General features: G+C 36.8%; 1 protein-coding gene across 2 annotated transcripts; it reads right to left on the bottom strand.

The window, feature by feature from the left end:
* Positions 1–19,220: 19,220 nt before the first annotated feature.
* QRFPR (pyroglutamylated RFamide peptide receptor) lies at positions 19,221–66,293 on the bottom strand. Of its 2 annotated transcripts, none has more exons than XM_019418812.2 (6): positions 65,604–66,293; positions 29,993–30,151; positions 27,253–27,317; positions 23,334–23,569; positions 22,042–22,139; positions 19,221–21,256 (listed from the first exon to the last, which is right to left on the bottom strand). In XM_019418812.2, the coding sequence occupies exons 1-6, from the start codon at positions 65,941–65,943 to the stop codon at positions 20,916–20,918; spliced, it is 1,239 nt and encodes a 412-aa protein (XP_019274357.1). In that variant the 5' UTR covers positions 65,944–66,293; the 3' UTR covers positions 19,221–20,915. The 2 variants fall into 2 exon arrangements, with proteins under 2 accessions (XP_019274357.1, XP_019274365.1); XM_019418820.2 differs by having other exon boundaries at positions 27,253–27,314.
* Between the last annotated feature and the right edge of the window lie 5,796 nt (positions 66,294–72,089).

The following is a 72,089-nucleotide window of genomic DNA, read 5'->3' as shown; positions in this document are numbered from 1 at the left end:
GGACATGAGATAAAGTCACCAGATGGTGTAAGCTGAGAGAGAATCCAGAAGTTGTGGTTAACAGGACTTTAAGTAACCATGATTAACAAGTTAAAGAAAGTTGAGGTAAATATAGACAAAATGGATGAAAAACCAGAGGATTGCAATACAGAATTAGAGTCTGCAAAAAAGAATCAAGCATTCTAGAAATGTAAAAAGCAGAATTTGAAATTAAGAAATCTTTTGATAAGTTTAAGAGCAGGTTGAATACACAAGACAAGGTTTGTAGACTCAAAATGGCTCAATAGACAGTATTCAGGAGGCACAGTCACCAAAAGAGAATGGAAGAAACCAAATGCAACATATAAGAGAGATGAGATATGATTAAAATGTCTAACATACACATAACTGGAGTCTCAAAAGGAGAAGAGAGACATTGACACAAGAGAACTATTTGAAGAAGTAATGGCCCAAACTTTTCAAATCCGATGATAAATACCCCACAGATTCAAGAAATTCAATGGATTCTAAGCAAGGTAAATACAAAGAAAAGTTCAACTCTTATTATTTTAAAACTAAGAATAAGAAAAACCCTTAAAACAGAGAAAAAGCCCACATTACCTTCATAGAAATACTAGTCAAAAACTATATGCTAAAAGATACTGTTAAAAAACTGAATGAGAAAAACAAAACAAAACCTTCTAACCCAGGACTCTAGGCAGAGTGAAAATATCCTTTGAAAAATGAAGACGAAATAAAAACTTTCATATAACCAATGTTGAAAGAATTGTTGCTAGTAGATCTATAATAGCAGTAATACTAAAAGTTGTTTTCCATCTCAAAAGATAATGGCCCCAGATGAAAACACAGAAGTCCAGGAACAGGAGCTCAAGAGTTTATAACTTATTCAGAAGAAAAAAAAAATATGACAATAGCAAAAAAATAATGGTAAGGGAATAAGTGGAGTTAAACTATTATATTCTCCTTACAGTATTTAGGACATAGTAAAAGCAGACTGTAGTCATGGTTATGTTTTGTATTTCTAAGGTAATATCTAAACTAGTGATGCAAAAATGTATAGCATAAAGCTACTAATAAAACTAATAATAAAATGTGGTTTATTAAAGGGTGCCTGGGTGGCTCAGTCAGTTAAGTCCTAGACTCTTGATTTCTGCTCAGGTCATGACCTCTCTATCATGAGATCTAGCCCTGTGTTGGGGCTCAGCGTGGAGCCTGCTTAGGATTCTCTCTCTCCTTCTGCCCTCTCCCTCATTCACATGCTATCTCTCTCTCAAAAAAAAAAAATTATTAATGCAAAAAGAAGTACTATCCTTAGTCAGTAAAGAATAAAAGGATGACATGACTTTGACTTTTTAAAAAATTTTTTTTAAAGTTTTTTAAATGTTTATTATTTTTGAGAGAGTGTGAAAGAGCACAAGTCAGGGAGGCACAGAGAGAGAGGGAGACACAAAAACTGAAGCAGTTTCAGGCTCTGAGCTGTCAGCATAGAGCTTGATGTGGGGCACGAACCCATGAACTGGGGGATCATGACCTGAGCCAAAGTTGGATGCTTAAGTGTCTCAGCCACCCAGGTGCCCCTAACTTCTATTTTTATTTATTTAAAAAAAAATTAAATGTTTATTTATTTTTGAGAGAGAGATAAATTCAGAGAGTGAGCAGGCTCCAGGCTCTGAGCTGACAGCACAAAACCCCATGTGGGGCTTGAGCTCACAAACCGGGAGATGATAACCTGAGCCAAAGTCGGATGCTTAACGGACTGAACTACCCAAGCACCCCTTAACTTTTGTTTTTAAATACAAGGTTGAACTATTTGAACTAAGAGCTTCTACATTGGGTTTTTCATGTTATTTTAATATGCTTTAGAAACAACATGTACCTTACTACAGTCTCCATTTTCTTTCCCACTCCATATCCGTATACTCACAACTTGGGACTATGGTTCTCTATTAGTCAATTTAAATTACATACGGGTGTGTATTAGATTACACTACCTTCTCCATTCGCTTGACGCTTTATGTAATAGAAAATTTATAACACCAAGACACGTAAGGGTGCAGCATGCCCAATGGCCAAAGACCAGCGTCTAAAGAATTGGGCCATCACAAAGATTATAATATATATATATATATATATATATATATATATATATATATATATATATATTTTTTTTTTTTTTTTTTTTTTTTACCAAAAATAAGTTCTATTCCACTATTAGATACCATCAGACAGTGAGTATGATTCTACTCTTAATGTATTAAAGTGAATTTGAGAGTAAAAGTAATTTTGATCAAGGTGTCATCAGAAGGCAGTAAAGGGATTTAGATTTCAGGGTTTCAAAATCCAAATTTTCACTTCTCACCTTCAGCCCATCTTTTTATTAATTTCCAGTTTTATAAATGTACTGATATTCAAATTGTAGCACAAGTCCTGGGAGTATAGCCATATTTTTTCTGGTTTCCAACATCAATTTTCTTATTCCTTCTTTACAAGCCAGGCTTCCAAGACTTGCCAAATTCTTGGAGTGATTTATAAAGCATTTAGAAATATAGATTCTCAAGTTTTGCCTCAGACCTAATGCATTGTAATCTGTTTGGGTGGAGCTCAGGAAATATTTGTTCTAAGATATGGAAATCACTCTTCCAGGCTATGCTTTTCTTTTTTTTTTAAGTACGAACAAACAAAAATCTCTACCTACTAAAAATGTATGTATGCTGTACAAACTATATTCTGTGAAACCCATAGCAGATTATAGTGCTAAGAATACAAGGGACTTCCCTCAAAAGAGCTCACCCACAGAGTCATGGTTAGGTGAATCTTTACCAAGCATGTCTGTTTGATAGTGTTATTAATGCAACTGTATTATTTTCACAAATAAGTGGCTCGAATAGAATTCTAAGTAACTGGAGTTTTCTAGGAATTATTATTCTTCCACCCATTTTCAAATTTGCTAGAAGATTTTAAAAGTTGAAAGGAATCACAGTAGCTAAGGTTCCTCTTCAGTTACATTGTTTGGTTTTTGAATAGGTTAATGAGCCTCAGCATTTATCTTTATTTGGGCTTTATCGCTCACATTCATATTCTACTTTTTGTTCCAAAAATAAAGTTTTGAAGGAATGATTTATTTCATAAAGCAAAAATCAGAAAGAGACAGAATCAATGTTTTCTCATTAAAGCAAGAAAGAGCGTCAGGGCAAGAGGAGGACAAAGCATGAATTTGAAAATGAAACAGTGTCATGGCTTCCTCTCCCAGGCAACTTCTAGCCCACCTTCCCACAGACTAAGATGACCTCTTGAGCAGGATGGCATATTTTTATACCAGCCCAGATGAGCTCTGAAAGAAGAAAAACAATACACAAACTGGGCTGTCAAAAGCATCCTACTAAAGGTTAAGGCACTGCACCTTGTCTCTTGCTGACAAACCCACTTGTGGATTAGGACTGCCAAACCCGTTTTTACCTTTACTTTCCAGACAGTAGAGGCAAATCGCCAACATTTAACCACAGACCAAACCTGAAAATACTTAGCTCTGACCCAACCATGTGCTGGAGTTCCAGACGATCTTTAAAATTAACCTGTTCTGAGCCTTCTTGAAGGCCAATTCTTATGCAACTGACCTGACACTGTGCAGCAATGGCGCCACCTGCAGAACAATGTGAAAAAAATAACAAATGCCTCAAAGATGGAGGTCAGATTTGGTGGAGAGAGCGGAATAACATTTTTTTTTTAAACTATAGTATTTTACAGTGTATTTTCTGTATGCACTTGGTCAGTTTAGGTTATATTTACATTAAATACAGCTCTGCATTTTTCATTATCAACAAATTGTTTTATTTAAAAATGTGAAAAGGGAAGAGATATAAAATAAATAGAGAAAATAATAAATTTGGAATGAACAAATCATGATCCATGTAGTGAGTGAATCATGATAAACGAGATGGATTCTTGAAGCCAACAAGTGTGGTGGTAGTCCTTGATTCCTTATCTTCCAGACTGTAGCAGAGAAAGTGGCTTCTCGTCAGGCCAGTTACACTTTATGAGAGTAATTCCTGCAAACTCAGTCTAGAGCCTGCTCCTCCAGCCGTTCCAAAAGTATTGGGAGTCACCACAAAACTGCTGTTTAACCTCTTTGACATAAATTGACTAAAGGGTGTTCTGTTGCCTTCAACCAACCCCTAACTCTACATGATGACATGGGACTGAAAACGATTAGTGACAGAAGTTGAGTCAAGGCAACGCCTCTGCTGCTTCCACAGAAAACCAGTCGCTCCCATGGCTGTATTTCTCTGCAGAGGCGGCAAAAACAGCAGAAGTGGGGCCTCTATGTAAGTTCCATCTATGCCCTCAAATAATGATAAGGGACAGTTATGACGATAAATACATAGATGCAGTAGGGTGTGCCTCCTAGATCCCAGGCTGATGCTAGATCCCAGGGAAGCCTGACCTCTAAAGGCATCTAGGAAATGTAGTTTTTTCTCTTCCCAGACTGTAGTGTGCCATAAGGTCCATTTCATGCAGGTGGGAATGGAGGTAGTGATCCAGTCTTCAGTACCAGCCTCATAGGATTGCAGCCTCAAAGTTTTTTCTGTGATTCACTAAACTCCTCTTTGAGAGCTTATCACCTTGTTATAACTATTATATTTTTTTCTAGGGCATATAAAATAAACACAGGACATTAAGTTTCAAAATGTTCAACTGAATGCCACCAAAAATTCATCTTACGTGCCACTGTTGGGCACCCTGGCACATGAAGAGTGCAGACTTTAGATTTAGGTCTGGTCCTGCTCTACCTCTAGTAACCTCACTAAGCTTTGACCTCCACTTTCCCAGGAGGATTCAGTCGTAACACATGTAGCACAACACGTGTATGTGGTTGTCAGATCAACCACCCCGTGCTCTGAAAATGATAAACTATTAGATATTTTCTAATTTTTCAAAGGTTCTAATATAGTAACTTATCTCTCTGGAAATCTAAGGTATTTAAATATATGCTATTTGAACAACTATTTCCAATGGAATAAGCTGGGATTTCACTCAGTAAGGAAATGTGGAGCACAATATATAGTAAAGCCAGCATTGGTGTCAGTAGAGGAAAAATGCTAAAATTGCTTCCATTTTTTGAGCTCTATGTTTATGGTTTGTGTACTTTTCTCTCTATATATATTATACTCCAATAAAAAAGTTTATAATAGAGAGAAGTGCCAAGAGATTTCATTCAAACAGATTTGGGCATAGGTTGATGAAATTAGAAAACAAGACACTTTCTATGGAACGAATGTGCAATGCAGCTTAGGTATTCTGGTAGAATGAAGACAGCAAGAAAAAGATGTTTACAATGTTTTCTTAGAATCACAATAGAGGATTGTTTTTCAAATCCAAGAGTCTCCTATTTTATACCATAATACAAATGGATTTAAATCAAAAGGGAAAAGTTGTTGAAAATTACTCTTCATTCATCGTTCTCACTTGGCTATTTTTCCTACTGATTTGAGTAAAGATTATGTTATTTTTTTAAAATTATGGCTTCCTCTCATGCCATATAATTTGTTTCTTCTCCTTATGGCTTCAAGTAAATGTTTGTTGCTATAGCACTATATCATTATAGTTCCAGACATTTTAAATGTAGGTGTTCTTCTTTCAAATACTTGGAAAATGTAAGTACTTTTTATCTCAGAAATGTGTAATGGTGGTGTAGACAGGAAATTAATAAACTTTAACTCAGAGAACAAAAATGCCAATACTAGCAGTTATGCAAACATGAATTATGTGAAGAAGAGTACAATAGAAAGGTTCTAAAAATAGGGGCACCTGGGTGGCTCAGTCTGTTAAGCTTTAACTTGGGCTGAAGTCATGATCTCACAGTTCCTGAGTTCCAGCCCCACATGAGGCTCTGTGCTGTCAGCGGGGAGCCTGCTGCTTAGGATCCTCTGTCTTCCTCTCTTTCTGCCCCTCCCCCACTCATGTTTTCTCTCTCTTTCTCTCTCTCTCTCTCAAAAATAACCAGATTTTTTTAAAAAAAGTTTCTAAAAATATATAAAAGCTGAAAAGAACAAAGAACACCTTTGAAAAGGTATCACTGGAGACAGATATTGCATCTAAAGAGAAAATAAAACTCTTAGAAGAAAATATGCATCTAAATCTTTGTTACCTTAGGATTAGGTATGTTTTTCTCAGACATGACATGAAACACAAGCAAGTGAAGAAAATATAGGTAAGTTGGACTTCATTAAATTTTAAATTTTTTATATATCAAAGGACACTATTAAGAAAGTGAAAAGATAACCCACAGAATTGGTGGAAATATTTTCAAATGATAAATCTGTTAAGGAGCTAGTATCCAAATATATAAAGAGCTCTTTCAACTAGAAACCTAAATAATCCAATTAAAAAATGGAAAAATGATTTGAATCAACATTTCTCCAATAGTGATATAAAAATGGACAACAAACACATGAAAAGAACCACATCATTAGTGATGTGCAAATCAAGACCACAATAAAATATCATGTCACATTCACTGAGATGTCTATGATCAAAAAATTGGAGCATAACAAGTGTGGAGAGATTGTGGAGAAATTTGAACTCCTGAACATTGATTTGGGGAGGGTAAAATGTATACTTCCTGTGAAAAACGTTTTGACAGTTCCTCAAAAAGTTAAGCATAGAGTTACCTTATGATCCAGCAATTCCATCCTAGGTATATATACAGTAGAGTTAAAAATATATTGTCAGACAAAAACTTACACATGAATCTTCATAGCAGCATTATTCATAATAGACAAAATGTAGAAAAAAATGTTCATCAACTGATGAATTCATAAGAAGTGGTAGGTCCATTCAATGGAATATTATTTATCCATAAAAAGGAATGGACTATTGGTACATATGACAACATAATAAACATTACAGTAGTCCCTCCCCCTTATCTACAGTTTTGTTTTCCTTGGTTTCAGTTACCTGTGGTCAACAGGGGCCTGGAAGCATATGATTTTCCTTCTAAAGGTCAGTAGTAGCCTAACACTATGTCACAATGCCTATGTCATTCACCTCATTTCATCTTATCGCAGAGGCATTTCATCACATCACATCATCAAAAGTAGGCTGAGTATAGTACAATAAGATATTTTGAGAGAAGCCACTTTCATTTAACCTTTATTACAGTATATTGTTATAATTATTCTATTTTGTTAAGAATAGGCAGAATACGTAAATAGGTGCCAGAATAGGGAAACCCATAGGGACAGAAAGTAGATTGGTGGCTTCCAGAGCTAGAGAAGGAAATAGTAGAGAGTGACTGCTAATGAATATAAGGCTTTGATTTGGTGTAATGGAAATATTCTGAAATTAGACAGTGGTGATAGTTGCACAAATTTATGAATATACTGGAAACTCCTGAGTTTCATAATTTTAAGTAGTAAATTTTATGCTATGTCAGATGCATTGCAAAAAAAAAAAAAATCTAGGTGTCTTAAGAGCAAGGCAATTTTTATTTTGCTAAAATAATCTTTTTTTAATGAAAATGAACCAAATCTAATTCTCTACATGCTTCTTTAATGAGTTTCTTCCCCTTCTCTGACAGAAAGAAGTTAAGTATTTCAATTTTTTCAGTTCCCAGAATCAATATCTTGGAATACGTGAGTTCTCAAAAAAATTTCAGAGGTAGGATGAGAAAGGAAGGAAACTACTATACGTGGAATGAATACATGTTTTCATATGCATCACAGTGTTAGTGCATTTACATAGATGTTTTCTTAATCCTCACAACAGCATGATATATTGTTTTATTACTTATATTTATTTATGTATTATATTATTATAATTATATATTATAATTATTTATATATATACCTATTCATTACATTTTACTAGAATTACAGAAAATGCAAGAAAGGCTACATACTAAGATGTGAGCAGGAAAGAAGTGATCCAAGAAATCCCAATTGGATAAGTGTCCATTTTAATTTGAAGATCAAACAATCGTGTATAAAACATAAGGGGAAAATACTTCAGAAAAATCTTGAATAGAATTAAAAAATATAATTGAAATTTCTAAAAGATAAAAAACAACAATAATAACACACACACACACACACACAACACATCTAGAAAAATGTTCAGGGCATAAAACTCAATATCCCATAAATCAGCTTCTGACTAAAATCATTAAATACTTTCAGAAAAGATGTTGGGTGATTTAAGGCCTTTTTCTCCTTTCAATTTATGGTCAGTTCTATCATGGCTTATTCCTGATTCCTATTCACTACCATCTGTAGCATATCCCCCCTCCTCTGATTCCAAAACAGCTGATTTCTCAGTAGTGTTTTGTTTTTTTCAACTTGTCCATTTTACTTGAATTTTTTTCTCCCTTTCCTACACTAATACAGACTGTAAGCCCCCAGAGTGAACATTTATTCTGTGTTGCATGCCCAGTGTATTAGCCACTATAGGTATTTAATAATACATAATAAATTAATGAGTATATATAAAAGACAACTGCACAGTTTTGGTAGAGGGATAAAAATTCCAAGATGGAGTACAATTGTAATTTAAATACACTTGCATTCTAATGCCAAATATAAATGGCTTTATCCATTTGCTATCTGTACCATTGTATTTTTTCCAGACGTAAGACAATGTAGATTTATATCATGAGACAAGTAATACTTCAATTTTAGTGAGCAAAATAAGAATAATTACTTTCCTTTTAGGTCTTGAGTTTTATACTCTCAATGATCTGTAAAAGTAAGGTAATCACCAGATAAATAAACCAAAACAGCTATTGGAGATAAAAATTGGCTTGGATTATTCCAACTTAAATTAGCCACTTACCTAAATTCCTTTATTTTTACTATGAAGTCCAATTCTCTTTTCTTTCTACCAAAAGAAAGTTTGTAGTATGCCTCTTTTATTTTCATTTAATTATGTGTCTAGTTTTTTAAATTTGTTTTAGAAATCATGTTCTTAGAAAAACTTAGTTCTACTTGTGTAGGCATTTAAATTAAACCTACACAGTAAGGTACACATTTCTGTAACAGCAAAATATAAATAAATGTAATATTTGCAGAAGGAGGTTAGAACCAGTGACTCAATCCTTCAACCAGATTTCCAACCAACACAGTAAAATATAGACTATGGTTAGAATAATGTTATTAATTTTTAATAAAGTAATAAGGTATTCTTTACATTTCTGAATTTTAGGTTTAAAGTTTCAACGACCACAATCTCATTGAATCTTTATACCCTTACCTTGTCCTATAAATAAGAAAGGTGAGATTCAGAAAGATTAGGACTTACCTGAACCAATTCAGCTCCTGGGAGCTGGCAAGATAAAACATAAATGTAATTCATACAATATTGAGCATGAAATAATTAAATATGAATTTAAGTAAATGGTATGACCATCTAACCTTACATTACATGGGAACCTGAGATCTCTCCCTCTACCCACTCCCCAAAGCCCATGCACTAGCAATCCTGTCTATTTCACCTATGAAGTATCTCTTCAATCTCTTTAATTCTTCCCATCCTGATTTTGATGTGTGTCTCTTAATAATATCCAGCTTTCCCAGTAGATATCATTACCCTCCACTGGTCAGAAACCATATCTCATTTAGCTTACCACTTTATTCTCAGAATCTAACAAAATTTCTGATACAGAAATGATACAGAATATGTCTCAATAAATGTGTCGAATAAATGAATGAATAAACACAGAGAAAATATCAGGGTATTAGCAAATCAGGATGCATTTTCATTTTGAACTCCAAGCAGTCAGTAACATATTCATTCAGTTGTTTTTGAACACTTATGTCCGCACAAAAACCTGCACACAGATGTTTAAAGAGGCTTTATTCATTCAATGCCTTATATCTTTTCAGATATAAGAAGATATAAGAAATTCCAAGAGGCTTCATCAAAATTGAATTTATGAACACAAATTTCAGCATCCCAGGAGCTGATTTCCCTTAGTGAAGCTTAATCCAAGGCCTGGTTTCTACTTTCCATTTTGTGCCTCACCTCTTCAGTGGAAGCCTTGTTATTAAGTCACTATTTGGCATTATTCAAAAGATGAGTGCAGCAGCACTTGTCTTGAATCCAACAAGAAAGTAAAAGTGTTTCTATTTCAAAATTGGCAAAAATGTCTTAGGCCTGATTCTTGTTGGCTAAAATTGGGCCATGTGCTCATCCTTAAACCAATCACCGTGGCCTATACTAATCATGGAATATTCTGGAGTTGCAAGTAGAGATAATTCCAGTCCAACACTGTAGTCCAATATGACAAAGGGGTGATTCCCCAAAGGAATTTTTTACCATAAAAAGGATGAATATTTTCAGTCCAGCAAAAACAACAAACCAACAGATTCCCACTACAAGGCCTTTATACTTTTTGATTATTGTTGCTACCAGGGCAAAAAAATACTGGTATCTACAGAAAGCTTGTAGAGCGAGAGAGAAAGAACTATAGCATACACCACATTTTTTCAATGGTGAAGGTGGCAGGTTTATTAAAATATAGAACTCTATATTTAGAACAAGTAAGATAAAACAAAGCCTCAAACCTATAAGTTTGGGCCCCCAACAAGATGAGGAAGCCTCAGTGGATGAGACTAGGAGGCCAGAGCAACATAGTACAACACAGAATGTGTTTCTTTATCCACCCTGGACAGAGTTACTGTTGTCTTACTGAAAATTTGATGATTTGCTGAAAAATACTGCCAACATATATTCAGATTCTGGTCCCCAGAATGGGCAAAAACAGTGAACAGTTCACTCATCCCTCACTTTTATAGAAATCTGTCTGTATATATTTGTGTTACATGAGGACCCCAAAACAAGATCAAAACAAGATCTAAGACAACAAAAGGCAGTACAGGACTGACTGTCAGAGACATGTGTCACAGGCAAGAAGTGCCTTAAGAGTTGGGAAACAAATTGATTAGGCCAAACTCTTCAGGGAGACCTGCAGAAAAAAACATTTTGTCCTCCCCATAGGAAGGTGACACAGGAAACAAAAATATGTGCTTTTAGTTGCTTCTCTCCCCCCAGTAGGTAGTAACTTCTTGGATGTATTTTAACTATATGTTTTTATCTTATCCGTCTTATGACATAGGCATGTTTTGATGAAAGCCCAGCTAAGGATAAGGATGTCATCTAAAACCACGGAAACACAAAGCTTCAATCAGTTCTTGGGCAATATTAAGAGCTTCCATTTCTCCTACAGAATGTTGAAAGCCTCAGTGAGATTCCATTCTCAGAGGACCTTATTACTAGCGAGGTCAGAGCCTCAAAAGAGAAAAACACCTTCCTCTTTTCCCACCCGGGGAGGTGATGAGGGAGAGGTGGTGTACAGATGTTCACTCACATCAAATTTTCAATTTTTTTTAAAACTTTTTTATTTATTTTTGAGACAGAGAGAGACAGAGCATGAACGGGGGAGGGGCAGAGAGAGAGGGAGACACAGAATCGGAAGCAGGCTCCAGGCTCTGAGCCATCAGCCCAGAGCCCGACACAGGGCTCGAACTCATGGACCGTGAGATCGTGACCTGAGCTGAAGTCGGATGCCTAACCGACTGAGCCACCCAGGTGCCCCTCACATCAAATTTTCAACCAGAGTGATGATATCAGACAGTCTGAAATCTCATCTACTCACAGAAGTCCACCTACCAATGTTTTCTGTGCCACACTGCACATTTCCCACCTTCCTTCGGTATCTACTCCTATTATCTGTGTCTGATGACAGAGAGAAGACTTTTCATATCTACTCATTCCTGTCAAAATCAGTTCTCTTCCTCCTTACTGTTTTCTTTTGCTTTCTTAATCATTTTTTTTCTGTTATTAAAAATAGAACAGCTGTTATATTTTCAAGAAAATACCCTTTATTTTAGTGTTCTTTTTGTGATCACCGTATTTGCTGATCTGAATTTTCCAGACAACCCCATTTACTCTTTGGCATTATTAGAAAATTTTATAAGACCATGCTGCTTTGATTGACCAATAACTTGTGAAACCTAACTTTTATCTGGCCCACCTGCTAACTCAGAAACCCTTTCAATCATCCCTTACTGACGCATTTCCCATAGTTGACTATTTTGGACCATTTCCATACAATCTAACACTCCAACCACTATTCCCTACTCATAGGAGATGTCTTTGCTTTAAAACAAATCTTATTACATTTTCAACAGAATTCTCCCTCAGCACCTCTATGAATCTTTATTTGCGCTACTTCTCTTATCTAGAACATCCTTTCTTCCCCAGACTATTTTAACCTCACAACTTGTCCAAACACTTCAAATTGCAGCTATTGCTGCCTCACTGTCTCCTTGACTATTCCAGAACCTTCTCTAAATTTCCACAGTAATATTTGAATCCCATTTGACACAGTTTTGCTGTCTACTGCTGTCTTTTCATATGCATATTCTGCCTTCTTGAGTAACAATAAACATCGACACAAATCATAAGATAACCCCTATTATAGTGTCTCAGAATTTGCACTTTAATAAGGCTGCATTTGAAAGTATAAATAATTCTTTTACAGGTATAAATATTTTAGTTGTTGCACATTAAAAAAAATTTTGCTTTACCACATACTTAAAGGTTTGGAAAATGGTTATTAGTAAAGTTATATGTATATACCTGTTTTCAAGGTGATCAGTTAGTTTTCTTCAAAGATACAGCCTATTCAATGGACTAATAACTAATAACTAGAGCTAACTATCTTGCAAATGCAAGGTTGGCATATAGAAGTCACTCAACAAATATATATTAGATGGATAGATAAATGGCTAGAATAAAAATGTGATGACTTCATCTTCATTGGAAAAAGGAATTCAGTTGACATCATAATAAAACAACCAGGATTACCTGAGGGAGATAGGAGTAAACAATGATAGTAGTCTAAATTGGGGTGCTGGCAACTCTGCATCCTGAGGGACATCCTCTCTTTCTGTAAACTCACTAAAAAGGCAGCATCTGGATGTAGCCTCTCTTTCTTTAAGTCCCCTTTATATAGTAAGCCAAGATTCTATTTTTTAAGAGAAATATGAACTCACAAAGTAAATTAAGGAGACATCTGAAAAGCATAACTGATATTAAAGGACAGTGATAGAATAAATAATCTATGTAGCCATGCAAAATAAGTGGAATGAGGAGATCAAGAACTTAAAATAAGCACAATAAATATCTTTCAAGAAATGTTAAGAGGTGTCTGGGTGGTTCAGTCAGTTAAGCATCCAACTCCTGATTTTGAGTCAGGTCATGATCTCACAATTTGTGAGACTGAGCTCATGTGAGGCTCTGTGCTAATAGCAGAAAGCCTGCTTGGGATTCTCTCTCTCCCTCTCTCTCTGACTCTTCCCTGATTGCATTCCCTCTCCTTAAATAAATAAACAAACTTAAAAAGATAGAAATGTTAAGGAGCTCAACTATACTTCAATTAATTTTTTAAATGTTATTTATTTATTTGGGAGGGGAGGATAAGTAGGGAGGCAGACAGAGAGAGAGAGAGAGAGAGAGAGAGAGAATCCCAAGCAGGCTTTATGCTCAGTGGGGAGCTCAATGTGGAGTTCAGTCTTACAACCATGAGATCATGAACTGAGCTAAGACCAAGAGTCAGCTGCTTAACTGACTGAGCCACCCAGGCACACTCAATTTTTTTTTTTTTAATATTAAGGAGGATTCCAGTGATATGAGGAAAAAACTAACAGTTACAATGAAAAATCAAATGGATATATTCAGTATGAAAATATAAAATTTGAAATAAAAATATTGTAAGTCAGGATCAAAAGGCAGAGTAGAGAAAACAAATTGTTGAGCAAGAATATCAAATTAAGAAACTCTCCCAGAAGACATCAAGGAAGTTTAAAGGGATAAAAAAAATCATTAATGAAAAATTGAGTGAAATGGGGAGTGGATGTAGATATATAAAATCTACAGAAAAGAAATTCCAGAAGAAAAAATAAAGAGAGGGAAGGAAATATTTGAAGAAATAATAACCAGAGATTTTCAAAAATAAAGATTAGAAACCTCAGACTAAAAGGACTCAAAGAGTATCAAAGAAAAAAAAAATACACATCTAAACACAAGGTGGTAAAATCTTACAGGCTCTAATTCAAAGAACAAGTTTTAAAAGGTATCAAAGAGAAAGAGGATATCTCAGACTGACATCAGAATTCTAAAGAGCTACGTTGAGCACTAGGTGTTGTATGGAAACCAATTTGTCAATAAATTATATTAAAAACAAACAGACAAAAAAGAGCCACATTGATATCAAACAAAACTTCACAGATTTAGATGTAATGAATGAAATGAATTTAGAACTTAGACTTTAATATCTAGCTAATCCATCATTAAGTATGAATGCAGCACTAAAGGTGTTCACGCATACATGTACTGGATATTTTCTGTTTGTCCACCCAGAACCATGCACCCTGCATCACTGTGCTCTGTGCCTGGATCAAAGGGCTCCCTTGCTGCTAGGCTGTGTCTGGGGAATGGAGACCATTTGCAGATTAGAGGGAGCTAGGAGTCAGGTCAGTGCATTAGTGCCCATGGCACCCACCACGAGGAGTAGCATGGGCTGGCTCATCATGCCTCCATCCACAGTCACAGCTCCAATAGGTAGCCCCTTACACACAGATCTTTCACTGTCTCTCTCCCTCAGTTTCTTCCTTTTCTCCTCCTGCTCTTCTTCGTCTTCCTCCTGTACATCTTCCTCCATCTTCTTGGCTCCCCTTCAGGCCTAGGGATGGGAACTGTGCCTTGCTATAATGAACAGCTGATACTGCACTAACCCTTCTGCTTTTCTGTACCCTGCTCACTCCTTTGTAAATCGTCCCTTTATTAATTACACCTCAAATTACTCCGTTTGAATGTGCCATCTGTCTCCAGACAACACTCCAGATAATAAACATAGCCTCAAGAGGTTTGCTATACAAACATACTTTGGGAAATGCTTTTGAAGGAAAATGTTGGGGCTTTTCTAAATATATGGGGGATAAAGATGAGTACATAGTCTATTTTTAATTTCAGCAACGTATTTTTAATTTCTCAGAGTTTCATTAACCCGTTTTTCCCCATTTTGTAGCATGCTTTATTTATGTTTTTATAAAAACAGTTTTCTTAAATCTCCTTGAGAATAGTACTAATTATATTTATTTCTAAGCCTTCTTTTATTATCTTGAATTATTTCATTATTCTAGATTCAGTTTTCTATCTCTATCATAGTCTTATTCCTTCATTTTGTAGGATGTTCTAAAATGTCTAACAAGCCTTTAAGAAGGCAGAAATGATTGTTTCCTTTTCTGTGCAGAAGCTTTTTATCTTAATGAGATCCCAATAGTTCATTTTTGCTTTTATTTCCCTTGTTACCGGAGACGTGTCAGGTAAGAAGTTGCTGCAGCCAAGGTCAAAGAGGTTGCTGCCTGTTTTATCCTCTAGGATCTTTATCCTCTTTTCCTGTCTCACATTTAGGTATTTAGGTCTTTCATCCATTTTCAATTTGTTTTTGTCTATGGTGTAGGAATGTTCCAGTTTCATTCTTCTATATGTCGCTCCAGTTTTCCCAGCACCATTTTCTGAAAAGATTCTTTTTTCCATTGGATACTCTTTCCTGCTTTGTTGAAGATGAATTGGCCATACAGCTGTGGGTCCATTTCTGGGATTTCTATTCTATTCCATTGATCTATGTGTCTGTTTTTGTGCCAATACCATACTATCTTGATGATTACAGCTTTGTAATCCAGCTTAAAGTCTGGAATTGTGATGCCTCCGGTTTTGTTTTTCTTTTGTAACCTCTGTCTCCCTCTCTCTCTGCACCTCCCCTACTCAGACAAACACACTCTCTCTCTCTCTCAAAAATAAATAAACATTAAAAAAAAAAGAAACCTGTGGAGTTGGACCTATATTTCATTTACTCCTGTCTTCTCAGGATTCTAAAGATATAAATTGGAGCATTTTTATGTCATTTTATCTCATTTTTTTCTGATTTCTTATTTCATAGATGGATCATAATCTCAGTTCTAGAAAACAAAACTTTGAGTGAACAAGAAAACATAGGGCCTGAGATATAAGCCAGTAAATTTATGTATGGTTTTAAAATATACAGATTCACCTGATTTTATGACTTTCCCCTATTCTCTCATTTGCCAACCAACCCTCTTTAGCCTTATCTGGTTCAGAGTAAAAAGGATTTTTCTCCTTCTCCTTCTCCTTCTTCTTTCTTTTTTCTTTTCTTTTTTTTTTTTTTTTTTTTTTTTTTAGGATTTTCTTGATCCTGAAATGAAAACAGGGTGTCTAGGTTTTACACATAGTAGGAACTCCAAAAATATTGTTGAATATTGTTGAATAAGAACAACATCTAAAAAGTGCAGCCAATCTACACTTTTTCATATGTTGGGTCTGGTTTTGTTTCAACATTTCAAGAGCTCCTGCATGACCCATAAAACCTACAGCTACTCCATTTGAAATGTAGTTGAACTGCTTTTTGACTCTCTGCTCATAGCAATAACTTCTCAAGATTGTATTTAAGAGCCTGCTAGTCTGACAGATAATGGAATTAAATGGCTCCAGGTTGATTTGGTAGCTATAAAGCAGAAAATCATGTTAAGGCTACTTTGATGAACTGAGAATGTAAAAACAACTCTTTATGGAGTGATAAAGAAAGGAATTGTATTTTTACAGACCATATGTGGAATGGAGACAGTCAGGTTGAGTATTAGAAGAAAATTCTTGAATGTGTGATTTTCACATTTTATTACCATAACTTCACCTGACACACATGGCAATAAACATGGCAATAAATAAAATATACGTATGTAGAAAGTCACGTAACCACGACCAGAATCAAGATATAGAACATTTCTATCATCCAAAGATGTCTCTCATGCCCTCTACATTCAGTTGCCTAAATTTAGCTAGCCTCTAGTACCACTTGCCTGTTTGCTATTCCTAGAGTTTTGTCTTTCCAACAATTCAGGTAAATTAAGTCATAGAGTATATAGTCTTTTCTGTTTTGCTTCTCTTACTTAGCATAATACTTTTGAAATGGATCCTTGTTGCATGTATCAGTAGTTGATTCCTTTTATTGCAGCGTCATATTCAATCAGATAGCCTCAACACAATTTGCTTATTTATTCATTGCTAAATGAATAGGTTGCTAAATGTTTGGGTTATTTGCAATTTTTGGTTATTTTGAATTAAGCTGCTATGAACATTCATGTATAGGTCTTTTCTTTTTTCTTTTCTTTTCTTTTCTTTCTTTCTTCTTCTTCTTTTTTTTTTTTTTTTTTTTTTTTTTTTTTGTTGAAGTTTATTTTATCAATTCTTTCTTTTAGGCTTCCTGCTTTGCTTTCAGTGCCCTGTCCACAAAATCTTTGCCTTGCCTAATCCAGGCTACAAAGATTTTATTCTGAGTTTTATTCTAGAAGTTTTATAGAATATTCTTATTCTTATTCTTATATTTAAGAATATGATGCATTTTAAGTTAATTTTTGTATGTAGTATAAGGCCTAAGTTCCCATTTTCGGTATATGGGCATCCAATTGTTTCAGAACCATTTGTTTGAAAGATTTTCCTGTACCCATTGAATTATGTTACCACTTTTGTCAAAATAAGTTGACCATATACTCGTGCATCTACTTCGGGTAACTATTCTTTTGCAGTGCCAGTGCCACACTCTTTTGATTATTATAATTTTGATTTTTGTAATTTTTGATTATTGCAATTTATAATAGGTCTGCAGATAAGGTAGTATAAGCCCTGCAACTTGGTTCTTCTTTTTGAAACGTTTTTGGACTTGGGGCATGTGGGTGGCTCAGTCAGTTGAGCTCCTGACTTTGGCTCAGGTCATGACCTTACAGTCTGTGAGTTCGAGCCCTGCATTGGGCTCTGTGCTGACAGCTCAGAGCCTGGAGCCTGCTTCAGATTCTGTGTCTCCCCACCCCCCCCCTCTCTCTCTGCCCCTCTCCCACTAGCTCTGTCTCTCTCTCAAAAATAAATAAAAACATTAAATTTTTTTAAAACATTTTCAGGCTTAGAAATTAGTCAAACGAGTATGCAAAATGCTGATGTCCTGATCCATAAGAAACTAAGAAAAGAGAGATATGTATTTTTTGTTTTGTTTTGGTTTTAGTTTTTCTTGTTGTGTTTTGTTTGTAGAGTAGAAGAAAAGACACAGCTCTTTTTGGCATAATGATCCATAATGAAATAAAAGGCTTAGAGGTCTAAGCAGTGATGCATATCTTTTCACTGATTTCATAGACATTTTACCCAAATGCTAATGAATGGTTTTAATGACTAGCCTTCTGTACCCCTCCACAACCCTCCCTTCTGGATCCAAAGAGACTTTTTCAATTCTCACTGTAAGCACAAATTCAGGGGAAATCAGATGGAATAAAATGAGTGACAGCCTAGGGCAAAGAAAAAAAAAGGGGAGAAAGCAGATGCCTGGGTGGAGGACAAAAGGCCTAAGAGACTCAGGGGGCAGGGAAGTCAGAGGAAACCAGAAGAAAGCTCAGAACCAGGGCTCCTTTTGCAAAGCCAAGGTGAACTCTGTATGGGCTCATAAGCTGTGTTACACTATCATCAGTGCTCAGTGTCCAGACTGGAGCTTCTTTGACTAATTATAATAGTTTCCCAATAATGGATTGAACCAGTTTTCTCTTCCAAACTCTTATAACAGAATAAAAAGATTACATGTTTAAAGGACCAAAAACAAAACTGCTCTATTTTTATTTCTGAAATGGCATGAATGCAATGTGAGGGGTAAAAAATCTTTCACAGGTGTCTGGACATTTTACAGTAATTATTTAAATTGTTTAATATCTATATGTTTTTATTTTTTATTTTTTTAAGGTTTACTTATTTATTTGGAGAGACAGAGAGAGCAGTGGAGGGGCAGAGAGAGACAGAGGGAGAGAGAGAATCCTAAGCAGTCTCCAGGGCAAAGCCTGACCCAGAGCTAGAACTCACAAGCTGCGATATCATGACCTGAGCCGAAACCAAGAGTTGGATGCTTAACAGATTGAGCCACCCAGGTGCAGCCAGATGTTTTTTGATCAATCTCTGCAATGTTTAGGAATTTTAAAAATCTCCAACCTTAATAATTAAATGGTCAGTAATAGTGTTGATTGATCCCATCTTCAGTAAGTTATATTTGGAACATATGTACATCAAATTTAGGAGAGTTATATGGATATCTGCTGATTAAATAAGGATAACCAAAATCAGTGAATATGATTCATTTTTAATGGTTTAATGATTTAATGATAATTACTGTTTTGCTACAAGATAGCTAGTCATAACAGGAGAATGGCACACACACATAATCCATAGTAAGTCCATTTCAACACAAACCAAATCATCAGTTGTCTTCTCTTGACTTTGTTAATTTTCTGTGTCATATTGCCATTTTTTCTTAATACCACACACTGTTTCAGTTGTGTTGCTGTATCCATTTTATCCTGACATACCTAAAAAGTCAAATGTCTACGTTTTGAAAGATCCGAATAGCCTGAGTTCTCTGGTTCCCAAACCTTAAAGCTTTACAAGTGAAATAATACTCTGATAATTCTTGAGCTTCTCTTCCTTTCTCTATTTCCTGGTAGAAAGAATAAGTGCTGCAAAACTGGAGGCAAAAGAAACACTTTAGCCAAGAGGCTGTGAATGGACTTTGGGAATCACAGTTGTTAAAGGGGAAGTGACAGGGCACTGGGATATGGTCACTGGTTCCATGATATTTGAGGGTAAGAGGAGAAGACTGGAAAGAAGGGAGGTTATGATTAAGGGAGATTGAAGTAAGGTAAGGAATATGAGTGGGGAACTCCATTCTTCCTAGCCTTGCTCTCTCGGGGGTCAGTCTTGGGCACAGTAAAATCATGGGCTTGGAGTTAATGCTCTCATCTGCTAACTACATCTAAAAGTCCTTTTATATAAGAACGAGTCATTCATCCCACTACTAAAGTAAGGGATTTAAAAATATAAATATTTGAGATAGACTGGCTTACATATATTACAGCCAGCCTATAAATGAGGATCCCAGAAACATCCTTCTTTTGATTAGAGAAACCAGCTACAAAACAGGCATGGGTGGAAAGCTGGCAGGGTTGAGGGCAACTCTCAGGAAGCAAAAGGGAGCAGAAAGGTGAGGCCTGGAACATGGGGGCTGCGAAGATGCTTCAGAACCTGAAGGTGCTGTACAGTACAAAGGGCTTTCCTGCTCACATCTCGTTTTCTTCTGGCAGTGACCCTGTGAAGCAGAAGAGGTACCTCACCAGTATACACAGGAAGAAACAGAGGCTTAAAGAGGTTCAGTGGCTTGCCAGTCATCACAGCAGTGGTAGCTGGTAGGGCTAGAAGAAGCTCACACCCGGGCATCTGCCTCTGAATCACATTCATTGGTCATTTTGCGGCTTTGCCATCTTCTTTGACTTGATGATTATTGGACAGACTTCATTTGTAAGAGACTGTATTACCAAGCTTCAACAGCACTGAAAATTACATTACTGTGTTCAACCATTAACTTACTCAAAAAAGAAGGCATAATTTTTAAGTTATTTCCTCAGCTCATTTAGCAATACATAGAAAGTCACATTACATTGACTGCATTAGGGGAAAAATTACCAGGCAAAAACATTTATTTCTATACAAGTTTTTTTTTTTTAATAATCTACAAGGATAGTTTACTAATTTTTCAAAATTGCCTTTTCATGTATAATGTTATATTTTTATGAAGAAAATGATTTTTTTCCTTCTTTTCCTCATTCTGAGAATAAAAAAAAAATGTCTTCCACCTTTGCTCAAAATAATTTTCTCTTCCAATTAAGCTACAAACAGTCCTAATTATGCAGACATTGTTATAATTAGCGGCCACCACCTAAAGCAGAATTTTCAGAAAGTTCAGAATTGAACAGGGCAAGATGTCATTTGATGTATTTTTTCTCCTCTGATTGTTCACACAATTTGACTTCAATGTTGCCATCACTGAATGCTTCTCCTTTTGTCTCCTCCACTGGGTTCTCTCTCTGGGAAAACACTGCTTTCTTCTGCATCATTGTAATTCCTGAATTTCCATGCCTTCGTGCTGGAGATAAGGTTTCTTTTACTATGCAATAACAAACTGCAGACAAAAAATTTTTTTTGAAGTTTTCGTTCATAAATGCATAAACAATGGGATTACAGATGGAATTGGAAAATCCAATTATTTGCACGATAGCAAAAATCATCTTGATTGTGACATCATCATATTCCTTTTCAAAATTGCCTGAAATAAAAAGTAATAGTCTACAATGTATTATGTTTTCACGAGCATAAAATAAAATTTCTGTTTATCATATATCTTTACCAAACACTTACACTTGTACAAGTGGTTAAAGGTGTGAAAAATACTCAAGGCAATTTTGGGAAGAGCCAAATTTGTCTGAAGAAAATGTCTTCAGATGTCTGAAGAAAAATGAGCTCTGTGATGAGTTCCCATTCTTAGAGAATCTTGGCTTACAAGCTTAGCCTGGTGCCCAGCTCATATTAAGGAACTTACCGCATTTCGACTTAATTCCAAATGTCATGTAAACTGGGAAGCAGCAGTTACCATTCAAACGTTCACTTGTGTTATAGAAATACAATCTGTATCTGTGAATCATGTTAAGTCTCAGATTATCACAGGTAATACACCGGGGGTCTGGCTGAAATCCTAGGTGTTATCAAATTCATGTGGTTCAAGTCAGGATTCTAGATCTAAACAGACAATGCTCATAGGCCGTCACACCTCCTCCATGTTTGAATGGTTTAGGGAGAACAGGGGACAGAGCATGAAAAAAGACTCTCAAAAATGTTTCTGTCCCTTCTGCGATTATTAAAGTTTTGTTCAAAATTGTACATAATTAACCTACCATGTAATGATCTGGTAATCTTGAAAATACGAGAGAAATCCATTAAATGTTTGATATTTGATTACCCAAGGGAATAGCAACAAATTCTTCAACGATTCATGGTCTAGTCTAGCAAGATATGAACTAGAACTTCTAACAAATGAGAATGAAAAGCACTCACTGTATTCAGTCATCATGTGCACGATGTGGAAAGGTGCCCAGCATAGAGCAAAGAGAGCCACCACTGTCACCATCATAATGACAGCTCGCTTCTTCTTCCTGGACCCACAAGGACACATCGCATCAGTTAACTTCTCCTTGGCAAATTTGTCAAATTGATATCAAAGCTATTAAATAAAGTTTGAGCCTAAATCTCTCAACCATAACTTTTCAAATATTAATAAAGTTCATGATAGGTTAATTGTGGGCTGTTTATCATCTCTTCCCATTGCTATTGCCCTCATTCCCAAATCTCTCATCTTATAAACATCATTATGAAGGATGCTCATTATAGATCTAACACTCTGCTAGATGCTTGGCATGGGTTATGTCATTAATCTTCTCAGTAAGCCATTTGACAGATGCAGAAACTGAGGCACGGAGAAGGTTGAGTAACTTGCAAAGTCAGATGACTAATAAGGGATTTAAACTGTAAGGGCTAGTTTGGACTTAAAGTTAGGCAGCTAAAGTCAAGTGTTTAAGCTCTTATTCATTTTTATGTTGAAGAACACTCTTCTGAGGAAGTGAAGTGGAGAGTGAAATCAGCAATAAGTCCCAAAGAGCTGAAGATCCAGCCCTGGACACTGACAGGGAGGATTTCTTCATACAAACTGGACGCTAGAGGTCGCTGCACACTTGAAGAAATGATAGAATTTCATCTAACCATTAAACTTCTAAGATTTTTGTTTTTGTTTTTAATAGCTGTTCCATGTAGATTATAAAATAAATGATATGGAATACAAGTACTATATCAGTAAATTGTGTTTTAAAATTTTTATTAATGAATATAATCAGAAAAGAAAGCCCTTATTATGATAGTATAGATAATAATTATAAGGTAAATAGCATACTCTGGTCACCAAAGAATTTTCATACAGATTTCATGTATTTCAGCATCATCTGAGGATGGATATTTATTATTCTCCCTGTCACACGTGAGGAAAGCGGAAGCCTTAGGTGTAAGGATACTTATCTGCACCACGTAACTGCCGTGTGGTAGAGAGGAGAACACCACAGCTCTTCCTAGCATGTCATCTTGACATATAGATGAAAATTCAACAGTTTTCCAAATTGTCTAAATACCTGCTATTCCTAAAATCTCCAAAGTTGAACGTCAGCCCATTCTCTGAACATGAATTACAAATGGCACTTGGGCTAAAGTTCCCAAGAATTGGGAGAGCTCTAGCAACTTCCCCCTCAAGCACAACTAATTAAAAGTATTTTAAACGGAGGCGACTGCTTCATTAAACAGACCTGGCTATTTTTGACATTTCTTTTCCGTGAATAGTTCGAAACACTGAGCAGTCCCCCACTCTTTTCTTTATCCAAAGTTCATAACCAATTTTAGTGTACAAGATAAGCATCAGCATAAGAGGCAGGAGGAACAGGATGACAAGGATGAACGTCGTATAGATTTTCTGGTGCGCAGGGCTGGCCCACTCTTCCAGACAGCAGACATGCTCCTTTTCATACAAGAAGTCATACTTAATCTTTAACATAAAAGCAAATCAGTTAGAGGAGGCAGAGTCAGCATCAACAGAACAGAAAACAGCCACGTACTGCTATAATGCTGCAGTTTTCAAACCCTCCTGTATTTACTGTGGATCCATATTGCAAATTAGATACGATTTTGATTGTTCATTTGTTGTAAGGTGTCATTTTCTCCACATCATTTCTTACATTCTTAACAGTTCTATACTTCCTTTCTATTTTAAATGGAATTGAGGTCAATAAGCTATTTTTTTAATGTTTCTCAACTTTTTTTTACACTGTAGTCAGAATTTTTTCAATTCGATGAAAGAGCTATACTCTTTGACCAAAGTATGTATGCATACTGTCCAGATGAGGATTATTACTTTTCAGAGGAAGAATACACTACATCAATCAAGGTACATATGAAAAAAAGAAAACATCTTGTAATTGCACACCAGCTAGTTTAATGTTCCATTATTTTGCTTCCTCAATTGTTGAAGAGACAGATTTTGGCAAAGTATCAGCTATCTTTCAGTTCACAGTACTGAAAGATTGCATTTTGTTACTGCTATTTCAGATTGCAATGATCAGGTTGCTTGCAAAGATTTTAGAAAGACAGCTGATAGCTTTAAGATTTGAGATGAATAAGAAATTGGGATTCAAACTATTGTCTATCAGCTTTTGACTCAGCTATCAGCCTTTGAGGTAGATATTTTACAGAAATGCAATGTCTCTTTGTTAATACTATTTCTGACAGATGGTTGGGTTCAGAATATTATTAAAAACAATATTAATAACAGTAGCAAATGCTAAGAAGGGACAAACTAAGCAAAGTCATTTATCTGGATAATAAGAATAAAAGTTAGAAAATTTATCAAAACTATTGCCATTTGAGTCACTTCAGAGATTTCCAGATGAAGAATCCCTAGGTCCTAGACATATTTCTGCCTCCATTCCTGAAAATTTTATTGCCAATCTTTAGTCAATTGAATGGGGGAAAAAGCTTTCTGGTATACTTATCAAAGGCAAGAAAATTCAAGTTCTGATCTAGGTGTTATTTACAAATGCAACAAGGGATGAAAACACTTACTGAATAATAATTTCAAGATCCAAACTCCCTGGGAACGGGATATTAAGGTGAAATTCATGCTGACCCCATGTAGGCAGAGCCCACAAATGCCGACGACCATGGGGGCAACATATTGGCACATCTTAAAACACAAAGCTAGACTGATAGTCTCCAAGGGGGTGCATGTTGCCTTGGGAACAAGCAAAGACTTTCTGAGTGCACAGGCACATGGTTTTATGGGAATCAATTTCCGATTGTCTCTTTGCAACCACACAGTTCTCTAAAATTCCACTGCCTAGGGGAAGCCTGAGATTGAGTGTTGTGCTGGCCCTGCACTCCCAGCTCGCTTCTATCTCTCTTCTCCCCATCTACATAAGTCAGATGTCTCACTCAGTCCTACTCTTACTATGAGGCACTAAAAAAGGAGGTGGTTTGAACTACTGATGTCAGTGAAGCCACCGTAATCAAGACACCATAAATCCATGATAGGGTTTTGTGTTTTCCCTATATCAAACATATTTTTATTCTGGCATTAGAAGAAAGGTATTTTGACAGGTGTTGGGATGTTGTGGATTTACATTTTTCATACAGTGAAGAGGCAGAAGTGATGATGACAATTTTAATTTAGGCACCTCTTTGCTTCCATCCCATGAAAATTGTCAAATACATCACTCCTGAGAGAGAGCCCATTGACAGCAAAGCAAAGAGAACCTCAGTGGGTCGAAATGGTAAAGTTGGTGGTGTTTTATTTCATCCAGGTGAGAAATTCAGGCTTTATGCATGCTCACACACACTCTCTCTAATAGAATTTAGAAGTGAGAAGGTGGCCATGGGATGCATATTAATAGATTTATTTGATAGGAAAAATGAAATCACACTTTTTCCTGACAGAAAGCAAATCTGATTTAGCTGATTTGTCTGATAGTGAGGACCGACTCTGCCAATTACATATGCATTTCCTAAAAACTAAATGAGTTACATATTCAAAACATATTTAGAGCATATGATAAAATAATTTTATTTTAAAAAATAGACAAAACTCTTTGTGTTCTGTGGGCCAGAAATGGGCCCCACAAATGACTACTGGGTTGGGTCACTTGTGAAGCCTCCATCAGTATGGGATACCTGCCGGAATAAGGACAGCCTTAGAGAAAAGACCCAGCCACTTACAGTTGTGTGTGGAAGATACATGAGCAGCCTGCTGGAGCAGCAGTCAGAAGCCTCAGTGGTGTTATCTTTGAAAAACCCATGAATAAGGAATCAATCATGGGCAGCAAAGTCACACACATGTGGGCGATGATACCAGTACACCTGTCCCTTCCTCTCTCCATCCTTAACACCAGCTCCCAAGTTGCCAAGGGCAGCCATTTTCTTGGATGGGAAGAGAGAAAGAGAAACACCCAGTAAGGAAGCAGAGAAGAAGGGAATCACCTCCCCTTTGCATATTGTAGGATTCTAGACCTAAAAACAGTTCAAGCTGAGCTGGGAGACATTTTGTGTTGATTGAGAATATGGATTTATGTGATTGTGACACCGGGCTGGAATTTTAATGACAGAATTAACAAGTTGCTGTGAGTGAAAGTGACCATAGGAATGTTGCTATCTGAATGGCTGAAAGAATTACAGGGCCTGCTCAGAGCTTCATCCACAACATTTTGTCAAAGTATTGGAAAGTTCTCAGGTCACGTTTTTATAGGTAGCAAGGGATAGAATAAAATTACTTCCAGCTCTCACCTGTGGAGTCCAGCTTATTCAATATACCAATTACATAAAAAAAAAAGAAGAAGAAAGAAAGAAAGAAAGAAAGAAAGAAAGAAAGAAAGAAAGAAAGAAAAAAAAAAAACCAAGTCACGTTTTAAATGTACCCTTTCCTGAGGGCTCATTTGCTATCCTTGCCAATTGACATTTACCATCTAGTAAAGTTTCACTTTTGTCTATATCAATTTAAAAAGGTATAAAAGGATACAGTTAAAAAAAATTATCTAGTGATCAACCCACTACTGCCTTTGAAGACTACTGTCTGGGCTAGATCACCGATGCAGGACGTGTATGTATGCCCAATGGGATAGGCTGGGTCATCAAAAACAGCACAGTGTCCCCTTGCTGTGAATAGCCAGACAATGCTAGACCATCAGTTTAAGGTGTGGGGGAAGGGGAGAGATCAGATAAGATGATCCTGTCACACATTCCAATTCAAATTTCAATTTGTCAATGTATGGGAGGCAGAGAAGAAAGGACTTATGAGGGAGAATCAACAAATAAGCAGATGATTGATTACAATTTTTCGATGTGTTTTAAAAATAAAATAAAAATCTAAAGCAACCGTTGAACTCTTAAAATGTAATGAGACATGGGAGGCCACTAGGAAAATATGTTCGGCTGACAGGAAAATGTAGAAAATGACTCTGATAAGTTTTCTTTTAAGCATTAAAGTCTTAACCAAGGAAGAACTAGATAAAACAGAGGGAAAAATCTTAAAACAAATTATTTTATGTCATTTGAAAATTTTTCAGTGAAATAATTGGGGTCACCAGAATTTGCTATAAAGCTCTTGCAGGAAGAAAAATGATTGTAATTGAGAAGGCTGGGGAACATTCAATAATATGATGATCAAGCCAGCCCCGAACCTACCTCAAGCCGTTGTACATGCCACATGGGTGATCCTACGATGACTGCCAGCAGCCAGACCACACCTGCTAAGACATTAAAATCATCAGAATCTGATTCAGTGAGTGAAGCAGAACACATGCATACTTAAGCATAAAGCATATGCTGTAAGCATGAAGACTCCTTATGTGCAATCATCTCTGCCCTAGAGCAGTGCAGTGGGCTACATGTTCCCACTGCTGCTATTTCTCTGTCCTCAAAACTGTTGCTGGAATAGTCTTCCTGAAACATTTTTAAGTGTTTAATCAAAATCTTTAATAGTGTTGTACTACCTAAAAGATAAAACTTAAACCCTTAACATGATCACTGAGGTTCTCTCACTTGCCTCTCTCCCCTGTTATATTTCTGTCCACGTTCTTCATTTCCCAGGACTTAACTTAAAAGTCACTGTCTCTAGGAAATCTTTGAAGGCCACCATCATTTCCTGATAGAACTAATTCCCTGTTGGTTCCATTTGCCCTCTAGAGTGGCACCTTTGTTGCCCTTAGTTGTTTCTTTTCAACTTCTTCTAAGCTCATTAAGGGCAAACATAATGCAATTTATTTTTGTACTTGTTTGTTTCCCTAAACAAGGGAAGTTTTCCCAAAAGAAAATTCCTGGCCCTCAGAAGCACCTGCTGTTTGGTTGTCAAAAGGATGAATAACTTAAACATGATATTGATCACCCTCTACAATTTCTTCTTAAAATTGAGTACATTTATCTTATGCATCATAATATGAGTATTATTTTCTTATTTATAAAGCAAACATTTGATAAGAAACCAGAATGCTTTTTCCAAATTTCCTGCATTCATGATTTTGTTGACAGAATTGCTTTAATGATGTGTCTTAGCAAGGAACAAAAGAGAATCAGAACAGACTAGGATGATGCCATAACCAAGAGACCCACCATCAATTCTGAGAGAAATATCCCAGCTCAAATTCTTCTTATTCTATCTGTATTAGGTACTATTAAGAAAACAGTATATTGCCTTGGATTTCAAGGAACTGGGACTCACTTAAGCCATAACTGGGGTTTATTATAAAGAAATACACGAACTGGCACTGCCTATAGATAGTCATTATTATTCGATGATTCAAGACAGTTCTCAGACTCACAAATCAATCTCTCTCTATCCATATCACCATAAACATCTGCTCTAATCTAGTCCAATCATTATCTCACTATGTAATCTTATGTCCAATCACTTTTCCAATTTTAGTAGAAATTCTGGATTCTGAGTCTAATTGACTTAGCTCCTTGCCAATCCTTCTGGGTCTACTGCCTGTTCAGGGATAGAAAGGCTGGGATTAGATGAATATTACTGGTGTAAATGAACATTTGTGGGCAAATAAGTCTAGCAGATCTCTGATAGTGGGGGCCTGGAGGCAAAGCAGTCTCAGCTAAGAGGTACTTGACCAGAGAGAGACATCAGACAACACTGTGAAAGCCCCATGGGATGCTGAGCCTTCTTGATTTAAAATCCTTTCTGTCTCCCATGAATTTTTTGAGTAGAAACTGCCTTGACTGCCTGTTACCGACTTTGCCCTCAGATGCTGAGACTCTCTACTTCTCTTTCCTTTTTTAATGACTTCCCTCCTCCATGTATTCCTTTCCTCATCCTCTTTCTACACCCACACAGGCTTTTCAGATGTTTTGAAGGTGGGAAGATGTCAATTATTAAAAGCCAAGAGGTCTTTGAATTCTTTGTAGGGAGGATGTGACATAAATTTGAAAATAACTAACTAAAACTAACGAATATTTTCCCCGTTGGTTTATCTATTCATTTCATACTATGTAAAATGAGTTTGGCATGGCAAAGCCCTTAGGAGTTCTTTCTGTAATTCTATTCTCCCATGCTGGCTAAACTCCTAAAGCAGAAATAAATGTTTACCTATTCCTCTCAAGTGAGATACTAGTAAAAATTGCTCTTTTTGGTTATTGCATTAGTTTTTTCCTCAACCTTTCATTATTTAGCTGTAATACATATGCTACGGCTCTACTTTAAATGGCTCGATTGTAATTATCGAATAGAGAAATGCTTCCATCTTACTGTGCTAGGCTTTAGGACACCACTTACAGTTTGCCACTTATCAAGAGGTACATGCTCCTCATGTCTTGCTGACTCAGAAATGGTTACATCAAGCTGAGGATGCAGGAATGTCTGAAGCAAAATTATGAAGTGGATGGAATCTGTCTTCATCAGGCGCCTCCAGCACTCAGCAAGCACCTAGCATCCCCATGAGCCTCGCGGCTATTGTGTCCTCAGCACTGGGGCCTCCTCTGAGCAGCACCCTCTTCTCTACCCATCTAAAAACACCTTTCCTTCCCCCTGTCAAAATCTACTGGCCCTAAGAAGGGCATTTTAGGTTACACGCCTCTTACCTCAGGATGACAGTTTACTAATCTAATAAATGTTAATGTGGTAATGCCATTGAAGGTTATCTTAAATCAACTAAAAGTAGTGCTTAAAAGTTTAAGACTTAAACTGAAGAAGTAAATCTGAGATAAGGAGATTTGAAGTGTGAAGTTAGGACTGAAAGGAGAAAAGGAGTGGAGGTCAAGGTAAAATGGGGAGAGGACTAAAACCCCAAAATTACACCCTGATGCCTACAAGGCTAGACAAGAAGCTACTCGTCCGCTTCATCAATATAGTTCACATTGAAGAAATTATTTTGTTCTGTACTGAAGAAAAGCATGAGTACTGCCACTGGCACACTCTCACCTAGCATGGTGAAAGCCCTTCTGTTGGTGTATTGCCACTTCATTTTAAAAGGATGCACAAGTCCCTGGTGCCTTTCCACAGCAATGCAGGTCATAGTAAGAATTTCTGTCACGATAGCAGTTGACTGGACAAATGGCAGCATCTTGCAAATGAAGGCACCTGCAGCAAGGAAACAGGACCAGTTAAACATCAAGATAAAAGTTTTATCTGTGTTTTTGTAATTGTTACAGTTGATTAATTCTGAGCCTCTGTTCAAAAGTTTTATGATTATAGTGACATTATAGACTCGAAATAATTGAAAAAGATTGAACTGGCTGATATTATCTTTAAGTTCCTTAATTATAGGTAATTATATATAAGAGGACAATGAGAGGACCAGTTAGTATCTGGTTATTGATAACAGGCAGAAAAAAAATCAATGTGAGCTTTGCTTGAGAAACAACAAAGTCAGCGTGAAGTGGTCTCCTGGTGTCTCAACTACAGGTAGTCATCTTTATGTCTTTCTTTTTGGTTCTTTGTCAAATCACGGAAAAGGAAGAATTCTCACCAAAGACTCAGATTTCTTCTTTTATTTTTTATTCTCCTTTGCCTTTCTGTCCAAGACCTTATGTGTGGATTACATCATTACACTCATAACTGATTTCACTTTCTCTAATGCAAAGATCTCAAATTGGTGGCCCCTGGGCAAGATTTGGTGTGCAAATAGACTTTGCATGATTTACATAATATTTTTTACAATACTTGAATGCATTGCCAGTATTTTGAAATGTTTAACTATCTGCCTTGCCCCTTCACCATTCATTTGTAACCCTGGTCTAACATTTCTGCTCTTGACTCCATCTTGCTCATTGCTACCAAATTAGTTACTCTGAATTATCAGAGAATCAGAAACTCAGGGAATATGAAGAGTTGGAAGAGACCTCAGAAGTCATGGAGTCCAAGCTCTCACCAAAAACAAAAATCATCTTTTCAGCTTCTCTCATAGATTCTCTGCCAAGCTCTGCTTAAATATCTGCAGAAGAGGCTTCCTTCCGGCATACTCCCATCTCAGGTTGATGTGTGGCTTTCCTTTTCTGCTTGGAATGCTTTTCCCCCAGAGAACTCCTCCTCTCTCTTACTCTACCTTTTTTTCCTTAACTTTTTCACCTTCCTAAAGACTACATAATTTACTGATTGGTTTCATTTTCATTAAAAGTTTCCCTATGTCTACCAGAATGTAAACAATCCAAGAGCAAGAATTATCTGTTTTCTTCCCTGATATATTTCAAGCATTTAGAATGGCACAAGGAGGCTTTCAACCAGAATTCACTGAATTGAAGATAATGAGTAACCAGAGGGCTTTTAACCTCTCAAAATGCCTCCATTCAGCTTGGGAGAAAGGCTCTCACTGGAGAAAGTGCTTTTCAGTAGTTCCACCCACTTCTTCCAGTTTCACTTTCTGCTTTCTGAGAGTTTCAGAACTAACCAACTATCTTTTCCAAACATCAGCTCTTCGTATCTTTGAAAGAGCCGTGCCACTCCTAAGTCTTTTCTTTTATAGTTTTTCTAGTTGTTCTTCATTTGACATGTTTTCAAACCTTTCAATTCCTTGGATGCCTTCCATGGACTTTCTTTGGTTTAGTAACTACATGGTCCTGAAGGAAACCCACCATCCCAAGATACGGTCTAGCTAAAGCAGAAACTGAAGGATTATATTGCTTCCTTTCCAATACCTCTCACATTGTTCTGTGACTGTGACTAGAATTTACAACAACTTTCAGTGCTAGGATTTTCAAATGGTTGGCTTCTGTTGCACTTGAAATCAACTTGAAACCAACTGGGTCCATTTAACAGAAAATTATTTTTAATAGAATATTTTTGTCCATCCGATATTGCTGTAACTAAGGCAAAAGACGTATTTAGATATCACTCTAGATACTTCCTTTCCAATCCTTTTGGGAAGCTCCAAATTTCAATCCAAGAGCCAATCACACTCATTTATCCTCTGTTCCAGTTTCCCAAATCCAAACCCTGTTCAGTTAAGGCCTTTCCTTGTCTATTAGAGTTGTTTAAATGCTAAGTGCACAAATTTGCTTTCCATACTATTTCACTGTTTGAATACTGATCATACTATGAATGAATTAAATTACCTTTAATCCTATCTTGGATGTGATACTTGAATAAAGGTAAATGTAAATAAATTATTCATCTGAATATGTCTCCTTTTTTGTTTTTTAAAAAATCTGATAAGAATTTCTTCTACTCTTTCAACCAAGTTGTTTATTAAAAAATAGTTGGATAGGCTGAGGTTAAGAAACACCAGAAGAAACTTTCCATGAGATAAACATAGATTCATTATCAACACAGTTTATGTGTAACTATTCAAAAGTAAGAATTATTATGGTAATGTTTACTGTAGTCTTATCTCATGGTAGTATTATCCATCCTAAATATATTCATTGTGTCTATAATAATAGCATGGGATATTGGTCAACTGATTCCCTGTTTTTAGGATACGCTCTGATCCTGATTCTTCTGATCTTTTACTTAGCCACTCTGAGTCTCAATTTCATCATTTGTAAAAAGGGATTAATAACACCCATCTGTCACAGGACTTGTGGGTGTACTGATGTGATTATAAAATCATATAAATGCCCATCACAGGATGTGTTCTTTAATAAATGGAAGCCGTTTTATCATCAAAAAGAATTGAGGTAATTTGGTACATTTAGAGCTAATAGATTCTTTGTGGATACATTCTAAACTACCATCAAAGGGCATCTAGTTTTATAACATTCCCAAATCAAGATATGCAGCTCAAAACACTCAAATGATTTGCTCATGTCTAAACAGCTGTCTATTGACAGATGAGGGCCTGTGCTCAGGTCGACTGACTCCAATTCTTTCTACTATGTCATCCTCACTTAACACATCCATGTTATGTGGCAGTTTTCTTGTCTCATAAATCATCTGTTTAATAATCCACTTGAGAATCTCGCACCGGGTTGTCGTAGTTCTATAATCTGTCATCTTACCCTTTTAATGCATCCAGACAGCATTTGCCCAACTCATTGCTTCTGACATTTCTTCAAACAATGTTTTAAGAAATTACTGGCTGTGTGTTCTTGATCACATTGCCAAGTTTCTTCAGTGTTATGGTATGGTATTTATCCAGGCTGAAGATTTGAGTTCTTTTAAAAATAGGTAGATGTTCAGGTGTCCTGTGTGGCTCAGTCAGTTGAGCATCTCACTTGGGCACAGGTCATGATCTCACGGTCTGTGAATTCGAGCCCCGCGTCAGGCTGTGTGCTGACAGCTCAGAGCCTGGATCCTGCTTAAGATTCTGTCTCTCTCTCTCTCTCTCTCTCTGCCCCTCTCCCACTCATGCTTTGTCTCTGTCTCTTTCAAAAATAAACATTAAAATTTTTTTTTTAAATAGATAGATGCTCTTTTGCTATCCATTCACTTATCTTGGACCTTTATTTTTCATTCTAAACATCGTTGGTATGCTCTTTTTTAATTTGGAGATCATTTTTCAAGGTCTAGAAGACTAAAGCAAAAAAGGCACTGAAGATTTTTTTTTTTTTTTTTTTTTCTGTCGTCCATTAAATTTCCTACCCTTGTTCTGGTACTCTCTCTGATGACTCTTCAGTCAGCTTGTTCTACACTTTAGATTTCCTAGTGTAAAATTTATAGGTCTGAGCTACTTTGGAAGAATGTGTCCTTTGCAACATGTCTTCCTAACAGTGGCAATTTGAAACTGAAATAATCCTAGAATTCCCTATATAGGGCACTGCTTTCTTGGAATGTCCTTCCTTTTTTCTTTATGGGATTACCTGATTTTAATATCAGATTGTGTTTGTTTAAACCTGCCTGGAATTCCTATTTCTCATATTTTTATTATCCACCATCCGCCTGCATTTCCTAACAGCAACACAATATCCTCTAGTGTATAAACTCTACCGTATGTGGGCAGGTGAGGTAAGAAGTCCTGCTATAGAAGACAAAGAATTCTCACAATCTATCAGCTTCCAGTGTTCCAAATTTACTTCAATTCTTTTAATATGTTGAAAGAACACATTGAAGGTGGAAGGGGGGTCGAGGTGGTGCAATCTTGTGCTCACCAGATCTTGAGTGTTAACAGACCACAGCTTAGTTACCGCTTTTGACCTCTGAGTACCCTCAGTTCCTCTGTTACAGACCCATTCCTCAAGCTTCACACTGATCCTTGAGCCTCCCACATCCTTCCAGTACCTTCCCTTCTCTTAAGCCACTTAGCTATCAACAGTTGCTTGTAACTGAGTAAACTTATTTGATATACTCCATTTTTATTATCATTTCTTTAGAAGATGGATTTCCCAAAATGTAGACTACTCTGATCAATGTTCTTTCTGTGTGTATTGCTAACTCTAAAATAACACAGTCGGATCCTACTATTACGGTTTTTCCATTGCTGCTTCTATTTCTACTAGTGTGACTCCTGCATAAGAAACTACAAGTCTCCTTTGACTACTAGATTAAGAAGAAATGTTTTTGTTTACTATTTATTGCCTTCTATTTCCAACCTTGACTTATTTATACAACTTTATTTTCCAGAACAAGAACTCTTGTGTTCTGACAGAATGGTACCCACTCTATCTATTCAATCCTGCCCTCACTTCCCACCATGCATAATATTGGTCTTAGTGGTTCAAATGGAAACAAGACCTCATTATTTCTCAAACTGGTGCTTGGAAATTGAAAACATTTGGCCAGTATTTATTTTCATCCTAGTGTAATGGTGAGTTTAACAATGACCAAAGTGGAAAGGCAGAGTAAAAAGAACAGGGTATTTATATGTAGAAAAGATTAAAACATTCTTTTATTAGTTTAGAAACTGGTACAATGAAGTATAATTGCATGAAAGTATCTAATGATAGCCATTCTCTGAAGAATCTGTTCCAAGGTTAGTAAAACAAAAGCAAAACAAAACAAATAAAAAATGTGAATAGACATATACAGATTATATTACAAAAAAAAAAAGGCTACTTTATATAACCACTATTTGAAACAATGGTTTAACGCATTATAAAACAATCTGGAAAAATCTGGCATTATAATTACCTTAATTTTCTGTACCAAAACAAGCCATATTGAAACAATTGATACATTCTGCCCCAATATAGCTTGTGAGTTTCTGGCTTTGTCCAATATGTTTCTTAAGCAACTGTTAATGAGCAAATTTACCAAATCCTGAAACATATCAGATAGTAGGAAAGTGAGGAACAAATGAAATATAGTCAAAATCAGAATTGTTATGCAAGCTGTGGCTGATAACCACAAAAGACTAGAACCATGGAAGGTCCTCCCAGAGATGAGCCAGGCTCATTCAGTATCCCACAGAGCTCTGTATTTCTGCAGGGGTTCTCAAGCAGCTGCCAATAAGGAAGAGAGGCAGGTCCAAAGCAGGAAGGGAGAAGAGGTTCTAAGCTCTGACCCTACCTTATCTGGAGCAGCTCCAACTGCATCTAGTTTAATTTGATGAGGTTCCAGCACACAAGTCATCTGCAATTTTAAAGAAGTTATAAAACCCTTAAGTGGCCTTATACAGTACCCTAGAATATTCTGCCTACTTAAAGCATACAAACTGAAGAGGACAATAGTTGCTAAATATCTGAAAAGAGATGTGTTGCCTATCCCTCCTAGGATCTTGGCCCTTCTGATATTTATTCCTATTTAGCATGAGACTATGACAAAGCACTCTAGTTATTATTTTAAGACCTATGAAGTGTCCACTAACACTGCATTTGTGTAGCAGGATAGAACTTAGCCCAAGAGAAAGAAAGCTTGGTTTGGGGCAAAGGAGAAACCTAGGAGGAAGCAGAAGGAGCCTTAGCTCTTGCAGAGTGGAGGGAAAGACAGAAGAGCCCTACAGCTACTGGGTGCCAAGAGAAAAATTGGTAGAGAGGTTGCCATAGGAAACAGATAGAAGTTGAGCCATTTTTCTCCAGAATTGTTGCTCGACTTAGGGAAGGAGACAGAAACTGCCCAGCTGGCTCTGAGAGGAGGCACATTTCAGTCCACTTGAGCTGCTATGACAACATACCACAGACTAGTTGGCTTATAAACAAGAGAAATTTATTTCTCACAGTCTGGAGGCTGGAGATATGAGATTAGGGTGCCAGTATGGGTGGGTGAGGACCTCTTCCAGGTCATAGACTTCTTGTATCCTTACTTGGTGAAATGGGTTAGGGAGCTCTGTGGGAGCTCTTTCATAAGAACACCAATTGCATTCATGAGGGCTCTACCCTCTCCACCTAAGCACCTCTCAAAGGCTCCACATTTTTTTTTTATTTTTATTTTTTTTTAATTTTTTTTAACGTTTATTTATTTTTGAGACAGAGAGAGACAGAGCATGAATGGGGGAGGGTCAGAGAAAGGGAGACAGAATCCGAAACAGGCTCCAGGCTCTGAGCTGTCAGCACAGAGCCCAACGCGGGGCTCAAACTCACGGACTGCAAGATCATGACCTGAGCCGAAGTCGGCCGCCCAACCAACTGAGTCACCCAGGCGCCCCTCAAAGGCTCCACATTTTAAAACCATCACAATGGACAATAGGATTTCAACATATAAACTTGGGGTGGGCACAAACACACAGACCATAGCAAGGCACTTCCCCTAAGTGGAACTGAAGAGAAACCAGATGAAATGAAACACTGCTGGACCCTGTCTAGATTACAAGAGAGTGAGAGTTGTATCCAGCAAGGAGAGGTGTTGTGATGATTACATTTATGTCAACTTATATACACTGATTCATAAGTTTTGGCCAATTGTTCCAACTGTTGGAATTCATCAATAGTTTATTCCTTTGTATTGCTTAGCAATATTCCCCAGTTTGTTTCATCATTCATCCATTGAAAAATATCTGGGTTATTTCAGTTTTTTACTACTACAAATACAGCAGTTATGAATATTTGTGTACAGGCTTTGGTGTGAACATAAGTCTTCATTTTTCTGGGATAAATGCCCAAGAATGTCATTACCTGGTTGTGTGGTAATTGCATGTTTATATTTATAAGAAATTGTCAAACTATTTTCCAGAGTGGCTGTATAATTTTACATTTCTGTTGGCAATGTATGAATGACTCAGTTTCTTCATATTCTTGTTAATATTTAGTGTCATTTCTCTAAATTTTAATCATTCTGATAGCTGTAGAGTGATATCTTCTGGGTTTTTTTTTTTATTTCTCCAATTTCTAATAATGCCGAACATCTTCTCATATGTTTCTTTGCCATCTGTATATTCCCTGAGATAAAATGTCTCCTCATATCTTTTACTATCCATTTTCTATTAGAATTATCTTTTTATTGCTGAGTTTTAAGAGTGTTTATATGATCTAGATGCTAGTCCTTTGTCAGACGTATGATACATGCTTTATAAGAATTTTCTCCCAGTCTGTAACTTATCTCCTCATCTCTTCACATAGGCTTTCACAGAGTAAGCGTTTAATTTTGATGAGGCGAGTTTCCCAAATTTTCCTATTATGCATTGTGCTTTTGGTGTCTGTTAAGAAGTCCTGGAGATTTTCTCATGAGTTTTTTTCTATAAGTTTTAAAGGTTTGCATTTACCTTTAAGTCTGTGATCCATTTTGAGTACATTTTTGTATAAAGTGGGGTTTTTAAGCTAAGGAGTTTTTGTTTGCTTTATTTCTTTTGGACTATGAAAATCAATTGCCCCAGCAATAATCGTTGAACAGGCAGTTCTTCCTCCTTTGAAATGTACCTTTGTCAAAAACAGTTGAGATATTTGTGTACATATATTTTTGAATTCTCTGTTCTATTCTATTCATCTAGATCTATCTCTCTGCCAATACTGTGTCTTGATTACTTCACCTACATAGGAAGCTTTAATATTCTGTAAAGGGAATCCTCCCACTGTATTCTTTTTTTTTTTTTTTTTTTTTTTTTTTTTGTCAAGATTACCTTAGCTCTTCTAGGTCCTGTGTCTATTGATATATATTTTAGAATAAGTTTTCCAAAGCATATTGTTTTCAAAACTCCTTGAAGGGATTTTGATAGAAATTACATTAGACCTATTGATCAATTTGGGGAGAATTGGCATCTTTGATATGTTAAAGTTTTCCAATCCATGAACACAGTATATCTCTCCATATACTTATGTATTCTCTGACTTCATCAGCATTTTGTAATTTTCAGCACATAGGACCTGTATGTTTTTGGCTCACAGCATATCTAAGTACGTATTTCATTTTCTTTAGAGTAATTATAAAGAGCATGATATTTTTCATTTCAGCTTCTGAATGTTACTTGTTAATATGTAGAAATACTGTTGTATTTTGTGCAGTGATCTGGTATACTGTGACCTTGCTGAACTCAATTATAGGAGATTTTTGTAGATTCCTAGAGATTTTCTATGTAGAAAATAATGTCATTTGCAGATAAAGGTAGTATTATTTCTTCCTTTCCAAACTGCATGTCTTTTATTTTCTTTCTTTGTCTCCCTGCAGTGGCTGGAATTTTGAGTGCTATGTTACATAAGAATGATGAGAGCAAACATCCTTGCCCTGTTCCTGATTTTAGAACAAAAGTATTCCGTCTTTTACCATTAAGTATGTTATTAGCTGTAGGCTTTTTACATTGTCTTTATTAAGTTGAGGAAGTTTATTACTAACTTGCTGAGAATTTTATCATGAATAGTGCTAGATTTTGTCAAATTTTTTTTTCTGTGCCAATTGCTATGATTATATGGTTTTTCTTCTTTAGCTAATTATATTGATTAGCTATGGTGGATTACATGGATTACTTTAATCAACTTTAATATTGAGTCAGTCTTACATACCTAGATAAATTGCACTTGATCATTCTTTTTATATGTTGTTGGATTCTGTCTGTAATGTATTAAGGATTTTTGTATCTAAATTTCTAAAAGATAGTAGACTGCAGTTTTCTTTTTATTGTACTGTCTTTGTTTGGTTTATTAGAGTAATAAGGACCTCATGAAATAAATTAGTAATTCTTCCTTCTGTTTAAATTTTCTGGAAGAATTTGTGTAAAATTAGTGTTAATTTAAATGTTTCATAGAATTCTCCAGTGTAAATATCTGGGCCTGGATATTTCTTTTGGAGAGATTTTTCAGTTGCAAAGTAAATTTCTTCTTCTCTTTCTTTTAAAAAATTTCTTTTAAATCACAGAATTATGAGCAAATTGTTTAAAGTCAGAAGGGCTATAATGAAAACGAATAGGTCTCTGCCCACCCTTGCTCATCTGCTGTTCTAGTTCCCAACACCTACTTGTTTTTAATTCTTCTACCAAGTACCTTTACATCTCTAAACTAATTGCTTTATATAGCCTTTTCTTCATTTACTGATTTTACTGATATCTATTGACTTTCTTCGAGGATAGATGGGCTTTTGGTTCATTTTTACCACCTCTCACTCCTGCTTCTCTCCACAGCTTTTAATTTTCTTAGAATTATAACACTCTCTTCAATAACTTCTTTGGAAAGGTTTTGGGAGATTATTTCCTAAATTCTTGAGTGGAGTCTTCTCTATCTTAGGCCCATAAAGTAATATACTTAAACCCCTATTCATTGGCCTATCAACTTCCAACAGCTTATCTTGTCCCCCACTTTGTAAGATAATGATACCCCACCTCCTTCCTCCTTTGCTTCCTTTCTTCTTCCTTCAAACTTCTATCAGCTCACGTTTGCATTTACTTTATCAACACGGATAGCTTTCCATTCTGTTTCATAGCCATATTAAATCTTCTTCACTTGACCTATATTATAATTATAAAAGATTAAAACTATAAATAGCATTTTCATTATTTTATAATGGCAAAGCCAACATGTACGTTCTAAATACATTTCTCTTCCTCTGATTTTATAATCATGATCCTTGTTAACTTATTTAATGCTCTAAAGTATGCCATATTTTAAATTTTTTTTTCAACGTTTTTTATTTATTTTTGGGACAGAGAGAGACAGAGCATGAACGGGGGAGGGGCAGAGAGAGAGGGAGACACAGAATCAGAAACAGGCTCCAGGCTCCGAGCCGTCAGCCCAGAGCCCGACGCGGGGCTCGAACTCACGGACCGCGAGATCGTGACCTGGCTGAAGTCGGACGCTTAACCGACTGCGCCACCCAGGCGCCCCTAAAGTATGCCATATTTTAATGTGCTTCATATTTGGGCCATAATTTTCTTCTAGAGTATTTTTGCTTATTATTTTTTCCAGGTATTTTTTTATTGTATTTTTTCTAGTTGGAAGAAGAAACACGTACCTTCTTCAACATAGTCTAGTGGTTTAGAGTATGAGGTCTGGAATTACTGCCTGGATTTGGATCCTGGATCTACTACTACTTAACTGTGTGACCTAAAGCAAATTATCTTACTTCTCTGTGTCTTGGGTTTTCTTATTTTTAAATGTAGATGATGATAATAGTACTTGTCTCACATAGCTATAAGAGGATTCAGTGAATGGGATGTCTGGGTGGCTCAGTCGGTTAATCGTCTGACTTCAGCTCAGGTTATAATCTCACACTCCATGAGTTCGAGCCCGGGTCATAATCTCACCCTAGTGAGTTCGAGCCCCCGGTAGGGCTGTGTGCTGTCAGGTCAGAGCCGGGAGGTTGCTTTGGATTCTGTGTCTCCTTCTCTCTGCCCCTCCCCCACCCATGCTCTGTCTCTATCAAAAAATGAATAAATGTTAAAAAAATTAAAAAAAAAAGAAGAGGATTCAATGAAATAATAATAATAATAATAATGTGTTTAGGACATGCCTGGCACTGTGTGAAAGTGCATTCATAAATGTTAGCTATACTTTTGCTGTCATCATCACCATTATCACCATTCTTATCACTTTTATACTGTATCTCAACTTTTCACATAACATTTGCTGCTTAGAATAAATTACACACATGTTGAGAAAACTAGACAGCAATATGTAAAAGAATGAAACTGAACCACTTTCTTAAACCATACACAAAAAATAAATTCAAAATGGATGAAAGACCTAAATATGAGACAGGAAATCATCAAAATCCTAGAGGAGAACACAGGCAGTAGACAGAGGCCATAGCAAATTTTTACTAGATATGTCTCCTGATGCAAGGGAAGCAAAAGCAAAAATAAACTATTGGGACTTCATCAATATTTGTTATTTTAAGATTCTTCTAGAAGACTACTGACTTCTAATTTTGATGGCTGCAGTTTTTATTTGTTTTTTTTTAATATACTGCTGTATAACTGTTATCATAATATTCATTTTCAATGGATTCCTTCCCCACTTTTTCTTTAATTTCACTTCTTGGTTCTTGTGTTTCATGTGAATATTTTATAAGTAATTTCTCCAAAAATAATGATTTTAAAGTAAGCTCTTTAAGTTCTTGTGTATCTGAAAATGGCTATAATTTGACTTTAAATTCAGTATCATCTTTCTTTGGAATATTGAAGACCTTTCTTTATTGATTTTTAGCATCTTTATTGTCCATGTGATTTTTCCTCACTTACAAGTATCCTGGTTTACTATTTGGAAGATTTTATTGATCTCTTGGCAATTGAAATTCTGAAATATTGCAGGGATATGTTGGAGCATGTACCATTTTTTACTCTTTTTCTTTGGCCTTGTATGCACCTTTTGAAATTAGAGATTTCTAACTCATTTATCTCTGTGCTTTTCTTTGTGCATTTTTTTTTTTTTTTTTTTTTTTTTTTGTGGAACTCCTATTAATCAGGTGTTGGAATTCCTGGATTGATCTTACTATGTTTACCACTTTTGTTTCTATATATATATATATATATATATATATATATATACACACACATATATATGTATGTATATACATATATGTATGTATATATATACATATGTATATATTTGCTTTATAGATTCTCTTTGTCTTTTGCTCCACATTATGGAGATTTTCTTGTCTTTGTCTTCCATTTCTTATAATATTTATATAAATTCATCAATCACATTTTCACTTTTTTTTTTAATTTTTTTTAACATTTATTTATTTTTGAGACAGAGACAGAGCATGAACAGGGGAGGGGCAGAGAGAGAGGGAGACACAGAATCTGAAACAGGCTCCAGGCTCTGAGCTGTCAGCACAGAGCCTGACGCGGGGCTCGAACTCACGGACCGTGAGATCATGACCTGAGCCGAAGTTGGACGCTCAACCGACGAAGCCACCCAGGCGCCCCCCTTTTTTTTTTTTTTTTTTTAATTTTTTTACATTTTCACTTTTAAGAGCTTTTTCTTATTCTTGATTTTTTTTTTTTTTCAGAGAAGCTTACTCATGATTTATGAAGTCAGGGTCTCCTTAAATCCAGAGGTCTCTCACTCAACATCAGTAAGTCATTCATGAAAATGAGACATTGTGTGAAATATGGACTGGTAGTCCATTTTCCATTTTTTAAAAAGCCCAATTAAACTCCCAACAGATTTCCTTAAGTGTAACTTGTAACTAAAACACAGTAAAACCATCATGTACTATATAAGATGTCTAAAATAATGCTCTTGGTTGAAAAACAGAGTGGTTGTTATCAAATGGTTTGTACCTATGCTGCTCTGCATGCAGCATTTTCATGCGCATCATTAATATCTCTTTTCAAACAAGGCATAGCAAATAGCACACATAAATTAAAAAATATATTAGAAAAATGAAGGTAAAATTTGCAACAAAACAGGGCAAATACCTGGGGTGTCCTGTTACTTATGAAGAAGGGAACAGATTGGAAATTTGAAAGAGGAGGAGGGTTGAAGTATAATCACTGTCACTGGTTGTGGTAAGTAAAGTCATGGGTAAGCTGGGTTGCAAAGGTGCAATTTCAGGCAAACTATCAAACTCAGAAGCTGACAGATTCTTTATCCTTCTTGTGTTGGTAGGGGCTACTAAATGGATCTTCAGGGTGGCAGATGACACTTCAGGATGAAAAACGACAGAACGGTGCTTTATTTACTCTCTTCTAGCTCACGTTTATAGAATTCTTTGCATGGCACTATAAGAAATATTAAGCAATAATATCTCCACCAACTTCAAGGGTAATGATTAGCGTTGTATCTGTATAGCCCACAAGTTATTTTCAGCAAGCAATGTCTAGTGGTTAAATTGAATGTTTTCGAGCTTATCACTGTGATTAATTTTTCCAACAGATATTCCAAACAAGTTCAGTACTTGTTAATTTATCAGCATGACATTTAAAAAATTCTTCAGCATCTTCCTCATTGATCTCTTCTCAAAGCCAGTCTTCTTTGCAAGTGTTAACAAAGAGCTGCAAAGAATGGCTCAGTTGCAAAGAATGAATAAAATGACATGATGTTTCTCTTGGTGTCAGCAACATTTGGCACACGCATCTCTTTGTGGACACTCGGCATGCTTTTCAAAACATCTATTTGTAATGTTGTTCTACCAACTATATTTGGAACATAGCTAAAGAATGTTTCTATGTATCGTTTTGCTTAAAATGTTTTATTAATTTGAGGGACATAAATTTTTTCTTATGTAAACATCAGCTTGCAAATTGTGGTGCCGAATGATACATTTACTGTAGAAGTTTGAGACTTAAAAACAAATAGTAATTCCACTGGGAAAATATCAAGTGAGAAGACATTTTTCAGGGTTATGTCTGTAAATATAAAAATACTACTTAGAGTTTATTTCTAAATTCATCTATAAATAATCCATTCCTTCCAGTTTCATTTATCTGTCTTGTTCCCTTTTATTTTGCACATCTTCTTCAAACTGTCTGACAATCCTTAGTTGCCTTTACATATTTAAGAATATGGCAGTGTACAGACAACTGGTGTTCTGTGCATTCATGGGTTGGAGTGGCTCCAAGAAAGACTCTGATTTAGGATGAGTAGGCCTACACCAGGGGCCTCATGGATTATAAGACCTTAAGGTTTTTCTTGTGGAGCCAAAGCTCATACTAATATTGTAATTCTGCTCAGAGCACTTCCTTCAATTACCTTATAAGAAGAATCTTCTGGGTGTATATTTGTGCCAGAAAACAAGTCCACTACAGTAAAATTATGCATGTTCTGGTATTTTTCTTCTAATTTTTGTTATTCTAATAGCTATAAATACCATTTTAGCAAAATAACTGAATTGGCTTTTTCCTCTCCACTAATGGCAATAATTAGACTTTCAAATAATAGAATTAAATGAGCCCAGGTTAAACATTAGGGAAATAAAGCAAAAAGAATTAATGTGATTTCTTTATGCTAAAATGTTAAAATAACTCACTGTCAAGTAATAAAGGAGGATTTTTTTGTGTTCATAAATGATAAAAGATATGGAGAAGGTCAGGTTAGGCATCAGAAAAGAATTCTTGAAAATGAAGGTTATCAGCCAACAAAACACATTATGAAGTGTCCTTCCCAAGAATTGCTAAATGAAATTTTCAAAATATTCATGTAACTCATGTACTTGTTTTCTCACCAAACATACAATAACCTCAAATTAGTATAAACTAATGTCAAAACAGGGAAATTGAGAAATAAATTATATGTTAATATGTTGTAAATTACTAAATTATTAAATCATTTTTTCAAAGCATATTTTAAAATGAAACAGAAAACTGAAACAAGCAGTAAACAAACAATATACACATATGCACACACATATACCCAAACACTAAAATGTTTCTATTTTTCTAAAAATATACATAGGAAATAACTAAAATGTAACACACTAAAATGATCACTGTAATCATTTCTGGATGTTGGAATAAATAATTTTTATTTCTACTTATTTGTTTTACATATTGATTAATTAGGATATTTCAGACTGCAAATAAAAGAAAATTCTTCTGTGTCTTCCTCTCTCTTCCCCTTCCCTGCTCACACACTCTCTCTCTCTCTCAAAAATAAATAAACATTTTTTTAAAAAGAAAATTCAATTCAACTGAACGAAAACATAAGGAAAATGTATCATTTCATATAAAAGGCATTCCATAGGTAGGGAAATAACAGTGTGGTAAATTCCACAGCTGAATGATTTCACCACAGATTGGGTTTTCTTCATTGGGTTACTTTGTCTTCCTCAGCATATTTTTGCTTTTGTTCTTAGGATTGTCCCTTTGTCCAAATAAATGACTGCAGTATCTCAGACCATTTCAAAAAGCAAAAGGGTAAAGAAAAGTATATATATTTTTATAAGCCCTTTATAAAAATGAGGAAAACCTCAGACCCCATGGCCAAAATGGGCCACATGCCCATTTTTAAACTCATTATTGACAAGGAGAATGAAATTTAAAATATTGGTCTAAATTAATCAAATGCAACTCCTAGAGCTGGGAAGGGGTCCTAACCTTCTCTTAAAGAACATGCCCACCACCACCACCCCCCAAAAAAAAGAAAGGAAATGCCCACCCAATACCTGAATATATCAAGTTTTGGTTACCAAGGAATAACATCAAACAAGACCCAACAAATGGAGAGTTATTATATATGCCTAGGGTGGTTGTGTTATTTTCCTATTGCTGCTATAATAAATAACCACAATCTCAGTGTCTTAAAGGAACACAAATATATATCTTACAATTCTGTAAGTCAGATATTTAAAATGGGTCTTTAGGGCTACATTCCTTCTGAAGGCTTTAGAAGGGAATCTGTTTCTTTGCCCTTTCCAATGTCTAGAGACTGCCCACATTCCCTGACCCATGGCCCTGCATCAGTCTGATCCCTGACACTTGTCACATTTCTTCTCTACCTTTGACACTCCTGACTTCCTTTTATAAGTACCCTGTGATTAATTGGGCCCACCCAGATAACCCAGGATAATTTCCCCATCTCCAGATCCTTTCCCATGTAAAAGCCCTCTTGTCATACAAGGTAATATAGAAGTAGAAGATTGTGGAGATTATAATATGGAAATTTTTGAGGGACTAATGTTCTGTTTTACCACATAAAATTAATATAACAATATCATACAGTGACTTAACATGGCAAAGATGTCAATTATCTCCAAAATAATATGCAAATTGAATGCAATACCTATCAAAATTCCAGGGGGAGTTTTTAGGAAATTGACAAACTTATTTTTAAATGTGTATGGAATAATAAAAGTCCATACATAGCTACATCAACTCTGAAAAAGGAGGTGAGGGGCATCTGGGTGGCTCAGTCCGTTGAGCGTCTGACTTCAGCTCCTGTCATGGTCTTGCAATTCGTGGGTTCCAGCCCCACACTGGGCTCACTGCTGTCAGCCTGTCAGCACAGACCCTGCTTCAGATCCTCTGTCCCCCTCTCTGTGCCTGTCCCCTGCTTGAGCTCTCCCAAAAGTAAATATTTAAAAAAGAAAGAAAAAGGAGGTTAAAGGAGTAGGAGACTTTCCTTATGCAATATGTAGATATGTTAATAACCTTTGCAACAAACACTATAGTACTGGTGTGGGCATAGGCAACTAGACATTTCAAAATAGAAATTTAAGAAGAAGATAGGAAATTGATTTATAATTAAAAGGCCACCACAGATCGGTGGGTAATTATAAAACTGTTTGTTTATAGGTGGTGTAAAGAAGACTAGCTCTACATGGAGAAAAATAAACCAAGTTGCCTATCCTACATCATATACAAAAGTGAACTCTAAACAGATAAATTATCTGCTGTAAATAAAAGTATTAGATAAATATATGAACACAGACTGCAAATGAGTGCATATCTGAAGACAGAAACAGTACCACCAGTTGGTTACACTGTCAGCAGGCACTTCTAGATAGATATTCAGACTCCCTTCCCCAAAACAGGGAATATGTGTGTGCTTGGAATTCTAAGATGTAGCCCCAGATTTCAGGCCCTAGGAAGCACTGGTTCTGAAACTTGGCTACATGTTGGGATTACCTGGAAATCTTTAAAAGAAATCAATGACTAAATCTCATACTGAGGGAATCTAATTTATGGGATATGAGTGAGGCCTTAGGGTTTTAAAAAGCTCCCAGGTGGTTTTAATATGTAGTGAAATTTGAGAACCACTGAGGTAGAAATGTATTTGAGAATGAGCCTTCACTTCAAGGTCTACATTTCCAACATAGCTTCTAACTGTGGGGCGTGGGGTGGGAAGGGCTTGGAGGGATATTCTCAATCTATCACACTGATTTTACATTCTATATTCTATCTTCTCACTCATTTACACATTTGTTCATTCATTCACCTATGGGTCATATACTGTTTAAGGCTTTTTTTTAAGTCTTTTTTTGAAGCTTATTTATTTTGAGAGAGAGAGAGAGAGAGAAAGAGAGAACTCATGCACATGAATGGGGAGAGGCAGAGAGAGAGAGGGAGAGAGAGAATACTAAGTAGGCCCCATGCTGTTAGCACAGAGCTGGATGCAGATGCAGGGCTCGAATTCATTAACCCTGAGATCATGACCTGAACCAAAACTAAGAGACGCTTAACCGACTGAGCCACCCAGGTGCCCCAAGGCTTTTTGGATTCAGACTAAAACAAAATATAAACACTCTTAGCTGTTCTTCATGGAAAGAGAACAGACATTAAACAATATCCCACAAATAAACATTTAATTACAAAGTAGTATTCCAAATAATTTTGCTTGGATACAGATAAGGATAAAGGAATCAAAATATTTAAAAACCAAAAACAAAATGTTGGGGTGCCTGAGTGGCTAAGCCAGTTAAGCATCTGACTCTTGATTTGGGCTCAGGTCATGATTTTGCAGTTGGTGGATGGAGCCCTGCATGGGGCTCTATGCTGACGGCTTGGAGCCTGCTTGGGATTCTCTCTCTTCCTCTCTTTCTGTTCCTTTCCCGTTAATGCTCTTTCTCTCTCTCAAAATAAATAAGCATTTAAAAAAAAGCATTTAAAAATGAACTAAATCTAATTGAGAAATGACAAAAGAAAAATATACATTACACCAATAGTGGCAAGTAATACCTAGAATGCTGTCTATTGTTTATCATCTACATTACAAGGGATACAAGTGAAGATATGCTGGTAATTATTAAAAACCAGCTTTCCAAGTTAAAAAGAAAAAAGATTATGATTTGTAGTGTTTGTGAATATCCCTCCTGTAAATACTCTCACCGTGGCCAATTCCAAACTACCAACATGGTATTAGTGGATGTGGAGTTGGAAAGAAATGCACACAGGTGGTTCTCATGAGCTGGTGCAAGCTAGCTCTAGCATACCATCAGATACATAATCATATTCAAATAAATTATAACTAAAAATAATGCCAATGAATATATGTTTAGTGACTTATGGTTTTGTTTTCTTCTTTTCTATTCTTTCTCTGTTTTATCTGAATCACTATTCTTGAAAGGACTAGTTGTAAAAGGAGGTTTATGTTTTATAGATGAATTCTTGTTAATTTGATGTCAATTTGACTGGATCATAGGATGCCCACATATCTGGCTAAGCAGTATATCTAGGTGTGTCTGTGAGGTTGTTTCTAAAAGAGATCAGCATTTGAACTGGTGAACTGAGTAAAGCAGATGGCCCTTCCCAACAGGAGTGGACATCATTTAATCTGTTGAGAGCCTAAATAGAACAAAAAGGCAGAGGAAGGTTGAGTTTGCTCTCTGCCTGCCTGCTTGAGCTGAGAAACCAATTTTCTTCTTCTTCCCTGGACATCTCTGGTTCTCAGGCCTTCAGACATGGACTGGAATCTACACATTGATTCTCTGTCTCTCAGGCCTTTGAACTGCCACCAGCAGTGGGTTTCCTGTGTCTCCAGCTTGCAAACAACATGTTGTGGGACTCTTCAACATCCATAACTATGTGAGCCAATCATTATAATAAATTATAATAGTATATATATATATATATAGCATATACTACATATGTACATATATAGTATATACTATATAATATTATATAGTATATACTATATATAGTATATACTATATACATATATATACTATATACTATACTATATACTATATGCTAAATATATATACTATATATTATATAGTATATACTATATACATACTATATACTAGTATATACTATATGCTATATACTGTATATGATATACTATATATATTATATACTATTATATATTATATACTATATTATATATATACTATATACTTTATATATACTATATACTATACTATATACTATAGTATATATACTATACTATATACTATATACTATATAGTATAGTATATATACTATATATTATACATTATATATTATATACTATATTACATACTATATACTATATTATATACTATATATTATATACTGTATATATACACATATATATGTATATGTATGTGTATATATATGTATGTATATATGTATATACATATATATGTATATGTATGTGTATATATATATATACACACACATATATATATGTGTATATATATACAGTATATAATATATATGTGTATATATGCAATATATACATATTCAGTTTCCCTGGAGAGCCCTGACTAATATGTTACCTTTCATCTCTTTCTCTGCACTGCTCTCATTAACTTCTAGAGTTTTGCAACAGCATGAAATTCCACCTCTGATCTCCCCTGCTCTCTCTTCTTATGTCACTGTTTAGTGTCCTATATCTTCCAGCAATGTCTTTGGCTGAGAAACTAGTGATGATGTTCAAAGTTAAAACACTAACTTCCATTCCAGTAATATTTACTGAGCATTTGCCATATGCCAGGTATTGTTCTAGCAAGCATTAACTCAAGCCATAAACTCCATAAAATCCTCATAGCAACACTATAAGGTAGGAATTGCTAACATCTCCAGCTGTAGAAAGAAATGAGGACTAAACCAAATTCCCTAAGGTCATTCCTATATTCCACATGATGGAGCAAGCAGTCTGGCTCCAGAGTCTATGCTCTTAGCCACCATGAAAAATAGCCCCTAGATAACAGATTTTAAGTAATTAGTGAAGGCTTTACAAAAGAAGTGTGTATTCAGTGTGCCACACTGGTTTAGAAGCAGCAATGTTATTTCTTTTAAATTCCTTTAAATTACTTCACTACTTGCCCAATTAATACAACTCTATTAGCTACCCGTGTGTGTATTTAGACTCGGAAGATGTTGATTATCTCCATTCCTTCTTTTCCACATCTCATCTCTACACCTTTCACATTTCTTATTGCTTTCCCACCCTGTTTTTCTAAACACTAGTTTTTTGAATCTTATTGGGGTAATATTTTCCTAAATTTTATTTGAGTGATGGGTCTCCTATGCTATAATTTACTAATATCTAACTTAACACAGTCCGAAAATTAAAATACATTATCCACAGAGAGTACACCATACTTTTTTTTCAATAAAAGCTGTTTTTATTAATAATAGTAATGAAATTACTAATAAATAGTAATAAGTAACAGTAATACAAACAGAGAGCTAGGAGGCCCTAGGCAAAAATCATATGTAAGACAGCCATTCTTCTACTCAGCCAGTGCTTACATCTTTTGGCATAATCTAAACAATTTGCCTTTGTCAGTCTCATTTACACCCACACATTCCAAAATGGATACAAAAGACTTACTACTTTATTAACAACCATAGGTAAATCGATTTTTTGATTATCTGTGTTCCTTATAAATTGCATCATCAATTCCTCCACACTTGATCTTAGCCAAAAGGCCGAGAAGCGGTAATTCCTCCAGTTTAGTAACCCAATCCTGACAGTTGGCCAAAACAAAGTATAGCCACTGTGTAGCCACACACCCAAATCAAAGCGCTGCTGAGTTCTGCTGGTCTAACCTGTTTATGGTCAACTGGACTTGCTCTAGCCCGACTCCCTTTCCAGCAGTGGTTCTCACCTCAATAAGAAATACCTTTATATTACACACACACACACACATAAATAAAAGTATTTCTTACTGTGTGTATGTGTGTGTGTATATGTGTGTGTGTGTGTGTGTGTGTGTGTGTGTGTACACATGTAACCAAAAGTTTTATTATGTAAATGATCTTTGATATTCTCTATTCTAATATATTTAATATATTTGTATTTTTCTTCAGTTGCTAATCCTGACTCACCAAATGACTTCATGACTCATTAATAAGTTACAACTCATACTCTGAAATTCACTGCCTTAGAACAGTGATGCCTCTGCTCCAAAATGAAGTTCAAACTCCTTAACATAGCAGTAGAAGGCTCTTCATGATCTGTCTTCCTTTTCTCTCTAGCTTTATCTCTCACCACTTCCCCTTTGAATGCTAAACTCCAGGGCTATGGAGCTACTTGTATTTTCCAGGAAGCCTGATGTCTCTCAAAATCTTTACACAGTCTACACGGCGTACTGTTCACCCTTGTATCTCAAGTTTGACATTGTGGCTGGCATCTACTAGGCAGTCAATAAACACTAGTTGGATGAGTAAATGAATGAATAAATGAATAAATGGTAAAAATTCTATAAAAATCTATTTAAATAATATCTTTTGACAACAAAATCCCATCGATTTCACTCTGAAAATCCACACCTAGGCTACAGAAAGCAGAAAAAGCACTCAATATCCTAGAAGTTTATTAAGGAAAAATGTAATTTCTGAAAAATCACAGCAAACAGTTTCGTAAAAGCTTACTTACTCAGGAAATTTTCACCCATTAAATTTGGATCAGCTTGGTTTTTGTCACAACAAATCAAGCAGATAAATAAAGTTGATTGTATATAAAATTCTGTACCCTTCTGGGTATAATGATGACTTGGAAGAAAATAATGGCATAAGTCCTGGTTACTGTAGTAACTGCCTCTATGGTACAATAGGTAATCAAAGAGGTGTATTTAGCCATTCTATTTGCTAATGAAAAGTGCTCAATGGTCTTTCACCTTTGGTCAAAAGAATCTATCCCATGTTCATCAGAAGCAAAAGTGTAACACAGCAATGGTATATTATAAACCAGCCTCAAACTCCGTTGTGCATATGGACCACATAGGTCGTAAGCCCAGGATGGGGTCTGAGACAGTTTCTAACAAGGTTCCAGGTGCTGCTGCTGCTGGTGGTCCATGGAGCAGATTCTAAACAGCAAGGAAAGTACACAGTATATTGAAGACTTTCTATTTTGCTGTTAGGGAATGCTCTTTCCTCGCCCATTTTTGTTACCAAGGTAACTGGGCCATGAGAGGTGGGTCCTACCACCTCTTGACCTAATGACCTCTTACACCTGGCAGAAGAACTGTTTTAGCAAAGGGGCAGCGTCTCCTTTCCTTAGGCTCTTTCCAGACACTTAGCTCCTTTTCCCTTTTCAAATTAAAGGAATCAGTACAGTTTACCCCCAGATAAAGTTCCTTCTAGTTACCAGTGAAGCAGCCACTTTTTATTTACCCCTTTATTTCAGGAACTTAAAAAAAAAACAAGCAAACAAACAAAAAACCCTTCGATTGTCTGTAATACTCCACCATTGCTACTACCTAGAGCTGAAAACATGTTGAAAAGATGTATGAAAACCATGCAGTACCCAAATAGCTCAGTATACAATTTTGACTTGTATGCTTCTCTCTGAATAATTATTTTTCTGTTAGAGATTTCCTTAAAGTTTTTAATGGAAGATAATAAAATTCCATTCTCATATAGTCAGTTTCCCATCTGTCAGTAACATCTGTAAGTCAAGATTTTCTGACAATATTAGAAAAATGTGGATGTTTTTCCCCAGTTCTCTTCCTTTTTAAAAGTTTTTTTTTTCCTTTATGCTATATACCTTTCTCCAGGAAGAGAGAAAATGGGTGTAAGTGTACAGAGTTGCTTTAAAAAACAGAAAAAGTCTTTCTTTGACATATTTACTACAAGAAAGGCCTTTAAAAATGAAGTCTGAAAAGGATAAAAAGCAAAGGCAATTGAAATAACTAACCAAGATTCATGCTTAGCTGACTTGAAATGTTCATCATTGTTATTGAAATAACTTCACAAATATATTACAGAGAACTGTTCTTCCAAAAATTTGAGAATTTCACAGATAGTTTAAGAGACATAAATTAGTCAGTTAACCTCTCTGGATTCCATGCAAACCTAGTGCATTTTGCGGCCTCTAGGAATTTCCTAAAGAAGGAGCCAAAACTATATTTTATCTCAGGCCAATCCTGCCAGGCAAATGCACTGCCTTTTCTCTCCAACTCTGTCGAAGGAGTGGCCCCATATGAACCCATGGGTCACATGAACCCACCTATTCCTCCTAGCCTTTTGCTGACATTTGGGCCCAAAGTCTAAGCCAGTCAAATTCCTTCTCTTTGGATTAAGACATAGGAAACAGAATAAGGACTGTGAGATGAAGCCGATAGATATATAGAAAAGTCATGAGTAAGAGTGGCGGCCACAAGGGTTATGAGAAAGTAGAAAATCTAAAGACAAACAAATACGACAGGGATAAAATGAGCATTAGAGTTCTCCTGGCTTCTTTCTCTCCTCTACCCTTTTCTCTTTAACTCAAAGACATGCCTGCTGGATGGTTCTCTCTATGGGCTGTTTCATTAACCAGATTGTATGTAATAATTGGGGTCACATATCAGGATGGGATATTTGCATAAATAAGACTGAGATTTAAAGACAGAGAGGGAGAGGGTAGGAGACGGAGGGAGATGGGTAGAGAAGGAATAGAAATAGGGAGACCTGAGAAAAGACTGATGAGGATGAATAGAAAGAAGTAGGTAGTAAGAATGCCCACAGGTAACTGAAGCATATGTTCTTAACCAAGGGAGGCTTCCTTGGGATGGGATAGGGAAGTTGAGAGACCTTGACATCCTGCATTACAAGATGAGGGCACAAGTCAGTGATAGCTTTTGAATTAATATCACTGAGGCAGAAGTACAGTCTGGGGTGTTCTGAAAAGACACATGATCTTTGCATGGTGAAAAAAGTTTTGTGGGGCACTACTACGTGTAATATTAAAGACCTGAATGAAATGGAAGAGAGGGATTTCAAGAAATAATTTTGTGAGTAATGAACTAAAATCTTTGAAAATTTCTTTGATCAAAATTATTTTACATTAGTGTTGGTCACTGGACTAAGTCTCTTTGAATGTGACACTGTACCAAGCCTGAGCCACCTGGAACCCTAGGATTTATTCAGCTTTCCAAGAATAGAAAGCAGAAAGGGAAAGATATGTAATGGTAAAAAGACCGACCAAACCAAATGATTGTACACCATGGTAGTACAAAGCAATCAGACTTAATAAGCAAGTTTTTGTCCACTGGTGGACTGGAGCAAAGTCACATTCATGGCTGAGCCCTGGAGATTCATGAAGTCTTCATGCTGAACTCCACATAGCTGCTGCTTTGGATCCCACTTCAGTTTTCATGAGACCTACCTGCTACTGTCCCTAAATTCAAAGGAGATCCCTCTATTCTTTACTACAAAATAGGCTTGCCATACTCCAATTATTTGAGGTAAATTGAATCTTCATTCCTTGCAACCAAAAAAAAGCAAAAATATATACAAAAGATAAATATAATCTCATTCTTCCGCATGTTGCGAAAATAAATACAACTGATTCCTTAAAAGTCTCAAATATTAGTACAATGACGAATAAGGTGATATACTTTAATGCATCCAAAAATATTTATTGAGAAGCTACTAGGTGATACTGAGAACTATTACCATGCAATTAACTAAATGATGGATAAACAAGAGAGATGAAGTCTTTGACTTTATGGAGCTTACCTTCTAATGCAGAAGACCAAAAACAGGCAAATAGATTGTGTCTTCAAAGTCATAAAATTCACATGTATTATTTCCTCAACACTGAAAATCTAATTTGAATAATGTGTTTATTGAATAGACCAGCTATTTTTGCATCTTGCAAACACAGTGTGAAGATCTATATTTTACACCTAATGATTCTATTTATAGGTAATACAAAATTTTAACCGGATCTTGCTTAGAGTGATGTTTTATGTCATTAAGTCTTCATTTAATTCATTTTAAGCAATAGACCAGTGCTAATTTTCAAAGCTCCATCACTCTGATTTTTTTTTTTTTAAGTAAAACTGTTCTTCCTCAGAATCCACTGAAGAAATCACTGCTTGGATTAGGTCTATATTGATACTTGGATTCGATTTTGACTCAATAAAATTCCTCCTTATAAAAAATAAATCCCTTATTGTTTGTAGATATTGCAGTAGAGGAAAAGTTTTAAAAAGCCACACATGTTGCCCTATCTGTAGAATAACCTGACAGTACTTCTAAAGCTGAGTCAATATGGACTTCTGGGAATATGTGTTGTGTGTTAGGGCTCCAAACTTTAGTACACAGGTGGGCAGAACCACTGAGAGTAAATATGCAGGAGTCTGTTCTCGTGAAAGTTTCTGAGGAAAAGACCAGGACAACTTTTTATTTCAGAAATTTGTCCTCCAGATCCCAGAAACTAGCATATGAGGTCTAACTATGTAGGCAAAACTGTGCACAAATGGGGCAGAAACAGGTGATGAAACGCAACCCGTTGCAGAAAGAGAAACCGTGCCCTGTGCCAGCATAGCAGGACGTGTCTGTATTAATACTAGCGTGGCAACACGGTGCCTATGGTCTGCAGTGTCCTGGAAAGACACATGGGCCTTGCAAGGAACTACAAAATCTATATCGGCCCCAACAAGTCTTTTACCACTTAAGCCTCTTTTCAGGATATGTTATTGCTTCCGAAATGAACAAAAGTAAGTACTCTTTTCTGTGTTTAGACTACAAATGATTAGTTTGACTTTTCATTGAATATAGAAGTAAATATTTTCATGGTAATTATTCAAGGCTTTGTTAACAAAACTAAGTTATATGTGGATGGGACTATTTATAGTTGTTTTATATAAGTGCATATCATATGTCATTGAGAAATTAATTCTGTAATTACAGTTTTTTTTAAACTCTATCATCCTTATTGTCTATAAACCAAATTAAAATAAAATTTACATTTTATTTTATTTTATTTTATTTATTTTATTTTATCTTAATGTTTATTTATTTTTTTGAGAGTGAGAGAGAACACAAGCAGGGGGTAGGCAGAGAGAGAGGAAGAGAGAAATCCCAAGCGGGCTCCGCACCATCGGCACAAAGCCCGATGCAGGGCTCCACCTCAACAACTATGAGATCACGACCTGAGCCGAAATCAAGGGTCAGATGCTTAACCAATTGAGTCACCCAGGTGCCACCCTAACATTTAAATAGTAATAATTTGCAGCCGTAAGTCACAATTAGCTTCCTTTCTTTGGGTGCCCACTAAGTTCTGGGTCCTTCACATACAGGGTCATTCACTCTCACAGCAGCCCTATAAAGTATGCATACGTTTCCCAAATTTACAGATGAAGAAGCTACAGCAAGGAGAAATAAAACAATTGTCCCAGTATGAAACACTGTGTTTGTCAACCTGCAAATAACACTGCAGATATTAAATGCATCTCAATTCTACAAAGAAGAGATTTTTTTAAATATTTTTTTTTACATGTATTGAAAGAGACTTTCAACCTCGTTTCAAGTTTTATAGGTGAAAAGTTTTATAGGTGGAAATGTGTAAATATTGTATACTTCATACTGAAATACAATGGGAAATCATAAGAACTGAATATGCATTAATATTTTTGATAAAATATAGTATGATGTAAATCTTGCATTTTGATGTAATGTATGCTGCTACATTGTCCACTGGGGGGCAACATCAGACATTATTTTATAACTTCTCAGCTTATAACATCGTATAACATCTCCTAATAGGAGCAGATGGAATGCAAGGAAATGTAGTTAATAGTACAGTAACTTGTGAGTCATAAATGGTGCGACAGGATTAAAACCCAGTATTGTCCACACTAAGGACCTACTCATTTTGATTTATATTAATTTTTTTTATAATTTTTTAATGTTTATTTATTTTGACACACAGAGAGAGGCAGCATGAGCAGGGCAGGGGCAGAGAGAGAGGGAGACACAGGATCCGAAGCAGGCTCCAGGCTCTGAGCTGTCAGCACAGAGTGGGACACGGGGCTCGAACATATGAACCGCAAGATCGTGACCTGAGCCTAAGTCGGTCACCTGAGCGACCTAGGCGCCCCTGAACCAAACTGTCTTTTTACCTCTTTTATTTCTCCTGTGTTATAAGAACACATTACATTTTAAGGAGAATTCCACTAGTCCTTAATAATCTACAATCTTTCTGGTACTATACGCGATGTATTTCTCAGAAACAGCCACAAGAAGAACAAATTTTGTCTTGCCTAGATAGATAAGAACAATAAACACTTGAGTACTTAAAAATTAATAATTAGAAATCAATCTTCAGGGGCGCCTAGGCGGCTCAGTTGGTTAAGCGTCTAAGTTTCCGACTCCTGATTTCAGCTCAGGTCATGATCTCACCTTTCAGGAGACCGACCCCTCTGGCTCCTTGTTAACAGCTCACAGAGCCTGTTTCAGATTCTCTGTCTCCCTTACTCTCTGCCCCTCCCTCGCTCACACTTTCTCAAAATAAATAAACTTTAAAAAAATGAAATCAATACTTAATTTTAAAGCAGGAATCAAGACAACAAAATTATCTGTGGATACACATTTGAGTTGAGATAGGGAGTTTTAAAGAAAATGTGACCCTATAGCTCCAGGACCATCTTTCATACTACCTGAAAAAGATATTCCAAGAATGAAGCTGCAAAACAGAAGGAAGTGAGGCTGGGCACAGAGAGGAAGGATGGTGGGCCTCCGGAGTCACTGTCAGAGGACCTAGATCCAGCTGTGCCAGAAGCTAACCCTAATCCTGAGTTTTTCAGTTCCATGAGTCAGAATACCTCCCCCCCGCCCGCCCCCCCGCCGCCCGCTCCTTTTCTTAAGTTAGTTTAAAATGGGCTTCTCTAGTTGCAAACAAGAATTATAATAAACCAACCACTGGCCAAAAAACATGCTAAGCTCTATTTTAGAAAAGCAAATGAAAAAGAGATTTTTTTTTATGCCTCTTAAGTGCCCAATGAATTTTTCCAAGTTTTGTCATTGCCAAATCCTTTTGTGTCCCTTTTTAAAAAAAGTTTATTTGGGGCGCCTGGGTGGCTCAGTCGGTTGAGCGGCCGACTTCGGCTCAGGTCATGATCTCGCACTCCGTGAGTTCGAGCCCTGCGTCGGGCTCTGTGCTGACAGCTCAGAGCCTGGAGCCTGTTTCAGATTCTGTGTCTCCCTCTCTCTGACCCTCCCCCGTTCATGCTCTGTCTCTCTCTGTCTCAAAAATAAATAAACGTTAAAAAAAATTAAAAAAAAAAAGTTTATTTATTGATTTTGAGCACGTGTATGGGGGGAGGGGCAGAGAGAGAGGGAGAAAGAGAATCCCAAGCAGGATCTGCATTGTCAGCGCAGAGCCCCACGACAGGGCTCAATTTCACAAATTGCAAGATCATGACCTGAGCTGAAGTCAAGAGTCAGATGATTAACCGACTGAGCCACCCAGGCATCCCTTCTGTGTCCTTATTTTAACCATGAAATGCTGTTGTCTCTACGTAGAGACGCATACAAATCCCACTGCTTTTACTACCATCCTGCAGCCTTCCAAGAAAACTTAGTGAATTTCTTGACCATGGTATCTTTTCTTCTTAAAGTGTGCCCATAATTGATTTTAGAGAAGATCACCCAGAGGTTAGCCTTGGCACATTTTTTCATTTGAGTTCCAAACTACCATTGGGTCTCTCTTTGATTTCTTTCTTTTATTTTTTTTAGTGAGTCTACTCTTCGTCAAGAGCTTTCATCATTCCCATTAAAAGGTTTTTAAAAAGCCCCATAATACTGTTGATTTTACATCAGTTTCACCATATTTAAATTTCCCCCAGAAACTCTGAAGTTTCTGAAATGCTATAGGAAAAGAGAAAATTATTATAACATGTGTAAGTGATGTTTTCTAATCACCAATCAAATAATGAAATAGTTCCAGTCTAATCCCTCTGCTCTGAGCTGGCCCCCCTAATTAAGATCTTTTCACCACATAATGTTCAACAATTTCCTTTAATAACCTATTTCACAATTTATCAAGCTGAAATCTCTAAAAACTCACCTGAATTTCTGTGTTGTGTACAGTGAGTGTTCGTTTTTTTCTCACCCTCCCTCCTTCCAGTTCTTTCTTCCAGTAAAATCCTTTTTCACAAATATGAAATGTTATGCAAAACCCCATTTATTAACAAGAGAGAAGGGGGCTATTTTGATAAAGCCGGGGAACCCACCTGTTCCATACACACTGACACCAGCCACCATGGCTCTGGGTAACATGCACTGAAAACCTTGCTGTGGGGTGTGCTAAGTTTCAGGGGCACCCCGGGGCTCAGTCAGTTAAGGGTCCGAGTTTTGCCCCCATCATGATCTCATAGTTTGTGAGTTCAAGCCCTGCCTTGGGCTCTGTGCTGACAGCGCGGAGCCAGGAGCCTACTTCAGATTCCATGTCTCTCTCTCTCTCTCTTTCTCTCTCTCTCTCCCTCTCTCTCTCTGCCCCTCCCCTGCTCACAGTTGGCCAGTCTCTCTAAAATAAATAGACATTGAAAAAAATTTTTTTTTATTTAAAAATGTTAAATTAGAGTTTCATTCTCCAAGTGAGAGAATAATTCTTTTTGTCTTTCATCTTACATCAGCCCAACATTTTAATCATTTTTGACTTCTTTCTAAATCCACCATGAAAGACTCCAAAAAAGTGTATGGCTTTAGTAAAGACGTGGCTGGGTACAATGGGAGAACTGTCTCAGAGTTCCATGTTGGATTCCATTTTATGCAGCTTACTTTTGTATTTTCCAAGCATTCTAATTCCGATTGCTTTTTTTTATACAACACATAGCAAACGTGTGCTGGCATAGGTAGCAGGCACTGTGCTATTTAAGCACTTTACATCCATTATTTCTTTTCACCTTCACAATAGCCCAAGCCTTGGTGCTGTCAACATTTACCCTACATCAGTGGTTCTCAACCTTGGCTACAAATTATACAATTCAGGAACTTCTGAAAATCCAGTACCTAGGTATCACATTCAGCCCAATTAAATCAGAATCTCTAAGGGGTAGGAACAGTCATCATTTTTTTTTAAATTTTTTTTAACGTTTATTTATTTTTGAGACAGAGAGAGACAGAGCATGAACGGGGGAGGGTCAGAGAGAGAAGGAGACACAGAATCTGAAACAGGCTCCAGGCTCTGAGCTGTCAGCACAGAGTCCGACACGGGGCTCGAACTCACGGACTGCGAGATCATGACCTGAGCAGAAGTCGGACGCTTAACCGACTGAGCCACCCAGGGGCCCCAGAACAGTCATCATTTTAAGAATTCCCCCAAGTGATTCCATCTGTTGGCAAGATTGAGAATCACTGCTCTAATAGGAATTTTCCTATCAGCTACTGAAAAAATTAATTTTCACATTTTTTTTTTTTTACCTAAGCAAGTAGTCTTCAAATGTAGTAAGTGTATGTGAAAGTACACTTCTCCCAGTGAGGCTGCCATTACTTAGGGTATTTTTGGAACTCCTTTTTTGTAATTGCTTTTAGTCAATTTGCCAGTCATCATTAGAAAATTCTTTTCAGTGCCCACAACAGGATTGCAGGGAGATGCATAGAGCTCTGGGTGCACACTTCCCCTGGCTGTGACTACACCCCCAGCAGGATGAAAGCCAGCAGAGAGACCTGTGGGCTCCTGGCAAGGCCATCAAGGCCTCCGCATCTCAATTTATTAATGCTGAGAACCATAAAGGAGGGTAAGATTAGAACTGATTTCCCAACTCCTTCTGGAAAGACTTTAGAATTAATCCCTTCATGTTTTAAGTTCACTTTTATCTCAGTCACCATGAGTCCTATTCTCCTAGACCATCCCTTGCCCCTGGACCCAATCTAGGCTCTTGATATCCCCACTATGACCCAAGGTCCCATTCCCTAACACGCCCCCCCCCCCCCCTGCTTTCTCCATAGTGCACTCTGGATCTCTGACATCAACGAAACCCCCTGCCTCACCCATGTTTTCTTTGAATGGCACCTCCCCCTTCTTGCTCTAACTGAAACCTGGCAGTTCCACAAGGACACAGCTTTCTCTACACTTACAATATTCCAGTGCACACAGCAGATATTCAGAGGATGGTGAATACAAGAATGACTCATAGTACTATTAATAATAATTTCGACCCTGGGCAGGGAGACAAAGTAAGGTGAGAGAATGGTGGATGCTAATTAGATATCCATGTGTAAATGCCTACTTTACAGATAAGAGAGATTATGGCTTACAATAATTAGATAATTAGATACTGGTTTCAGAATTATCACCAACAAAAGGAGAGTCCTGATTGTAGCCTCTATGCAGAAATGAACAATGGAAGAAAAGAGATTGAGTACCAGGCTTCAGGTGACACACACTCAAAAAATGAGAGAAAGTATGAGAATCACTGAAGGAAAGAATATAGAGAAAAAGACTGATATATAGAAAGCGAAGTAAGAAGGAAAAAGAGAAGCTTATGGACACCTAGAGAAGAGAGAAAAGTGTTCTGGAGCATTGTTCAGAAGCAAAATCTATTGTACTGAATTTAGTTGAAAAAAATTTCACCATACTGTCAGTAAATTTGGAGGAACATTTAGATATTTCGAAGAAATATATTAAAGAACGAAAAAAAGAGACAAAATAAGGAAGAACAGCCAGCAGATAAGGATAGGTAAATTCTGTGGTGCCAAGAACACAAAGGGCAAGTTCACTGCTGAAGTTGAACCAAACAGATTGGTGACTAGAATGCATACAGAACTTCCAAGGCCTGACTCCTAATTGCTAAGACAATAAAACCCCATCCTCACATTAGTGATTAAAAAAAATCATAAGCAAATGCTATTTACTATTCTTGGGGGCAGTGAATCTCTACTCCTACCAGCTCCATGTCGGAAGTTCTGGGGAGTAGTGTGGGAGCAAATCAACTGTTGATCACAGAGAGTTGGCATTAGGATGGTAATGCCAGATATACAGAAGGATTGAACATACACTTTCCTCAATGCTGAGCAAACTCAGATGCTGAATTAAGATCTTCTAAATTGAGTGTAACTCATATAAATAAACCAAATATTTATGGATATAATTTGTTGCACCTGTCATTTATGGTGTCACCACTGTACAAATGGAAACTCAAAGTTTTGCTCAGTGGTATGCTGGAAGACAACTGTATGGTTTTGAGTTTTGGGGTTTTTTCTTTAAAAAAGAAACTGATCTGCAGCTGCTGATGTCCACAGTGTAAATACTCCTACCATGACCGACTTCTTTTTTTTTTTTTTTTTAATGTTTATTTATTTTTGAGAGAGAGAGACAGAGCGTGAACAGGGGAGGGGCAGAGAGAAAGACACAGAATCTGAAGCAGGCTCCAGGCTCTGTGCTGTCAGAACAGAGCCCGACATGGGGCTCAAACCCATGAACTGTGGTGAGATCATGACCTGAGCTGAAGTTGGATGCTTAACCGACTGAGCCATCCATGAGCTCCACCATGGCTGATTTCAAGCCAACAATATGATGTCCCTGAATGGGGAACTGAGTAAAGATGAACACAATGGTCTCTGTAAGTCAGTGCAAGCTGGCTCCAGAGAGTCAGATGTAATTAATTTGGACTGGGGCCTGCACAGATCATTTTCAAAGTCTCTCAAGAGGTTCTCTAGGCAGCCAAGTCTGAAAATCATTACTTATAGTGGTGCTTCTCAAATTTTCATGTGCTTATGAATCACCTGGAGATCTTGTCCAAATGCAGGCTTTGACTCAGTAGGTAACATTGGTCCCTAGCAAGGGAGATAAGTGGACTAAAGAAGAAAACAACAGTCATTTATAGCTCTACCTTTGTCAGAAATGTTTGAGAGGGAGGCTTTGAGAAGTCACAAACTGGAGGTTCATGAATTATTCGTGGCCAAACCCACAGAGAGGTTCTTTTACACAATTCTACTTTTAAATTTGAATTACATGCCAAGATCATAACATTCCACATTCCCAGCTTCTCTGAAAAAAAAAAAAAAAAAAAAGGCAGTAACTACAACAACAACCAAAGAAGATCTGACACCCCTGCCTGCAGGGATCCTGCCTGCTTTAGGGGAGGTAGCAGACTTCCTTCTCCACTGTTTCCTCCTAGTGGTCTCTGCTGTTCCATTTATGTTTCCTATTTCACTTCTGAAGGAATTTGAGGGGTATTCATATTTTAGGTGTAGTATAACTGATAATATACTTTTTCTTCCCCATTTGCACTAGCCTACTCTTCTGTCTCATTTCCCACCATTGCTCACATATAAACTATATTCTTGAAATGGCTTACACAGCATTCCCGGAATTCATCACCTTTTCCTTTCCTCCAAACTTTGGATTGACCCCTGTTCCTAGAACACACTCCAACCTTCTTCCTTTGCTAGGAACAATCTGAATCATTCCTCAATATCTAGCTCGAAAGTCCTTGGTAAAGCCTTCCTGACTTCTGTGCTCTTGCAGCAGAATGGATTCTCTTCTATTAAATCCTAGATTTGCTTATTCTGGGATATTTCATATTCTCTGAGGCCCCAAAAGTCATTAGATAAGCTTTGTTCATTTTTTTGTATTACCAAGGTAAAATGCTTTGCCATAAAGAAGATCCTCAATAGCTTTATGGACTAATAGACTGTGAATTAACTTTGAACTATTAGATTACATTCCCTTGAAAGCTCTTTTGTTAATTTATCAAAGGAGTGTTGCAATTATTATCCTATCCTATAAAGGACAGGTTAAATCTGTTTGCATCACTTTCTCCAGAAACTCTGCAAGCTCTCTTCTTTCCCCTGAACTTCAATTTTGGTGTTACTTACTTGATTTATAAGAATATTTATTCTATAAATCTAGTCTCAGATAAACATAAGCCACCTAAAATCAAACAATCCTTAATAGAATTAATACCTTATACTTTCATGGAATAATAAATTGCTTCAAAGCACTTTTACTAACACATTTATCCTCACACTAACCTGTAAAATACATACCCAATGTATTACTCTTTTTCAGCATTTAGAACCTAAAGTGAAATGTCCTTCATGAACGGGGAAGCAAGGAAAACAGAAAGTTTAAGAAAAATCTTTGCAGCGCCCACCTAAGTCCTCTGAAAGAAAGATCCACCCTGTAATCTTTCCCAGGCTTGATCTCCTAGGATGGCTAGGGGCTAAACATCTGCTTTATTCCACTTCCAGGCTCCCAGAATTCCTAATATTTTATTGAGAAACTGAGGCTCAGATGTGTTGAATCGACATGTATCAGAGCCAAAGTAGTAATCCAGGTCTTTGAATTCCCAGTATAACACCCCACTTTTCTTAACTGTGTTTATCTTTACAAACAGAGCTATAATCATCCAGCAATACATATATGCTTCATAAATCTGTCTTCAGAAACATGCAGAAATGAAAACTCCTGTACCATTGCCTCAAAAAATAAGTTATATATGATGACCAAAAGTTTACCCATTAATTTGGCGGAGTTAGTTGCACCAGGCAACTTTAAAATGCCCAAGGACAATGATTTCATCAGAGTGCATAAGAAAGGCTATAACCCATAAGTCAGTTTGCAAATTCCTGCACTGTGTCACCCTCAAGTGGATGCTATGTTCTCTAATGTTTAATTTAGTTTTGGGAATATTTACATTACAGATGAGGTGGGAATCAAAGATTTTAGCCTCTTGACCCACTAATGATAAAATCCAATGCAAATTAATGGGGGAAAAAAAGCTATGCCAGGGAGAGAAAATCTCAAATTGTTAATGTAGGATGAAATGAACACCCGTAGTGAGATTTAAAGGAAGTAGCAAAGGAGTGGAAATGGCAGGGTTTAAAGGCATAATGACCCATTTCTCTCACCCTCTGTATTTCCAACCACTTTCTAAGAATTTTGATGAGGCCTCAAGGATGCACCCATCCATGACAATGGGGTACAACACAACCTGTGCTTCCTCCCCAAGGCACACCAAGAACACTGGTGACAATAGAAGACAATACTGCTTACGGATTACAAGGATGCTCTAAAGCTGTGTCTCTGGAAAGACTGAATCATTTAGGGAAGTGAAGTGTGTATTTTTTTCTCAACCTCAACATACTGCTCCCAGTTCAATGACTCTGAATGGCTTTTCTGCCATTTCCACTCCCCTTTTAAGGAAGGAGGACAAATCGCTGTCTCCTTCATCATCAGTCAGCAGGAGGTATGTTATGTTTTCTGTGTTCTTTCTCCCTGCTTGACTGTTAATACAATCTTTAAAAAGAAGGACTATTCCAAGATATATATATATATATATATATATATATATATATATATATATATATATATAATAGTTTAAATCCTCATATAAGAGTTAGATCTACAAATACCTGTTTGGAAGCCACAGAGGCAACTGTGGAGTGAGCCTAGAGGTATGCAGGAAGAGCGGATATCGAGACTTTTATTATGTGAAATATTTTTATCTTACTTTTATTGGAAATAGGGAAAATCCTGGTAATTATGGAAAAAGGAGCTGAAATAACAGGAGAGAGGTGCAACTCCCCACCTCACTGCCTTGTACGTTTCCTAGGCATTTTCCTAACTATGTCTTTAAGCGACAAGGAAAAGAAACGTTGGGCTGAATTAAAAGTGGCAAAAAACTTCTCTCCAAGTGAGCACAAGTGAGGAAGTTCTAAGAAGGAGCACTGGATTCATTTGGTAGAGACAGAAATGTAAGGAATAGAGGGGGCGGGAAGAGTCCCTTGGCAGACTGGGGTTTAGAGAAGAAGGTGCGCTCGCGGACTCACCCCCCAGCCAGGTGTCAGAGATGTTCTGTAGCATGGTGACCGGGATGCAGAAGAAGGTGATGAGCAGGTCGCTGAGCGCCAAGGAGCAGATGAAGATGTTCGTGACGGTGCGCATGGCCTTGCTGCGGGTCACCACATAGACCACCAGCGCGTTGCCAAAGAGCGCTAGGGCAAATATGAGCACGCTGGTGAGCACGAAGGCCAGCTTGGCGCGTCCCGGCAGCTCCGGGGTGTAGACAAGCGGCCGCAGCCCATAGCGCGCGATGAACTGCTCGCGCGTCAGGTTATGGTCCCGTAGCAGCCTGGAGAACTGCTCCCGGGTGATGTTGAGAGACTGCATGCCCCGCGCTGCCCGAGCGCCAGGCACAGCCAGCTACCCCGGGCGAGCAACGCTGCGCGGCGGGGCGGGGGCTGCGAGGGGACAGGGCTGGCGGCCGCCTCCCACCCTCGCAGGTCCGGACAGCCGTCTGGCGCGCAGACGGGCTCCCGATTGCACCCCAGCAGGTTCGAGAAGGAAAGCAGCGAGGGATCAGAACCACAATGAAGAGGCGGGAAGCCAAAGCATGGGAGGCTATCCCGTTGACCAAAACTGTTCGCAGTTCAAAGAAAGTTCTCTTGGTCCTCTCAAGGTTTGGAGCCGCGGTGTCGGGAATGCAGGAGCGCCGCTCCAGAGTCCTCGCGCCTCCGGCTCCCCAGCCTTCTGCTGCAGGGATGGCACGGGCTCCAGGAGCCCGCGGAGGGTGGGGCTGGGACTGGGCGGCGCGCCACTCACCTCCCTGCTTCAGGCGCTCAGACACCGCCTCCCACACCCTCAGGGAGAGGGAAAACCTCTCTCTGGCTCCCCGCCTTCTGCAGCCCTGAGCCTTTCTTCTGCCCCAGGTCATGCTTCTGTGTAAAACCCGGAATTGGGGTTTGTACCGTCTCACGGTTTCTCCTTTGACTAAATAATGTAGGCCACAGCTACCCGAGGCAAAATGGGATTTTTAATTTTTTCCCTATATTTTCAAAAATAATTACAGCACACAGAAAATTGCAAGGATAATACAGAGAGGTCCCAAGCATCCTTTATCTACTTTCTCCCGTGATTACATCGTAGTTAATTAAGGTACAATACCAAACCAGGAATTTGACATAGCTACAGTGTGTGTGTAAAGTCCGTCTTTATCCCGAGTGTAGATTCCCGTAACCATCACCAAAATCAAGATACAAAACTATGACCAAAACGATCTCCCTCCTGCTACATGTTTGTAGTCATACCAAGTCCCTCTCCCCTCCCCCGCAGCCCTGAACCCCTGGCAATTACTAAGCTGTTCTCCATCTCTATGCTTTTGACATAAGATTGTGTAAATTGAATCACAAATTATACCTTTTGATACTGATTTTTTCCACTCAGCATAGTGCCATTCAGATCCACCCAAGTTATTATTATTCCTTTTTTATTGCTGATAATGGCCCAGGGTTTGTTTAACCATTCATGGAGACGAGGACATTTTGGTTGTTTCCAGCTCTATTAAAAATAGAGCTGCTATGAAGAATCATGTACAGGTTTTTATGTGAACGAATATTTTTATTTCTCTGGGAAATGCCAAGAAGTTTGGTGGTTGGGTCTATGGTTTATATAGTTAGGTTTGAAAGAAATTGTCAAATTCCGTTCCAAAGTGTACCATTTTACATTAGCCATAGCGACATATGAGAGATTCAATTTTTCCACATCCTTACCAGCATTTGGCATTGTCATTGTTTTTTATATATGTTCTAATAAGTATGCAGTGATATTTCCTTCATCCCTAATTTGCATTTTCCTGATAGTTAATGATTAGCATCTTCCCGTGGGCTTATTTGCTATCCCAGTATTTTCTTCGGAGAAATAGTTTTTCATGTATTTTGCCCATTGTCTTTCTTTTTTCATATTTCTTTTTTAAAATCGACATTGGGCTCTTTCCATACTTTGACTATTGTTAATAGTGCTGCTATAGACATTGGGGTGCATGTGTCCCTTCTATCAGCATTGCTTTATCCTTTGGACAAATTCCCAGTAGTAAAATTGCTGGGTAGTAGGTTAGTTCTATTTTTAATTTTTTGAGGAACCTCCATACTGTTTTCCAGAGTGGCTACACCAGTGTGCATTCCCACCAGCAGTGCTAAAGGGTTCCTTTCTTTGCATCCTCACCAACATCTGTTGCCTGAGTTGTTAATGTTAGCCATTCTGACAAGTATGAGATGACATCCCATTATGGCTTTGATTTGTATTTCCCTGATGATGAGTGATGTTGAGCCCTTTTTCATGTGTCTGTTAGCCATCTGGATGTCTTCTTGGGAAAAGTGTCTATGCGGGTCCTTTGCCCATTTGTTCACTGGATTATTTGTTTTTTAGGTGTTGAGTCTGGTAAGTTCTTTATAGATTTTAGATACTATCCCTTTATCTGATATGTCATTTGCAAACATCTTCTCCCATTCCATTGGTTACCTTTTAGTTTTCCTGTCCTTCACCATGCAAAAGGTTTTTATCTTCATGAGGTCCCAATAGTTCAGTTTTGCTTTTGTTTCCCTTGCCTCTGGAGATATGACAAATAAGAAGTTGCTGCAGCTGAGGTTAAAGAGGCTGCTGTCTATTTTCTCCTCTAGGATTTTGGTGGCTTCCTGTCTTACATTTAGGTCTTTCATCAATTTTGAGTTTATTTTTTGTGTATAGTGTAAGAAAGTGGTCCAGGTTCTTTCTTCTGCATATTGCTGTCCACTTTTTTCCCAACACCATTTGCTGAAGAGACTGCTTTTTCCACTAGATATCCTTTCCTTCTTTGTAAAAGATTAGTTGGCCATACATTTGTGGGTCCATTTCTGGGCTTTTTATTCTGTTCCATTGATCTATGTGTCTGTTTTTGTGCCAGTACCACACTGTTGTGATGATTACAGCTTTGTAATACAGTTTAAGGTCTGGTTTTGGTTTTCTTTTTCAACATTACTTTGGCTATTCAGGGTCTTTTCTGGTTTTGTACAAATGTTACGATTGTTTATTCTAGCTCTGTCACGAATGCTGGTGTTATTTTGATAGGGATTGCATTGAATATGTAGATTGCTTTGGGTAATACTGACATTTTAATAATATTAGTTCTTCTAATCCATGAGCGTGGAATGTTTTTCCATTTTTTCGTGTGTGTCTTCTTCAATTTCTTTCATAAGCTTTCTATGGTATTCAGTGTATAGATTTTTCACCTCTTTCGTTAGGTTTATTCCTAGGTATTCTATGGGTTTTGATGCAATTGTAAATGGGATCAATTCATTGATTTCTCTTTCTTCTGCTTCATTATTGGTGTATAGAAAGGAAACCTATTGCTGTACTTTGATTTTATATCCTGTGACTTTGCTGAATTCATGTATCAGTTCTGGCAGTTTTTTGGTAGAGTCTTTTGGGTTTTTCACACAGAGTATCATGTCATCTGAAAGGAGTGAATGTTTGACTTCTTCCTTGATGATTTGGATGCCTTTTATTTCTTCTGTTCTCTGATTGCTGAGGCTAGGACTTCCAGTACTATTTTGAAGAGCAGTGGTGAGAGTAGACATCCTTGTAATGTTCCTGACCTTAGGGGGAAAGCTCTCAGTTTTTCCCTATTGAGGATGGTATTAGCGGTGGGTCTTTTATATGTGGCCTTTATGACTTGAGGTATGATCCTTCTATCCCTAGTGTTTTGAGATTTTTATCAAGAAAGGATGCTGTATTTTCTCAAATGCCTTTTCTGCATCTATTGAGAGGATCATGTGGTTCGTATCCTTTTATTAATGTGATGTATCACACTGATTGATTTGCTGATATTGAACGAGCCTTGCATCCCAAGAATAAATCCCACTTGATCGTGGTGAATAATTCTTTTAATATACTGTTGGATCCAGTTTTCTAGTATATTGTTGATAATTTTTACATCCATGTTCATCAGAGAAATTGGTCTGTAGTTCTTTTTAGTGGGGTCTTTGGTTTTGGAATCAAGGTAATGCTGGCCTCATAAATTGAGTTTGGAAGTTTTCCTTCCATTTGTATTTTTTTAGACAGCTTCAAAAAAATAGGTGTCAACTCTTCTTTAAATGTTTGGTAGAGTTTCCATAGAAAGCCATGCAGCTCTTGATTCTTGTTTGTTGGGAGATTTTTGATTACTGATTCAATTTCTTTACTGGTTATGAGTCTGTTCAAATTTTCTATTTCTTCCTGTTTCAGTTTTTGTAGTTTATATATTTCTAGGAATTTATCCATTTCTTTCAGATTGGCCAATTTGTTGGCATATAATTGATCATAATATTCTTTTTTTATTGTTTTTATTTCTATGGTATTGGTTGGGATCTCTCCTCTTTCATTCGTGATTTTATTTATTTGGATCCTTTCCTTTTTCTTTTTGTTCAAACTTGCTAGAGGTTTATCAATTTTGTTAATTTTTTCAAATAACCAGTTCCCGGTTTCATTTATCTGTTGTACTGTTTTGTTTTGTTTTTGTTTTTTTTTTTTTTTGGATTCTATATCATTTATTTCTGCTTTGATCTTAATTATTTTCCTTCTTCTGCTGGTTTTGCACTTTTTTGCCATTTTTTTTCCAGTTCTTTTAGGTGTAAGGTTAGGTTGTGCATTTGAGTTCTTTCTTCCTTCTTTAGGAGGTCCTAGATTGCTATATAATTCCCTCTTATGACAACCTTTGCTGCATCCAGAGGTTTTGGCTGTTGTGATTTCATTTTGATTGGCTTCCGTGTACTTTTTAATTTCCTCCTTAATTTCTCGGTTAACCAATTCATTCTTAAGTAGGATGTTCTCTAATCTCCAAGTATTCATGGTCTTTCCAAATTTTTTTTCTGTGATTGATTTCAAGTTTCATAGAGTTGTGGTCTGAAAATATGCAAGGTATGATATCAATCCTTTGGTACTTATTGAGGACTGATTTGTGACCCAGTATGTGATCTATTCTGGAAAATGTTCCATGAGCACTCAAGAAGAATGTGTATTCTGCTGCTTTTTAGGATGCAATGTTCTGAATATATATGTAAAATCCATCCGGTCCAGTGTGTCATTCAAAGCCATCGTTTCCTTGTTGGTTTTCTGCTTAGATGATCTGTCCATTCCTTTAAGTGGGGTATTGATGTCCCTTACTATTATGGTATTATTATCAATGAGTTTCCTTTATATTTGTGATTGATTAATTTATTTATATATTTGGATGTCTCCACATGGGAGACATAAATATTTACAGTTGTTGGAGCTTCTTGGTGGATAATTTTGATATAGTACCTTTCTTCATCTCTTGTCACAGTAATTATTTTAAAATTTGGTTTGTCTGATATAAGTATCCAGCTTTCTTTTGATGAACATTAGCATGATAGATGGTTCTCCATCCCCTTACTTTCAATCTGCATGTGTCTTTATGTCTAAAAATAAGTCTCTTGTAAGCAGCATATAGATGGGTCTTGTTTTTTCATCCATTCTGATACCCTATGTCTTTTTATTGGAGTATTTAGTCCATTAACATTTAGAATGAATACTAAAAGATATGAATTTAATGCCATTGTGTTGCCTGTTGAGTTGGTGTTTCTGATGATATTCTCTGGTCCTTTCTAATCTTTGCTGCTTTTGGTCTTTTTTGTTTTGTCTCTTCTCCACTCAAAGGGTCCCCTTTATAATTTCTTACAGGGCTGGTTTAGTGGTAACAAACTCCTTTAGTTTTTGTTTTCCTGGGAAACTGTCTCTCCTTCTACTTTGAATGACAGCCTTGCTGGATAAAGAATTCTTGGCTGCATATTTTTCCAATTCAGCACATTAAATAATATCCTGCCACTCCTTTCTAGCCTGCCAAATTTTTGTGGATAGGTCTACTGCGAACCTGATCTGTCTTCCCTGATATGTTAAGGACTTTTTTCCCCTTTCTGCTTTCATAATTATTTCCTTGTCTGTGCATTTTGTGAATTTGTGTATGATATGCCTTGGTGATGGTCAGGTTTTTTTTTTTTTTTTATCTAATGGATTTTGATGTCTGTGTCCTTCAACAGATTAAGAAAGTTTTCCACTATAATTTGCTCACATAAATTTTCTGCCCCCTTTTCTCTCTCTTCATCTTCTGGCACTCCTATGATTTGGATGTTATTCCCTTTTAATAAGTCACTGAGTTCTCTAAGTCTTGTGTTGTGATCTTTTGCCTTTGTTTTCCTCTTTTTTTTCTGCTTCATTATTCTCCATAATTTTATATTCTAAATTGCTGATTTGCTGCTCTGCTTCATTCATCCTTGCCCTCGTGGCACCATTCAAGCTTGCATCTGAGTTATAGCATTTTAAATTTCATCCTGACTAGATTTTATTTCTTTAATCTCTACAGAAGGGGATTCTATGCTTTTTTGGTTCTAAATTCTAATTCAGACATCTTGCTTATATCTGTTTATTAACCCCCTGGCACTCATTTCTTGCTATTCTGTCTTCTGGGGTGAATGCCTTTGTTTTGTCATTGGAAGGAAGAAAAAAAC

Source organism: Panthera pardus, unplaced genomic scaffold (genome assembly GCF_024362965.1).
Source record: "Panthera pardus isolate Hobbes unplaced genomic scaffold, ASM2436296v1 HiC_scaffold_13, whole genome shotgun sequence".
NCBI classification, from domain to species: domain Eukaryota; kingdom Metazoa; phylum Chordata; class Mammalia; order Carnivora; family Felidae; genus Panthera; species Panthera pardus.
The sequence above is the reverse complement of the archived record's forward strand: the minus strand, read 5'-3'. Positions and strand labels throughout refer to the sequence as shown.

Coding starts and splice junctions, on each gene's coding strand:
- QRFPR (XM_019418812.2), bottom strand. CDS start 65,943: ATGCAGTCTCTCAACATCACCCGGGAGCAGTTCTCCAGGCTGCTACGG. Junction 30,152..65,603: donor CTCTGACACCTGGCTGGGGG/GTGAGTCCGCGA, acceptor TCCTTGCTGCAG/GTGCCTTCATTTGCAAGATG. Junction 21,257..22,041: donor GCACATGATGACTGAATACA/GTGAGTGCTTTT, acceptor TTTTTATTTCAG/GCAATTTTGAAAAGGAATAT.